Here is a 57,867-nt window from a genome sequence, read left to right as displayed (position 1 = left end):
TCTCTGTCTCATGATCTTGGTCAGTTCATTACATTTTACAAAATAAAAAAACTATAAAATGGCGACGATGACCTCTGAACCTGAGGCTGGAAAACCTGTAACAAGAAGTCACGGAGGACTGTGTCATCAGTGGATGTAATATTCCAGCTGGTCAATAATAATAATAAATTATGTGCTTTTGCATAGCAACTGTGTAGTTTTATTCACCTCATCGTCACCACATCCATATAGAAAATATATCAACACTTTAAACATTTCAATGGCCAGTCAAAACAGACACATCATGCAGACACACTATACAGTATTACAATAAATGTGAGTGGTGAGCTCCAGAAAAACACTGAGGACAGATATGATGAACACGTTACTTTCAGATTATTGCTTGATTTCAAACTTCCTTCATTAGAGCCGTCCTTATAACTGTGAGTATAGACAGTGAGTGATACTCTACAACATTTTGAGTATTGTTCAATTTGTTCCATGTGTCTGCACATTCATTCATGCAATAGAGAAAATATAATAAGTTAATAGTCATCATTTGTATGAGTAAAGAGGCCACGACAGTCGCCCACCTCTGTTTTTTGGGCCATCTATTCATCAATGCTTATTTTCTACAGCATTAAATATGCTTGTTCAAATCAGTCTGCAAAGGCTCAAGATCTCACCTTTTGATGCCTTCCTATACACTTAATAAAATAAAAACATGTCACAAGAAAAGGTGGTTTTTGGGTAGGTATCCTCAGGACATTGCCGTTTGCACCCTGCCCCAGTCTGTTTAGGGCGCAGAAGCACCGTCCACTCTTAGCCGGGGGGCTGAATACTGTAGATGAGCTCCAGGAAGGAGGGAAGATTTCATGTCTGTGTCCACCAAGCTTTAGATCACACTGTCAAACATGTGCATGGACTGCATGATGCTTTCATCCTGGATGGAGACACAAAGTGAAATTACTGAGGAAGCTGTGGATGGAAATGGATATTTTATGTCATTAAATGTGCATTAGCAACGGTTGAAAACGTCTGAAGACCTTTTGACACGTCTCCAAGAACTCATCGATGGTGACCACTCCGTCATTGTTCTTGTCCATTTTCTGGAAAATGCAACAAACAGACACAGGGGTTAACACCAACGACTGAGGATCGGTGGAGCGGCCTGAAACTGGCTGCAGGAAAGGTTATTGCGTTGCCACACACTACAAATGATAGACTGTATATTAAGTAAATATTAAGACTAAGTGGACAAAGTCACCGTGATGTCACCCATTTCTTTGTGGACTACAGTTTTGAAGCCTTGAGTTCGGCATTTTGGCATTAAAGAATGCAAGTTTAAGGCACTTCAGCATTGGCTTCACTTCTCGAACCTGGAGGTAGCCCACTGAAACAAATCAGGGACCTGCTCATAAAATCATTCCATAGTACCACCTGTGGTAAAATTCTACATGGCACATTTAGGGCCCAGACACACAAACTCGACATCAAAGAACTAGCGGCAACGAAGGCTACCGGTTGCGCTGCCTCACATCACCTTTGTCTTGGCCAAAAAGTTGCACTCAAACACACCGCAGACTACAGTTAATTGCCAACTAGCATGTACGTTCTGCACCTGCGTGAGATGAAATAACTCTCCATACCAGCAGACAGGGGTAGTCTGTATTTGTCATTCAAAAAGGGAAACCGGAAGACCTAGGACTGCGATATACAAGCCGTTGTTATGATACGTACATGAAACAAAGAGACGTTTGCCGACCATTTTCACACCACTCTCACTCACCACTTAGCTTCATTGCAGATGGCCACGTCGTTGTGAAAATATGTGTTTATTGGAATGATCAGATGAGATGAAGATGAAAAATGAGAACAGCCTTCTGTATTTTTCCTCCTGACTTTACTCGTTGGCTTGCTTTCCTCATTTCCGTTTCTCTACTCGTGCACTGATTTGTTTGAGCTGAACCGCCAATCGCAGTGATTTCTCTCATCAACGGGCACCGCCGCTAATTCAACATGCTGAATCGGCTGAAAAACTCACACAGGCAGACTAGAGCCGACGGTGCGGGACACACCAAAAACACCAAAAAACTAGGCAGACAGACGCTCACCGACAGCCCCAAACGGTCCGAAGGCTGACCGTTGGCTTGGTGTGTCAGGACCTTTAAGAAGACCAAACAAATCAGCCTTTTTTAGGCCTTTATTTTCTATCTACAGTGTATGTCTTTTCCTCTGGTTAAACGAACAGTACCGCCCGTTGTCATGCATTAAAGATAGTACACAAAACATGTTGTACCAGTACATTATGAGGGATTAATGTGAAAAACAGCTGAGTAGTTCTGGTGAGATATAAAACAGTACAAACTCTGTAAAAGCACAATTTAAAGTTAAAACTTATTTTTAAATAACATTTCAAGTGAAACATTGCAAAAGGAAATCAATGCAGGGACCATTTGTTGTTTTGAACAAATTCTATGACTCATGTTGGGGTTAGTGTTGATTGGTTTGATGATTTGTGTGTTTTACCTGGAAGAAGTTGTCAACATGCTCCTGGGGAGCATTGTCCCTCATGCAGGGGTATGTATACTTCCCCATCATGTCATAGATGGATTGCATGATGTCTGTCATCTCCTGGACAGACAGAAGGGCGGACAAGAAATAAGGACAAATCAAGTGCCAGCGAGAAAAGCAGAGAGAAAGAGAGAATGGTTCAAGTACCTCTCTGGTGATGCAGCCGTCTTTGTTGAGGTCGTACAGATTAAAGGCCCAGTTGAGTTTGTCAGTGATGGAGCCTCTCAAGATGATGGACAGACTTACAACAAAATCCTACAGCAAGAAATAGAAAACCGAGCCATGACTGAGATCAGGAAAGTGATAGTGACATCCGGACGAGTGAGCCAAAAGGTCAAGAGGAACGGGGAAGTAAAAGAAAGAAGAGGAATATTCAGTGGTGTGCTAGTACTGGGTCAATATTACATGTTCTAGTGCTGTTCCTTTCTGAAATCCAAGCTTAATTAAAGATATGTGGTACAAACTAAGTGCTTATGAAGATTATATTTTTCATGGTCTCTGTAAGTTTTGATTTACGTATGGTAAAGACAGTAAAGGAGTTACATATTGAAGTGTTTTTATGAGGAGGAGATTCTTTTTTTTTTTTTTTTTAATTCAACCTTGTGTGTGTCCTTGCCAAGAAAATCCATATGAAATTTGTATATGCTTAGCTACTTTAAGCGTCCTTATGTATTTAAATTAATGAAATATCTTACTATGTCTTATTGTTATTTTACCTAGAAAGACAGATGGTAGTCTAGAGTAGTAACAACTACTAAGAGAAGCATTCTTTGAAGAGGCTTTGTGCTGTCTGTCATTTCAAAAGTACAGTGTTGCCCCTACGGAGCATGAAGGGAGAAAACTCAGAAATGGAGAAAAATAAGGAGGAAACAAACATTTGTGTTGACAGCAGAGAGCGGAGGGATGGAAAAGTCACCTCAAAGCTGACCGATCCATTGTTGCGGGTGTCAAAAGCTTCGAACAGGAAATGTGCATACATACTTGAATCTGGAGGGAAAAGAGAAAATATAGTGACCATTCAAATCCTGGACTCAAATTAAGAGTCATTGAGTTTGTGAAATGATGTTCAGGAATAATCTTAAAGCCTGCTGTTTTATATCACCCCTTGTACACCTGTGAAATCACTTTACATTACAACAGCTTTGTAGTTATAGAAATATTTATTAATGTCTGAATAAAATGTATGCAGAAGTTGAATCAACAGTGACGCACAAAGACTGAGAAACTCAGCACTAAAAGTTCCCACACTGTGAAAGTGACACATTTAATTAACAAGTATACATTTTGCCCCTGTTTTTGTTTGTAAAAGAAGGGTTAAAGTTAAAATGTGCAGAGTTTCACACAGTTCTCTGTAGTAATTTTTTTCCTACAACTACAAATCTTTTCTACACAATAATTCACACAAACTTGAAATTGTGAAGTTTTTTCCCCCCACAGGTTAAGAAGAGTAATATACAATACATATGTTTTGAAATGATTTCTGAACATCATTTTACAAACTCAAGAGTATGAACTGAAACTGGATTAACTGGATTTAAACTGACTGGAATAAAGACCTGCAAACTCGCCACAAATGAAGATGGAAGACGCAAGATCTTTCCTTATAAAAAAAGCTCCTATTTGGACTCTTGATATTTGAATACCACAAAAAAACTGGTAAAATGTGGCTAAAGAAATGTTAAATAAAGATGTATGAGGAGGATCCGACTGACCTCCATGAGGAAAGAACTGGGCGTAGATGCTTTTAAAAGTCTCTTCATTCACCACACCAGTGGGACACTCCTGTGGAAATGAAAAAATACAAAATAGTGTTGATGAAAAACACACACAGGCTTTCTCTTGCATATCTATAATTCAAAACACCCCATATTCATATACATGTGCACGCATAAGAATAAAAAGTGCACAAATCAAACATTCAGAGGAATCTTTGACTGACGTTTTTGAATCCCCGGTAGAGGACCTGCAGCTCTTTCTTGCTGAAGTTGGTCTGCTGTGCGATACGGTCGAGCCCATCCGGTCGGTAACGCACCGTCAACAGTTCATCATCATCACTTATAGTACCTGCATGTACGGATGTGGCAAAAATGGCGAAATTAAAGAAAGTAAGAGTGACAAAAGTATCCATGTTAAATTTTCTCTGAATTCATATGAAAGGGAATGTGAGTGATGATGGACTGTGTGTCCTGACACTTGCTTTGCGTAATTGAAGAGCTGGAGCCAGAGCGACAGCAGGGGAGAAGTTTGAGAAACCGCTGCTTTATGGTCTTCTTATTTGGTTTGGATGGTGGATTACCTGGAAATAACCAATCACAGCAGAGATTAGAGGCAGATAAGAGTGGCCAACATTGGGAACACCATGTCAGATGGATAAACCACTGGCCAGACTACACTCAAATTCTTTGAATCACTTTTCCATGCAACTTAGTGCGCACCAATTAGTTTGCTGACCTGGCTTTGAACCAGCGTGACCCATCGGATCAAAGCTGTTTGGAAAGCATCCAGCACACGAGGGCCGAGTGAAATGACTGAATCCTGAGGTCTGACGTACTGAGGTCATACAGAGTGTGATCTAAACGTCCAACGTTATTCTTTATTTACAGATATACTATGGAAAGAAGTCATGTGCTTTTTCTTTTTGCAAAAGAACTGACACCAGCAGCGTTTCCAATTCAAATAAGGTGGTAATGTTTTAGCTTCATGCTGATGTAAGCAAGCTAACACACTCACAGTGACAATGCTAACATGCTGATGTTTAGCAGGTATAATGTTTATCATGTTCACCATCTTAGTTTAAGCATCTAACGTTGCTAACAGCGATAAGTGTAAAAAACGTCAACAGTGCTGACAGAGATAACAGTGTTAACCTCGGGGGGGAACCGGAGGGTGGTGGGCTTCTGAGACGACACCGTCGGGATGGCGTCATGGTGCTGTGTTAACAAAGTGAGTAGCTCAGATTAAAACACACACAGAGGGAGAGTGACTTCATTCTCTGCTCAGGTAGACATTACTCCTCTATATCTTTACATAGCAAATAGTTGTTTATTGCTATATTAACGCTCTTGATGTCGTAAAGAGCACCTTTAACATGTTCACACTCTCGATGACTGAGCTTCAGCACTCCTTTGCTGTCTTCTTTGTTTGTTGTCCTTCCTCACTTTTTGAAACCCGAGTCGTTCTCTCTAAATGTAACCTGCTAATAACTTTCTCCAAAGCTGCATGTGAATCATCCGATAATCCTGATCTGATGGATTACAATCATCTTCATTAAGATGATTACTACGTACAACTCCTTAACACACCTGCCACAGTAAAACAAAAACATATTCATCCGTCTTCATCCTTCTATTCTTAAGCTGCGTCTGCTGCTAACTTCTCTTTGTGTTCTGTTTAAAGGTCTCACTGTCTTTCGTTTGCTGAAGACATCTTGTTTCGTAGTTTCTCTCATCCAAAGTCAGTCACAGAGACTTTATATTGACCCAAAGAGATGCTGGAGACGTGAGGTGCTGGACAGCAGCAACTATGCTGACAGAAGCGCACACAAACAATCGTGTTTGCACAGACCTTCATGTGTCCTTCCTGCCACTAGAGAGCAGTATCAAACTACAGTCAATCTGTTTAAGGCCTCAAAGTCAGAGAAACAAATATACAGACAGGAAGCAACCATGAGCACCGCAGGAGACTAAAACAAACAGGTGGAGCCACTGGTTTGATGTTTTTAAAGTAGAATTGATGATACACCTCGACTCCACTTTTGGATCCAGAGAGAAAACCTGTGGAGTTGATTTTCTAACAAGAAAAGCCAGTGAATCAATGAAACCTAACTGTGGTGGAAATACAGTTAGAGGTGACTGAACGGTGGTGAAATAATGTATAAAACCTGTAAGATTTAAGTTAAATAAAACGCTGGCACTGAGATGTCCCACAGGTAAAAGATGAGATAGGTGCACATGAAGACATCTCTAACATCTGGAATGTGCTCAAAACAGTGGCATCTTATAACTGCGTTATCACAAAATGATGAAGTTCCACACTAAATAAATAAAGGTGCTCAATGTGATGAATCAGCTATCTTAAGCACATTTGAAAGGAGATTTATTTTCACACTCTAAGAAACCGATGTGTTTGGAAAATGTTCATTGGTAATGTAAAGTACACAAGAATTAAATGACAGTTATAGATGCAGCAGCAGTACAGGTTGAAACATACAGTGAAACTCACACATTCCCAGCTGAGACATGTCTGGAACAACAGCTGTAAAGCTGCACTGCAGCAACACGGGATTCAATGTTTTGTTTGAGGGCATATCAGAAGCACTTTTTCTCACTTACTCCTTCATGTTATATAAAATAATTCTAATCTGCCGACGGTGTGCGTATAGCTTCTGTAAATAAGCATAAATTATTAGTATGATTTAATTCTGTGGGAATAAACCAGTTGCTACTCTGCCATTATGTAGGAAATGTCAATCAAACGATCAAATACAGCAGCTGCACAACTATGGAAAGACAAACAAAGCTTTACAGGGCGTCTCTCACCACACACATACAGGCGATCAGAATGACACACACATCTCAGCCTTTTTGATGCAGAAAAATAAAAACGATAAATGAAATGTTTTGTTTTTTTAAACTTGAAAACCATTTTGCAGAAAGACGGAGACAACAAAAAAACTTCCCTGCTGTTTTCTGTCTTTCTAGCTGATATTTTTAGACTCGACAGAGTGCAGGGCAGATATTATTATCATATATTTGATTGAAAAGCTCTCCAAGGACAGCTGTTTGATGTGATTTATTTGTACAGTAATCCAACAAAAATGGAGCGGGATGTTGTTCTTAGAGAGGCAACGCAGCTTATCGATATCGTCTAGCTCAGCTGAAGCATTATTCCAGCTGTTATATAAGATCATAAGCTGGACAGAATGTAAAAAGGCATGTCACTCACTTTTAGCCAATATTAGAAAGGTTTTTGTTCAGACTGTTCATGATGTTTCAATGAGCAAAAGCAACATACTTGTTTTAATTAACTGTGTGGCAGCTTGTTGCAGTAAGTGACCTTTCAACTGTCCAACAGCACAAACTGATCACTGAATATCTCCAGGGTTCGACTGATGAACAACACTGACTCAGTTATTTCAGCGGGTGCTGATATCACCTCAGTTCTGGAGACCCTCTGGGTGACTTTGATCGTGTGAATCAATTTCAACAAATGCAGCCCTCTGAGGCAGATCAATGCACTCGTCCCTGCTGTTATCAACACATTTTAAGACTCTTTTATCCACTGGTGCAAACAACTCCAGCTGAAAATTCTTAAACTGTGGATGGAGAAAAGTGGGAGACACTGTGAAATAAAGAAATTCATGAAAAGGAGGGCCGCAAGGCTTTGAAGTACATCTTTACAGCAAGTTATACTTTTAAAAGGACTTAACAGTTGGTTAATGAGAACGTTGTAAAGTCCTTTAGCAGATTTAATGTAGGAGACCAGAGCGTAAATTGTTGCATTTCAATTCATGTTGAGGGTAGAAATAATCAGACAGAATAATTGCTGACATTCCCAAACCTCAAACTTCTGAAGTGGACAGTAATCAATTGGCTTTCAATCAGGCAACTTTCTGGCAACGAGTAAAAAAAGTGTTTGAAAATATTGACTTTTGAGATATGTAGCCCATCCAGTCAATTCCAATTTTGTTACAGGATTATCCATTGCATAACCCTTTAATGTTTCATTGGATAATCCCTTCGCATGGGAGGTGAATTGGTGAGGGTTACTAAAATATTAAATTAGGATGTGTCCACAGAAACTAACACATTGGGGCATACAACTGACTAAGGTGCAGAGAGGCCAGGGTAGCCTGTTGTACTGTTATTGTGAGTTTAAAACTCACATGTGTTCATACTTAGCCACTATTATTTACCACATGAATCCCCATTACTATCATGCAATAAACATCAAACCACAATGATTGAATGCTGTAACAAAGGATGCTTATTACAGAACCAACCAGGGGATTCACACCTCTAAAATATCTAGGTGACCCAAAGAAAAGAAAACGCTGTCAAAAGATGGCTGTCAAATTTACTCACGGAGAATTATTTTCTTAAAGAAATGCATGTACTTGGTCAATTTGAATGATTGTGATGTAGAGTTATATGTTTTCTGGTATGCTTGATCTAATTTGTAAAGCTTTAACATCCTCCAATACGTTTTTTTTTTAACTTTTTGGCTGTTCGGTGAGTCTTTGCTTTGTGGTGTTTGTATGGCTCAATTGGCTTCTCGGCCTATTGTTGTAGATATCAATAGCTGCTGTTGCCATGGGTGTAGGGGCTTAGTGGTAGAGGTAGTACCTTTGTTTCAGAAGTCAGCCACATCCTCCAGGATGGACTACTGGCACTGGTCCTCACTGCTTGCCCAACTCTCAACTATGGCTCCAAGAAGTTGCTAGTGCACGTTAGTTAGTAAGAGTCTTTCCAAACCCCTCTGTCTGTCCGATACTTACTACCCATATATACACAAACACTAATGAACTTCTATCTTTTAACGATAAATGTCCAATGCAGAAATACTGACTAAAAACACCTCCAAAACAAGATTTAACAGGTTACACACTGATATAAAACTCTCGGCTCTTAATCAACAGTTGTTCATCACAGTTACACAGATTGTATAGACATATTTCACCGCTTCTCTTGGTCTGTTTTTCGCTCTTTTTAGTCCCAAGTATACAATAGGCTACGATACTCATCTCTGATTGGCTAATAGCAAAGGACCTGAGAGGTTCAAGGGTGCCTCAAAACAAATATGAATATCTTACTAAAATATACATTTCTCCATAGTAGCCTAATGCAAATGCCCGTATTTCAAAATATACTGTACAACTGTAGATATATTTACAAAACGTAAACAGAATTAGCAGGGTACATTTAATCAAAGTGGAAGGATTAAAGCCTCCCAAAGTTGCAGCTGCATTAATGTATTTTTTGCATAATTATGTTTTTTCGTGGTTTTCTTAAAAAACAATGAGCCACAAGTAAGACTATGCTTTCATTAGTTCATTATTTTCACACATTTCTCTCAAAACCTCCCAAATCCACAGAGAAATTACACCTCAGTGTCCTCTATAGACCCATAACAGACTAAACTTTCTTCCCAAAAGTTAAAGCAGCAGTGGATAGAAATGGAGCAACTATGATTAAAATGTTTTATTATTTATTATAAAACGGTCACTATATCCTGACTAGTACATGAAACAGGTAATCTGAAAAAAATCATGTGCCTCTGTGTCCTCCGGTGCTCCTAATGGAATCTGCAAGATTTCACAGACCGGAGTAAAACAACCAATCAGAGCCGAGCTGGAGCCTTGCCGTCTCTGAGTAGCTGTCAATCACTCGCGAACTCCGATCAAATGGTTCAAACTAGGCCGCGCTGATCAAATATGAATCAGTATTCTGTTACTGTAATGTCTATTTCATTCCTCAAATGTTTTCAGAAACATCTTGTAGTGTACTGTTTAGCTGTAAAATTAGAAAGTTTGTGACCCAGCAGCCATGTTGAGATCTGTTGAGGAAATACTAAGCACCGCCCACCAGCCGGAGCACAGCCAATAGGAACGCTTTCTCTCTGAAATGACCTGTGATTGGCTAAAGTCTCCCATATGAACGAAAAAAAAAAAGCAAGCATCTGTTAGCCAGGAATAAGTGAAGAAAGAAACGTAAAAGGAATTAATCAAGTGATTTATCAACCATGAAATAATTGGTGATGTTCATTTTATTATGACCTAAACCTAAACTCTTCGTTCATCGGTGGCATTTTGAGTTTACTTGGGAGGTTGTGGCTGCTTCAATAGGGTCATACAGCGCTCTATGAATGTTTGTAACATACAATGCTGCCCGGGCAACAGCATGCGTGCTTACCATAATCCTTTGAAAGGACATGGCTCAGATTATAGACATCCATCTCACACAAACCATGGATACACACACATTTAAATTCACACACTCTTTCTCTTCCACTGACATCGTGAGCTCCCCAGTGATTGTCACAGAGGTTTATTCATTTGCCCTCATGTGTCCTCACACAGAGGCTCACGTCACCATCGGTTACGTAGCATCAGCTTTGATTATCTGTTACACAACATTGATCTTAAAATTCTCCTCATCAGTCCAGCCAATTCCATTTGGCACCTGTGACATGAAATCTTTTTTGGCTCTGAGGGGATTTTATGTTGAAATCTGCCATGTAACTGTGTAAAACGCAATATCTATAATATCATTGTTGGCAGTTTTTCATGCATTAGGGAAAAAAACCTTGAGCACTCTAAAATAATGTCATGAATAAAAATCTAGCGTTATCACCTGTCTCATGCAAACACACACAGAAAAAAAACAGGCTTGTTCAGTCATAAATGCAAGTGTACTAGAGATGATATACAAAGGTAACACTGAAGACAATATTAGTTTGTAAATTCCATTAACCCAGCCAAGAGAGTCAGTGCAGACACCCCAAATTAGTACATGAATCTTAAAGGAATAGTTTTGGGAAACACACTCACACTTTGCTTTCTTGTCGAGAGTTCTGTTGCCTTCAAAAGGGGTCGTGTTTACCGTTTTCCCCGAGAAGAGTCCATATGAACGCCCCCCCTCTTCTGGTATTCACGTGGAAAGTTTCTGAAAGCTCCAAGCTCATGAGTTGTGACGTGTTTGTTGACATTGTCAGAAATGGTGGAGGCCTTGGAAATTAATTTTTCAGTACATAATAAGTGAATATATTGTAATTTTAGTCATAGTTTTTTACACTTTTTTTGTTTTTTATACGGATTAAACAAATATGTGAACTGTTAATAAATGAGTTGCTGTCGGACAGAGCTGGGCTAGCTATCCCCCCTGTTTCCAGTCTTTGATGCTAAGCTAAGCTAACTGGCTGTTCACGGTACTGTAGCTTCGTATTTACTGAGCAGATGTGACGTCTAAGTCTCAACAAGAACCTAAAATGAGTGTACTTCCCAAAATGTCGAGCTGTAGCTTTAAAAAAATACACATGATATCATTGTTCAGCTGCACCTCAGCAACAGCAGTCAGTCAGTCAGTCAGGGTCGCCGTAACGTGAAGTGTAATGTAGAAAGTGATGACTTGAAAAAAGATCCAGTATCTATAATGTATGAAGACACAGTCAGGAGTAAACAACGTGAGGTTGTCAGCAGCTTTAGTAGCAGAGCAGCTGCACGTATAACACCATTTACTGCTCAGATACAGCTGATAAAGCGTCGGGTGCTTATTTGACAGATACAATAGAGTTGAACAGTAAAGGGCTGCAGTTATACAGCTTTGAGCCTCAGGCTGTTGAGCACCACGCCGCCGCTGCGCTTCAGTCTTTCATAAAAAAGGTTTGTTTGTGTGTCCTGAACGCCCCCTGAAGCCTCTGTGTTCATGCACCTGTTCACTGTTTGGTTTACCTGCTGCTGAATGGAAATCACTCTGGCTATTGTGCCAGCTACATCAATCAGTAAATAAAACTTTGTCTTTATACTATACTATATCAAATACAGTGGTTTAGAAATATCCTGCACTAAATGGGAACAGTGCCACTCTTTGTGTAAGTTATTTTTATACATTTATTTTTAAAGGAAAATGCTATTTTTGGGAAGTTGTCACAAGAAAGACAGTGTGAGATGGAGAGAGAGATAGAGATAGAGAGAGAGAGAGAGAGAGAGAGAGAGAGAGAGAGAGAGAGAGAGAGAGAGAGAGAGAGAGAGAGAGAGAGAGACGGACTCTGAGATGCTTACTGATCTCTAAAGAGACTTTGCGAGCACTTGTGAGGGAAGCAAAAGTCTGACAAACAGAGGAGCCTCTCTGATCTAATTAGATCACGAACACACTCACAATTCTCATTTTAGATAACAAGTACAGTAATGGACAACACTCCTTTATTCTTACATTGTTTCTGTTCTGTTCTCTCCTCTCTCTACTTTAGTTTATCTGAGCTATATGTCCATGTTTACACCACCAGAGGAAACTATTGATGCTCATATCTGTGACTTTTTGTCTGATACAAAGTTGTTCCCACATTGTTGTAAAGCACATTAAGCTTTTAATGTTGTTTTCTCTTTCCAATGAGAGAGAGAGAGCATTTACCACTGCAATATCAGTTATCACCACAGTGCATTTGGCCGTTTACATTTTTTATTTAGGGCTGCAACTAATGATATTCTCATTATCGATCAATCTGTTGAATGTTTTTCACAATCTATTAATCATTTTGTCAGGAAATAATGAAAACACAATTATCCTAGAACCCCAAAGTAATCAATTTACAATGAAAAAATGAAGTAAATACATAGATTTTATAGAAGCTGGAACCAGAAATTCTTTGGCTTTGTGTTCCTTGATAAATGTCTTCAACACTTAATCAATTTTCAAAATGTTTAATTGAGTGTCAGCATTATTATCAATATGGAAAACAAGTAATTCAAAATGTGTTTTCAGACTAATGTTACATCCATTATATTACAGAATACAGTCCTCGCAGCCATGTGGAGATGTTGGCTTTATATTCAGTACTTATATTTAGAAGTTATATGTGCTCACTGCAACATCTTTTACAGGGAACCACCCATCCTTTACCAAGTGACCTGACCTGCATTGACCTGCACTTATGACCTGCCACGGATGACATGAGGCTGCTTTTAGAAATATTTGTACCTATTCTTTTATAGCTTTTTTAAAATGTATTTATTTAACCTTTATCTAACTAGGTAAAACAACACAAAGGGAGACAAACAAATGAAAAAAAGCATAGCCAGGTAAATTTGAAAAACATGAACATCTTAAGGAATCTGCTTCTAATTCTTTCATTTGGGATTTAAAAGCATTCAATTCAGTTCCAAGTCCTTCTATATAACAGTTTGCAGGCTAAAGCAATGATGCAAAGTTCATCTTATATAATAATAATTCATTGAAAAATGATAAAGAGCTTGACTGTCACATTCACACACACACACACACACTGAACCCTGCAGCAGCTGGTGACAGATGATGAAACAGAGCTTTTTTTTTTTTCTTTTTTTTTAAAAAACAAAACTAGGCAAACTTTCGACACTGAAAATCTCAGTCAGGTCAGCAAACAGCAGTAAATCAAAGCAATTTCTCCAGTTTAATAGAAAGATGACAAAGACTATAGTACCTGTAAGTGGGTCGTAGGATCTGTCCAGCTCTCTGGAGTCAGACAAACTCTGGTCCTGACTCCTGGATTTCATGTTTCTTGTTGTTGTTCAGTTCTCCCCAGACCACCAGACCAACCTGGACCTGCAGGATCTGTGCAGCGTCGGAGCCACAGCTCATCTACCACTTCATTCCTGTTTGCATGTCACTTTTTTTACACGCATCAGCCTCTGTGTGTGTGTGTCTGGTCGCAGATAGAGGGACGATAAAAAAAAAGTCCGTGCGCTCGTGTCTCCCTCTCCAAACTATCCAAAGCTCAGCATCAGCACCAGCTTGCTCCTCACGCGGTCACTTTGAGAGGCTCCTGCAGGGTTTAAAGATGTAAGATGTAAAATGTAAAGTTGATCTACGGCAGAAATATGATGACTTTACAGTGTTGATCGTCAAAAACATCCAAAGATGATGAAGAGGATGTCAGCTGGAGCATCTGCAGAGAGAGAAACCATCACAGCTGAGAGGAGAGAGGAAGAGGAAGAGGAGGGATGGAGCAGGAGAGAGGGAGTCAGGGAGTCAGACAGACAGACAGACAGACATACAGATAGTCAGACAGACGGATAGACAGACATACAGATGGTCAGACAGACGGATAGACAGACAGATGTGGGATGTGGGAGTGTATATCTGCTGATCTGTGCACCACTGATGGATGCTCTCACCTCGCTCGGGACTATAGAGCAGCTTTGGCTCAGTACACTGTAAACAATTGCTGTTAATTTACAGCAGGATTTCAACAGTATTAACCTGTTATTGCTAAAAACAGTGCTTTACTGTTAATACAAAAGAAAACCTGTTAAATTACGCTCATAGGCCGTTTTTTAACTGAACTATAATGCATTCTTAAAAAACATCACTTTACTGCTGATCATCTGTCTAAAGTATCATCAGCAACAGTTTCATGCAGTATTTTTTTAATTCTGGGACCTGATCTGCACATGTGAGGCTTGTACATTGTACATGATTGTAAAATCAGTGAATTAGCTCTGTGATGTTCTTCACTCACATGTTGTGGTTTGCTTTCTGTGCTTGTAGCCAGCTAGAGACACACATTTTGGGAAAAGTGTGAACAAGTCTACTATAGCCTTTTTCCTAACAAGTGCCTTTAATTGTATTTAGTGTGACTATTCCTATGTCTGTAACCTGCTAAGTCTATTCATCTAGGCAAAAAACAATGTTTATTAAAATGTATGTAAAAAATACAACCTAAATAGTGCATTAAAACAAATCAGTAAGATAATGTAAAAGAAAGGTGAAAAACAGTCAAGTGTATAATGCATATTTAAACAGTAAATTAACTGTAAAATACTGTGAAATTAATAAAAAACAATCAGTTCAAACTGTATTTTTCATTAACAGTAAAAAGCTGTACATTTCAGCGACATTATAATAATGTTAATTTTACAGTAACATAAAGGCAACCCTGCTGCCAGTTCTTTACTGTTATTTTACTGGGAAATTCTTAACAGTGTGGTCTCACCTTGGCTCTGGACTAGAGCAGCTTTGGCTCGGTAGGAAGAAGTAATACCTGCGGATCAATACCAGTCAGATCCTTCAGCCCTTGAGCTGGTTGAACAGAGTTAACCAATGACTCACTCATATTTCAGATAAATGCAGGCACCAAGGTCACCATTCGGGAAAAAATCATTTGAATATTAAATCCATAAACACACACCATATAAGCTGGGTGGAGACCGAGGAGGCCACAAGCTGATTTATGGGATAAACTTAAGGATTTCCACTGTTTCCCATCATAAACTTCTATTTTAAACCCTCTAAGACTTTGAGCCCGTCTGGGACTTCATCAAGGTTTACAGTAAGGGATAAATTGAGTAGCTTTTTCATCTATATATATATATTTTTTTATAACATTTTTAAGTATTTTTTACTTTTCCTACAACTTTTTGTAAAATATCATCTTCTTTTGGACAGACATGAGTTAGTTAAGAGGGATGTCAACAGGAGGGTATTCCATTAAAGTTTCAACCTCTTTTTTTGTAGCTCATAATGTCTCCAGATTAAAGAATGGTTGGCTGGTTCATTGGAAGTATTCATGTTGAAATTCTCACAGTCAGGATACCAGAGCTATGGAGGACGGAACATGCCAAAATCAAAAATAAATAAATGACTCGATAAATAAATAAATGTCGTTAAATGTAGCAAAAAATAAAATTACAAATAGACAGCCATTAATTAATTGATAAAATGTGACAAAAATTGATATTTCTGATATTTTTATTTATTTATCTTTGTATGAATTCCCTTATTTATTGACTCTTTCCCTTTTATTTCTGTATTTATTTATTTTTTATTTATTTATTTATTTTTGCATTATTTTTTATATATTATATTTATATACATATTTATATATTTATTTATGTATTTATGCATTTATTTATTTCTGTCCGATTTTCCCTTTGCATTCCACCCCTTATTTATTTCCCCAAACTTATTTATTTCTGTATTCTTTTCTTTATAAATTTCTTTACACATTTCTTTTATTCATTTCTGCCTCATTATGCAAATGAGGGGACTGTCACTCAACATGTGTCATCATGGGGTCAGGGTGCATGACTATCTGCTAGCTAGCTATAGCAGTGAAATGCACAGAGAAAATCGCACCGAAATAAATAAATAACTAAATAATGTCTGCATGACTGCCTGAACCAAATGTCATGGCCAACCATTGAACAGTTGTTGAGACTTTATACTCAAAACATAAAAGTCGACCGCTTGGTGGCGCTAGAAGAAAAGTCAGAAGATCACCAAAGTCATTAGCATTAATCATCTGGGGACCATGAAAGGTTGTGCAATCCTAGTATCCTATTAAGATATTTCACAGTGAAAACTTGAACCTGCTGGTAGCGCTAGAGGAAGAGTGAGGGGAACATGAATGTCTGTACAAAATGTCATGGCAATCTATCAAATACTTCAGTCTGGATCAAAGTGGTGGATCGATTTGTGAAAGTTTTGAAGTGAGGGGGGACATTCAGTTTTGGATGACGTAATACAATGTTTCCCACAGGATCGGTGGACCTCTGACCGTCTAGGGGGGGGTCCGGGGTCAAGCTCCCCCAGAAGAAAATGTTGTACATTTTAAAGTTAAATGCATCAATTTGGTGCACTTTGACAGCAAAATGAAGAGGCTAGATCTATGAAGCATTTTGTGCTCTTGTAAACAATTTAATCATAAACACATTAGTTGTATATGAATGGCGATGACACGGCAAAAAGTCCCACCAACACAGCATGGTAAACAAGACAGGGTCCGTGTTTCAAGACAGGTCGGGTTGCCGACATACTTTGCAGATCTGTGATCCACTGAGGACAGTCCGCCCCGGTTGACAGTCGAACCGAGAGACCTGTCCCTCTCCGCAGGAAGAGGCGAGTTCTCCACAGCCCCGGGAAGTGGCGATGTCCAGGTGAGGGAACTCACGGTTGGAGCCTCGAGCCACCTTCATCTGGGCCTTTTCAAGCCAACCTATAGCCGGTGCACCGGAGGAAATGCGATGCAATAGCCAGCTAGCGCCGGGGAGACGTCTCGACCCGCCGAGTTGAATCCCACACATTGAGAAGTGTAACAAATATTTTTGGCTCATGTGGCAGGCTGGATGTCGGACCGGATGTCAGATCAATTTGATTTAATTTGAATTAGGCTACACAATGGTTGATTATGATTGGATAAAGGTCCAACATGTTACGCCATATAGACATTATCGCCAAAGTTCTATATGTCCTTAATACCTGGCTTAGACTTAGACCACTTTATTACCATAAGACCTGAAAGTAGGGGGAGAAAAAGTCTCGTTGTCCCCCCTATTCTAGCACCTATGTGCCAGCACGACTAAAAACCAGAACAGAAATGCAGGTTTTCTGTTCAAACTTCTCCAAGGCAAACAAGGGATTACTCAAGTGATGTCATTTTTTTTCAGACTTGGCGAATGTCTCCCAAAGCCACAGAAGACATTATACATCCGAGTAGTGCTCCCCGTGATTAGACTTTGAAAAATTGGTGTAGGGCTCCTTTAATCCCACTTCAAAATCCAACACAAACCTTATTGTTGCTCAGCTATTTCAAAGAACAAAATACTGTTGAATAAATGTAGAAGGTTCCTTCAAAATGTTTACCACACAACCCAGGACAGATTACCTATAAAAACCAATGCTATTGTGTGCTTGCCTTTAACGTTAACTCTCAAACCATCACATAGAAAAATAAATGTAATTGGGGAAAAAAAGAGAACTCATTTTTGCCAAGAAAAGCTAAATAATGCTTATTGGGGGATAAACAGTGTGGTGAAGCTTCCTTAAAGATAGACAGGCAGGCGAGTGAAGGATTATTATATCCTCCGTCGGAAGACTGATGGCGAGGAGAGAAAATATCTATCAGCTGCTCTGGGAAAGAACAGGACAAATACAAAGGAAAGGCAAGGTTGGACACCAGAAGAGGCCCGGTGAGGTAAAAAGAATCAAAGAGAGGGATAGTGGTGCGTCTGAAAAGGAGAGGAAGTTAAAAGAGAAACGGAAGAAGACAGAGGGAACACAGTGGAGAGGTATTTGAATATATCGTGTGTCTTGGGACAGTTAAATCTCGCAGTATTGATGGTGTTTATCTCCCACGGGGGTTTACAGAGAAGTTTAGCATAGCTGCAGGCTGGAAAGTGGAGCTGACAGATAACCAATAATGAGCTCTGATTGATGCCTGGAGTTATGCACGGTGTGGAGCCGTGATACAGGTGACGAATAACACACACACTGATAGATACAGTATAGAAGCACACACAAGCAGGTGAGCTGGCACCGGCTGCTCAGTGCTAAACAGAAGATAATATTCAGTAAAAGAAATAGTGCCACATGTCCTCAGGAGGTGTGTTTCTGCTTACGTGTACCCCTGGAAAGAGGAGTTGATTCAATACAGGTGAGGACACAGATAAAGAAATGAAGGGGTGAGGTGATGACGGAGGGAGGGGAGGTGTGGGAGGGGGGGGGGGGGGGGGGGGGGGGGTTCAGGCGAGACAAAGCAGGCAATCTCCCCTCAAATGAATATTTGATGAGGAGGCTGATATGCTTAAATGAAACGTTATAAATACACAGCAGCGTTAATGGGTTGTCGAAGAAAAACGCGAGCGGTTTGCTGTGTCTGAGCGTCTAGGCTGTCATCAGCACACACAACACACAGATTATATCAGGGAGTTGATGTACTGCCCAATCTACAATACAGCCAACACAATTAGAGGATTTGGAATAGACTCATGTCGGGGGATTGAGAGTTAAAAAGACATTGCACAAAGTGATCTCCAGAAACCACAAACACACTCACCATTCTCTCACACACACAAAAGCAAATGCACGCACTCAGAGTTCACTTTACATGCCACAGTGTTATTCCCCAGAACCACAAGATCGTCTCTGGAAATGGATCTTTGCACTAACATGATGTTTGCATGTCAATTAGAGGCTTATCAGTGCAATTTACTTCGGCACTTTGTTCCACAGTTTTAATTAGATGCAGAAGTACAAAGACAGAAAAAAGAGGGGAAAGGGGGAAAAGAGGGAGGATATAATCATTAATGTTTATGGTCCCACTGTTGCTGCATTAAAGGCTCTGCAACCCGTCAACTATACATTAATGAGTGAGTGCTTTTTTGGTGAAAGTTGTGGTACTGCGGGCATGAGGAGAGGCTTCTTTGGAAATGGTTCCTTGTTGGTGCGTTCAAGTGTTTAAAGCAGCAGTAGGTAGTACTGGAGTATGATTGAATTATGAAACAGTCACTATATTGTTATATAGTCTCTGAGCAGCTGTCAATCACTCCCAAACTCCTTGTAGTGTACTGTTTAGCTGTAAAATTAGAAAGTTTGTGACCCGGCAGCCATGTTGAGATCAGTTGAGGAAATACCAAGCACCGCCCACCAGCCGGAGCAAACTTTCTCATTTTAAAGCTAAACAGTACACTACAAGATGTTTCTGAAAACATTTGAGGTGAGAAATAGGCATTACAGTAAAAGAATATTGATTCATATTTGATGAGCGCTGCCTAGTTTGACAGTTTGATCGGAGTTCTCGAGTGATTGACAGCTGCCTCTGTTGAATGAACAGCCAATAGGAATGCTCTCTCTTTGAAATGACCTGCGTTTGGCCAAAGTGTACTGTCATGGGCTAGATTTTTGAAAGCCTGAAAACAGAGCCATGAGGAGGTGCAGAAGTCTAGAAGAAGTCTTGAATTACAATATGCTGAAAAGTTATTATGGAATTTTTGCCCAATGATGCCAAAAATATACTGCCTACTGAAGCTTTAAGAGTTGACTGCTCAACAGTGAAATCTTACTGCAAGACACTTGTATGGTCAGTCAGTTGGAGCCGGACCAAATGGAGGTGGATTGGTCAGGGAAACATAATAGTTTTACCCAAAAGAGAAAAACAAAGTCTTCCGAGTGGTCTGGTCTTTTTATACACATCTGTCATCTCTCTGTACGAACACCTGATGGACCAAATCTCGACTGGTCAGACTGGAACATTGGGGCACTGGGGTCACCACCACACATAAGTGAACATCATCTCAAGTGGTAACTCTACCTCTCTGAAATGTATTGGTTTTATGATGAATGGCTAGTAGTCTTTGCTATGTTAATTTTAGGCACTTGTTTCCTTTTATCCTTATCCTGTAGTTCAGCCAACCTTAAAGAAAAAAAATTATTTAGATCCCTTAAGTTTCTGCATGCATTTTACAAAGGTTTTAGAGTAAGCTGTTCCAATTTATCAGTAATTCATTTATCAGATTTTAGAGCAAAGTGCTGTAATCTCACTTCTTGAAATCAGTGGCAGCTTAGTTTACAGTTTAAATTAAAGTACTGACAATGAATGAACATAGTCAAATATGTTTTAACACCTATTATCAGCACAGTTCCCAAGTTGTATCGATATGCCCCTTATGCTACCAGTATGCAGACGATGCACCACTAAAACCAAGTAACTTTCTTAATTGGGAAAATGAAAACCTATCAGAAATCTACCACTTCTTCAAACATGTGTGAATTGTTTCAGAATGAACTTGGCTTTTTTTTTACCTAACTCAGCTATTCTCAACCACTGGGCAGGGACCCACTTGTGGGCCTCAGAGCGCCACTTAGTGGGCCGCGGAGGTACTGCCAAATAGTTAGATTAACCTCTTCAAAATCCGATGGCTGCTGTTCTGTCTTTCCGAGGTTGTAGCGGGCTCAGTTTTAAAGCTGGAGTGAAGATATTGGTATCATATGAAACTAAAAAAACTAAGGAATCAATTGTTCCCAACCATGTTATACTAGCTTGTCGACAAAGAGAGTAAATAATTCTCCAAATTTAAGCTAAATTCTGGCGAGGAAAAACTGGCATGGCCATTTTCAAAGGAGTCCCTTGACCTCTGACCTCAAGATATGTGTATGAAAATGGGTTTTATGGGTACCCACGAGTCTCCCCTTTACAGACATGTATGTCTTGGACGCAAAGACACAAAATGGAGGGGTTTGGTGAGGAAATATGACCATGTATACTTTGGATTCATGGTCATTACACCTGACAGTGGCATAACACATACTTAAATGGTCTTGGACTTCTATAGCGCTTTTCTAGTCTTCCGACGACTCAAAGCGCTTTACACTACATGTCAGTATTCACCCATTCACACACACATTCATACACTGATGGCAGAGGCTACTGAGGTGCCAACTTTGCCCATCAGGATTTAATCTAAATACTCATTCACACACCGATGGCTATGCCTCCGGGAGCAATTTGGGGTTAAGTGTCTTGCTCAAGGACACATCGACATGTGACCCGGAGCAGCCGGGGATCGAACCACCGACCTTCCGATTGGTGGACAACCTGCTCTACCCTCTGAGCCACAGCCGCCCGATTATAGACCAGTTTGTCTTTTATTTGGGAAGGTGACCCTTGGAATTTTTTTAACAATCAGAAGTGGGCCTCAAGTTACAAAAGGTTGAGTTCCTAATGTGAAACTGGCTTCCAGAAATGTGCGAGAAATTTACTGAGAAAATGTAGATCCAGCACTTTCATCCCTGATGTGTCCAGACCCCTGTAGTCTTATCTGACCTCTGCTTGTTACTTTGAGCCACTTCTGACAAACAAAATATTCAGTTGGGGTTGTTTGTGTGAGCCGGAAGGCGCAAACATCATTAGGATGTAGCTTGAGGACAAAGTTGATCAGAGATATTGTCTAATTAGTTTCACAACAGGAGGGGGCCGGGCGATAGATGGAGGACAAAGAGGAGAGGAACGGGATAGTTTCTGTTTTCTCGCCAGTTTCAGCAACCGAGACCTCACTCTTCCAATTTATTTACTTCTCAGATAAATATGGTATTTACTCATTCAAATATTCAGTCACGGTGGACTTGCAGAATATTTCTTTTCTATGAACTCCTCCCTCATTATTGCATCGTGCCACTTCTCCAAAAACACATATTGAGTAAACAGACTGGTGTGTGGCCCATTTTCTCGCTTAAAGTCTTGTTCACACAGTTAAGTAGATCAGAGCTGGAACTTGGTAAACACACAACAACATTATGTGATTGCGTGTCCAGACTGATTAGCATTTGTGTCAGTGCATACAATCTGATGTAATTAGCTCATACTTATTGTGACTGCTATCCTCACATTATCTCTCCTTCGGGGGTTTTACGCTCAATCATCTGGGCTCGACCTCTTTGTGGAGGTAATATAAGGGATGAGGGAACTAAAAGGTAGCGTTGTTCCGAGTTGCGTCCAATACTGCCCAAAGTTTGGGAACGGGTATCGGCGAGTACGCCAGTCTATGCACCGATCCGATAACATAATTTATTAACCCAGAAAAAAAATCAACTTGTCTAACCAGAAATCAATTCTTCTTCGCCACTCCAAAACAGTAGCCTTCACTGAGCTGTCGCCCTGGATGTATCATGGCTGCCACTGGAAACAACTGTTTTAGAGCAGCGAAGAAAAACTGATTGCAGGTAGTTTGTCACATGACAATAGCAAACAACAACAGTGCGATGCTAGTGGAGAGTGTAACGGTAACGGTAGTCAGAGCAAGGAAAATGTCAGCCATTTGGCAATATTTCACAGTGGAAAATCCAACAAGTAAAACTATGTATTTGTTCATGTTTTACAACCTGAGCCAGGCCATACAACGAAGATAGTAATCATATCACATCCACATAGTCAGTAGTAAACAGCTGTTAAATAATAATAATAACTATATATATTTTTTTCACGCTTGTAATGGATCAGAATTCGGTATCAGTCGATACCGCAAGTTCAGGTATCGGAAAGGAAAAAATGGTATCGGAACAGCTCTACTAAAAGGAGAATGAATATTTGTCTTACATTCATCAGATGGACAGAAACACGACTTCGAATGAATGATTATGTTGCGTTATGTCTGCTGGATGTGTGAATAAGCAACTGTTCGCTAACGTGTTTGTTTGTGTTTACAGGGTAGAAGGTAACCCGCAAATTTCAAAAACCTACAAAAAATTGCAAAAACTCTCACGAGACTCGCTGCCCAACTACCTATCCGAACCGTAACCATCTCGTGAGTTTCGCAATTTACCTTCTAGCCACGACCTGTTTACAGCTTGTTCTGCTGCCCCCGGGTGGCCAAAAAAAATTGTGCAGCTTTAAAGTTGTATGTAAAGTCAATTTGAACTTTTTTTCTGATGTTGAATAAATGTGATAGATCCAAGTGTAGATTTGTTTGTGGCACTCCCACCTTTATTTGACAGAGGACAGTGTAGAAATGCGGAGGGGGGTATGACATGCAACAAAGGTCCCAGGGCCAGAATCGAACCTGAGACGTTGCGGTTATATGGCCTGCACTGCCACCGCTCGGTTACCAAGGCTACTTCAGGTGTACCTTTTAGCATTTTAATGACATCACTTCTCTGCAAACTCACCCAAACACACTGAATCAATGAGTGTAAGCTGTTTGACTTTTTACTCGCCGAGTTGTAACTCCACAGTTCATAAATGCTGAACATTGAACAAGTAAAGAAATGATCCAAGACAAAAGCATTTGTTATCAAAGACCATATTCATCGAATGAAAAGTCATATTTCACTTGTGCAGTGTGTGGGGGTAAGAAATCAAGTCTCCTACTGACGGCCGATGTATCAGACTCAGACTCGGTCGGCAGTGTCAGCAAAGGACAGTGTGTGTGTGTGTGCGTGTGCGTGTGTCGAGCTGACGAGGATAGTTGTTGCAAAGCTTACGTACAAAGAATGTGAAAGAAACTTAGTTTAGCTATAACAAGTTATTCTTGATGTTTCTTCCGTAAATAGTCAAAAGAGAAAGCACTAGTTGAGTAATAGGAAACCAACCTTTATTTTAAAAAAGAAACATAAATATACCTACAGGAGTTAGAGATGAAAGAAACGAGACCCTACACTTGAAGAAGTTGCATATTTAAGATCTGCTTCCAGTCAAAAAAATAATCATTTCAAATGTTCTGAATGAGAAACGAGTAATTGTTTGAACAGTTTTCCTTCGAAACTAGCCACTCGGCACATTCAGATTAATTTGTTAAACTAATAGAGACAATGACTTGTGTGACGTGCAGTAGTGAATGTTAGTCATGGCTTTGATCAAAAGCAACGGTTTGCAACAACAATAACATGTTTTTTTCACTTCAGAGCATTCTTAACTACGGCTTAAAATGTTCTACCCCTTAGCAAACATGTAAATACAAAATACTTGTAAGTTTGTTTTGAACATGTAGAGAATTAAGTTAACATTCGCACAACACGCATTCAGCCGCAAAGAAAGAATTAATGCTCTAATCAAAGAGGATTTACAATAATATTCAAACTCAAAAAGGCCCAGGGTCACCGTTACCGATGTTGTTAGGAAGGACATAATGTTTCACTAAATCTTCTCGCATAATTACTGGAGATAAATCATAAATCTGTACTGGGATCAGTTTGACAGCGGAAGCTACTTACAACATCATCGGTGGCACAAAAGTTGGAGATGATCATCTGGGTTAAAAATACTGGAATTCAATTAAATCCAAACTTTCGTGTGTCAGTTAACAGTCCAGCCAATACTGCAGATTGAACACGAGGAACCAGTGCAATACGGGCACTTCCTTAAATTATAACACATATATCAACGACCACAAAGGGGGCAAGTAGTCCGGAGAGTGTTCAGGTCTAACCTTAAGGTGCATCCAGCCTGTCAGTGTGTCTCTGTGTCCATTGTTCAGTTCAAGAAGATGAGGACGAGTCGTGGAAAGAACAATCGAGGATTGTACTTGTTGGTGTTTGTATTGTATTGTATTGTATGTGTGAAAGTATGTGCATATGTCCACACGCACACAAATGTAATGTGTCTGTCCGTCTGAAGGGAGGAGGAGGCTGGATGTGTGTTTGTGTGTGTCTCAGGAGATGGTGGAAAACTCTTTGAGCAGGACGTCCTGACTCAGTGTGTTCAGAGACACATTCTTCCTCACATTCAGACTGATGGAGCGCACCTGGAGACAGACAGAGAGGGACATTTATTACCAGGTCAAAGAGATACCAAACTGTGCAAACTGTCCGTAACTTAAAGGTATAATATGTAACAGTTATCGGTTGGCATTCAAAGTTGTTCCCTCCTCCTCGACTCAACGAACGAGCGAGTGAGGGAGAGAGAGCAGGAGGGAGCTATAGAGTGAATGAAGAGAGGGAGCGGCGTTAGGGAGAACAAAGCAGTGAATCGGAGAAATAAAACGTTATTTTCTGATTGTTTCAAGGCGGTTACGTTCTAAAGCACAAATAAACACAAAACTAACTGCAACGTTGTCCTCTTTGGCTCAACGCTGCTCTCGGTCAAACTGACCCACCACACTCTGCACACAGCAGAGGAGAGACAGAGGAGCAGGGGATGCAACAAACCCGTTCTCATCAGTCAAATACGACCCCTTTGTATCTGACAAAGCCAAAGGGGGACTTGTGCCTCGGTGTCAGACATCGAGGGGCGTGACAAAGAGACGGTATTTGAGGACCTGAACTGGCTGCACACCCTGCACGCTGGCACAAAGCCACTTTGCTGACGCTCAGAAGAGTCCCGAACACAGCAAAATAAGAAGAAATGAGAAAATCCAGGCAGAGGGCTGCAGGGTCTCTGCAGAACCAGACACCACCACACACTTCCAGAGGGTCATAAGTGATGATTGAGAGGGATTACTTTTCTATCAGTCTACATTGTTTTTTAGGAAATTCTTGCATATACCTTTAATTTGACTTAGAGTTGAAAGATGTCGGCATTTACCAGGCAGGGATGGCAGGCAGACTCTATTGAGTTGCATTATGGGAAGGGTAGGATGTAGCCCTTTTAGAGTTTACAGCAAGTCCATATAAGGGACTAGCTGTGTCTCAATTCTGATTCCGTGTAGTACACCGTGCACACTACGTACTTACTCGCGTAGTGCGTGAATTTTGATGGCAGGTAGTGTTGTCTCAAAACACACACGGCCGTTATGCACTTAAGGGAAGCATGTTAGATCAGCTGGTGATAGTCAGCCACGGACATCACGCTGTATCGGCAGTAATTCAATTCAGATGGATAAAATAACCCAATAATGGCTTCTATCCGACTACAGTATAGTTGTACTTAGTGAAAAAAACACATGTATAACTTAAATTTGTATAGTTTGATGTTCGCCATTTCAATCGCAACCGCTGCAGCCTCCTCACCCGCCTTCACAAGTCTAAAACGGGTTGGTGGCCCCTCCCCTACATCGCAAAGATGGAGACCGTTGAGGATGAGAAGAAGAGCGTTCAGCACTCAACGTTTTGGCCGTTATGAATACAACATCCGTGTATAGCAAGTTTAAGTACAAAAGTATGTGAATTGAAACACAGCATAGAAGTCAGGATATCTCAGCCTGTGCTGCTTCCTTGTTGACTATTCTTATTTTGATGTTTGTCTCACAAGCCTTCCAACTTCCCAACTAAATCAGTGGAATACCCCTTTACCAAAGAACGAGCCATTTATTGTAACACTGCCATTGTTTCCTGCTGGTGGTGTGTGACGAGTGCATCTCTCATTTTTCATGCTTATCTATACCGCACTGTGATTGACTCATGTTTTGTTAAATACATTGTATAATTTATGAGTTCTCTATTTTTTTTAAAAGAAAAACGTTAGAATCACATACATCAATTATCAATAATACAAAAGTCCAGGTGAAAATTTAACTTTAAAAATATCATTTGCACTGCAAGCACTATATTTTAACAGTTTTTTAACCTACTCTGGTCATTTCTGTTCACTTATTACTGGAATCATTTTCTCAGCTGTCAACTTTGCAAAAAGCCCTTGTTTATTGTAAACATCAGTGACACGTGTCATGCTGCAGCAAAAAACAAACACTTTTAGGTGCTTAAGGACGTAAAATCTGGGTTAAAAAAAAAAGTTGCTAAATGTGTATACCCTCCTCTTCAATGCAGAGCATCCTCCACTGACTTTAAATGGAGTGACACTACAGAACCTGAATCTTAGTAGACCACATTAGCACCCACAATACATTGCTCTCTGTCTCTTACCAGCTCCTTGAAGAAGGCAGCCTCTTTGGGCTGCTCCGAGTATCTCTCAAACTGGTCCAAACCATCCTGCAGTTTGAGCGTCAGTGTGTCATAGTTGGACCGAACCACCTCCAACACCTAACGGGGGGGACAGATAAGGAATCAAAAAATTAACGTGTTGCATAACTCTGTGTTTAAAGCGAATAGTGAACACTTAACTTGGGTAGTCACCAAACACTAAAATATTAATAAATGTATTTAATACTTCATTACAGCATCTTTATTTATGAATGAGAGATCATGATCTGGTTCCATCTGGTTCCTCTCCTCGTTATTTCCAGTCACTAACTGCTAACTCTCAGGGTCAACTCTGTAATCAGGGATGTGATTCGTCGTTTGGAAAAAGGGACGCATCATCTGCAAATAGATTGATTTTTTTAGCCTTCTATTTGCTTTCTTACTTGTTTTTTTGGGCCTGTTTCTCTAAAAAAATGCACACCATTAGCTAGAACTTTGTTAGGTTTATCTAACAGTGGTTGTTTTTATAGTGTTTTTTATTTTCAGATGAGGAGACTGTTCTTTAATCTGTTACAAAATTGAGCCTCTCTGTGTGTCTGTACCAGTGAGATCTAGTTAGACTTGCAGACTTTCACAATAAGGGCACTTTTGCTTTAGGAAGGACTCACTTCATCATTTTAAGGTCAGTGTACAAATCCAATCAAGCAGATACAGTACAAAGTGGGCGTGTGTGTGTGCTATGGTTATAAAGTGCACAGGACACACATGCCTGAAGTAAAGTCCAGCTGAGATGAGAAGGTGAGCTGAAATCAGAGGTAATTATGCAGAGATTCTCCACACTCCCTCCCCTGCCATCCCCCCATTCAGCCGTGAAATAGCCCCTAAGCAGACCTTTTTCATTATTTTATTAATGTCCCTGCAACACTCCACACAGCATGAAACATTCACAATGAGATGCATGAGCCGCGCTTTGTCGTGCTTCCCAGAGAAGCTCTATAAACGCACACACACACAAACACTCCTCTCAAACGAGTCCAGCTTTCATCCAGATAAACACACAGATGTTAACCTATACGTGTTCAATGAAGGAACACACACAACACGTACATATTCTACTTTAGCTCTGGTAGTATATCTACTTTACACCTGAATTGGTATTTTGAAATTTAAATCAACAGAAGGGAAAACATTCTTCGTCCTTTTATTTACTTCTAAAAAATCTACAGCTCTGCTTACAGGGGAAAAAGTGCTGTTGTTTTTATTTCAACCTCTTGATGGTACACTGATGAAAAATTCATACTCATATCTCTCTCTCCCTCACAGCTCTCCATCACCCTACCTCTCTCTGTGGAAATGTGGAGGGAGGTTTGAATGGTGACCTCAACTAATGTGTGTTTAGGTTTTTTTTACCTCCACTGGTGGCGAATGGAGAGGACGGAAATATGAAAGGAGGGGGGGGGGAGAAGCGTGAGCTATGACGAACTGGTTAGAAGCAAGAAATGAAAAGTAAATGAAGAATTAAAGAGAAGTCAAGACAATGTAACCTTTACCACATGCTGCTTTAGCAAACACCGGGATGATAAGTGTTTGTTTCAGCGGTTTTGTCGACTCCCCTGAGCAACTTTCTGCATCACTAAGCAGATATGATTGCATGCACGCAGTTGTCATTGTGTTTATCTTGCAGCGCGGCCTTGCGGGTGCTCAAGTGTGTCTCGACTCTAATATGGTATTGTGGGTGAGAGACAGACAGACAGAGAGTACAGCAGCTCATTTTAATGCTGTGTGTTTCTGGATGCAATCCATCTTCTAGTGTCACTGTTGGGAGTGAAGGCGCTGCAGGCGGATGGAGTGCAGGTGGTTACTGTGTCTGTATGCGTGTGAGTCGAGAACTCTATGTCAAAAGAAATGCAAGGTTTCACACTTCATTTAAAAACAGGGAGAGGGACAGAGGCACACAGGAGGAAAAACAAACTTTGTTTGAACTTGACTGATCTGAACGTCCCTCAAATGGACCAATAAGTCTCTAACTCCGCTCTGCCCCATAATACAGGTTTGAGTCCACAGCTGTGCACTGGAGAGCTGCTCTGGTTACATTAACGTTCATCACTAAGATTTATTTTGATTATTTATCCTTTATTTTACCAGGATATTCCCATTGAGATTTTAAATCTCTTTTTCGAGGGAGTCCTGGCCAAGACTGCAGCATCAAAGTTTCACATAAAAGCACAACCAAAAGTCTTTAAAAGGTACAGTGTGAAGGATTTGGCGGAATCTAGTGGTGTGGTTATAGATCGAAACCAACTAAGTACCCCTCCACTCACCCTCCCTTTCAAAGACTGTAGTAACATGAGCCGCCGAGTGCAAAACCGTGGTAACGCAGTTCGCCTCGCTCTGAGGCCATCCTGACCATAATGCCAATACTTTAGGAGCGACAGAAGTCAGACGGCGACTGGCGGTACCACGGTTTTGCACTCTGCGGCAGAGAGTAAGGAGAAAGCAAGAAGCGACAGGCTGATTTTTTGGGAGATGAATTTACAGGGGACTTTACCTTTGGTGTCCATTTGCTGTGAACATTATTTTGTTCAGCCTGAGGTAAGATGTAACTCTAGATGTAGTCCACTCAATTCTCTCCTGCCTTTTGAAAATCCAACCTACATTTCATAAAATTCTGAGACTAGCAAGCTACCGTGCTCCAAAAGGACTGTTTTTTTATAAAAAGTATTTTTTGGGCATTGTTCATTTATTAGACAGACGGCAGGAGGAGAAGACAGGGAATGAGGGGAGAGTATTGTTGTTACTGTGTAAGTACTGCTACTAGCCATGTGAAGATTTTGGAAAAAATTCTACGTCCCTGTCCCTTCAAGGACGACATAGCGTATCTTACAGGCAGCCAGCAGATGCACTTTGAGACACCACAGCCGCTGTCAAAGTTGGAGATGACTGAGAAGCAACAGCACTGGAAAATCCTCCTGCTTCCCTGAAGTCACCGGTGTGGCGACATTTTGCCTTCCCCGTGAGTTATGTAAACAACGAACATGCCGTTGACAGAAATCTACAGCGGCTGCAGAAGATTTAGAGACTGCAGCAACCAAAGAAAACAACGCTCAGCAAACTGTTTGGCAATTTCAGCCACTTATCTCCACTTAAAATCGATTGTGTGTCTACATCACTTTGTAGTTGTCCAACCCACGACTTAAAGGTGCAGTGTGTAGGATTTGGCAGCATCTAGCAGCGAGGCTGCAGATTGCAACCAACTGAAACTTCTCCTGTGTGCCAAGCATGTAGGAGAACTACGGTGGCCGACACAAAAACGTGAAGACGCGAATGTCCCTCTCTAGAGCCAGTGTTTGGTTTGTCCGTTCTGGGCTACTGTAGAAACATAGCAGACTCCGTGAAGAGGACCCGCACCGTATGTAGATATAAACGGCTCATTCAAAGGTAACGAAAATACAACGATTCTTATTTTCAGGTGATTATACACTAAAGAAAACATAGTTATTAATATTATATTCTACTTCTGCCAATAGATCCCGTAAATGTTACACACTGGTCCTTTAACTGTTTTGGTCTCACTCTCAGCGCTATCATAACAGCGTTTTTGGGCGTGGCATGCAGCTGCTTTCAGTTAAAAAAGCTCTAAAAATCCCACTATACCCTACCTGCTCAATACCAAACAGCAGACTTTCGCCAGATAGCCACAAAACACGACTCAAAATGAATGATGATGATGCTCAGTAACTGCTGGATGTATAAATAAGCAACTGTCTGCTAGCAACTTAAAAATAGATTGGAGCCAATATGGGTAATAACTTATTTAGGCATTTGCACTACAGGCCAGTAGGAGGCAACAACATGGTTATTCTTGTTATTTTTCAATACAGGCGCACAACTTTTGTATCAGCATAAAATTAGCTGACAATGATACACGAAGACGACTAATGTGAACGAAGACTGTTCAAAACTACCAATTATCAAAAACAAAGTCACTTTATCTAATGAGAGGGGTGTTAATATCATATAAAACCACCTAAGCTAACTTCTGCCTTCCCTCTTTGTTGTGAATAAATCTAGCAGATAAAAGCGGAGAGGTAATTGGGGAGTATAATGACCAAATCCATCACTCTCTTATCAGCTTGTAAAAAAAGGACTCTTCCGGCTGTTTTCCTATCCTCACCGATTTGACATAAGTGATAAAGTCTTAAGTGGAGCTCACCACGCTCGTATCAGTGAAGTTCAGCCTCCTTACAGGCTCAAGTTTTTTCCCTCTAATGATGAAGGAATAACTCAGCGTTTCACAGCTTGTCCAGTTTCTTAACGACTCAATTCTCCCTCTGTGTTTTGTGTGGCCTGCAGACATCAGAGAAACTGAAACATTTACTGTACTTTAATTCAAGTTTTCTTTTGAGGGTGATGTTTCCATTAAAAGTCCAATAAAAGGTAAATACTGTGTATGTTTCGGAGAAAACTATGAAAGCTGTGTCCAGAGGCGACAGCAGCTAAAATGTGAATGTCACCATCTGTCGTGTGCGGCGTAAAAAGCTTCATATTTGTTGTGAACTGGGTCCTCCCACCTGCATGAACTGTGTGCAATGACTCAGCCACGATGAGTTTAAAGCTCAGTGGTGTGTGGTGATAACAGCGGCTCTTCTAGGTGTCTCATCACAATGAGCGATGTCTGAGTCATCCATCTCTGCCACATAACTGTAAGCACTTCTTGATGAATAGGCAAATTCTTTCAAAATAAAAGGCAGTGAACCCCTTCTCAAATAAAGTACTGAGTGTTTTTTCACTGTGTGATAAAAAATTCATAACATTTACTTTTGAAATGACAAGAGTGATGTTTCAGTGGAGTTCCGCCCAAATGGCCCCGAGATGTTGCTGAAGTTCGTTTTTATTTACTTCTAGTCAGAGTGTAAAAGGAGGAAGTGTGTGTTGTGTTTACCTGTTCTTCTGACAGCTGGGAGATGTGGTTCACGGCAGCGTACGACTCAATCTTGGGATTAAAATGGTTGACAATGGCCCTTAAAGACAAAAACACAAACACTTCTGATATGAAGCAGAGTGGACAGAGACAGTCTGCTTTCCGGTTCATTCCGGCAGCCTTATTTCACATTTATTCTTTTGTCTGACAATAGAAACATAAAACTCTATGAATCAGAATTAGAAGACTTATATAATTATTAGGGCTGTCAAAGTTAACGCAAATTTGTTTTAACGCCACTAATTTCTTTAACTCAACTTACAATTTTTAGGTTGTATCGGGCTCAGTTTTAATGCTGTGTGCTGAGTGAAGATAGTGGTATCATATGAATATAGGGAACCTAATGTGTGTGCCGAATGTCATACTAGCTAGTTGTGAAGGAGGCTAAATAATGCTCCAAACTTGCACTAAATTTTGACGAGGAAAAGCTGGCATGGCCATTTTCAAATGGGTCCCTTGACCTCTGACCTCAAGATATGTGAATGTAAATGGGTTCTATGGGTACCCACGAGTCTCCCCTTTACAGACATGCCCACTTTATGATAATCACATGCAGTTTTGGGCAAGTCATAGTCAAGTCAGCACACTGACACACTGACAGCTGTTGTTGCCTGTTGGGCTGCAGTTTGCCATGTTTTGATTTGAGCATATTAATATGCTAAATGCAGTTTCTGGACAATATTTGTCATTGTTTGTGTTGTTAATTGATTTCCAGTTATAAATATATACATACGTTTGTATAAAGCAGCATATTTGCCCACTCCCGTGTTGATAAGAATATTAAATACTTGACAAATCTCCCTTTACGGTACATTTTGAACAGATAAAAATTGTGTGATTAATTTTCGATTAATCGTGATTAACTTTGGACAATCATGCGATTAATCACAAAATATTTGTAATCGATTGACAGCCCTAATTATTATATTATATTATATCCTATTATATTATTCTGTGGTGCAGTGCAGCATTAAGAATCTTGTTTAGGTGCAAACTAACAACGTAATAATATTGAAAGACTGAAGGTTTGCAGTTGGCAATTCTGACAAGAAGTTCTAAACAAGCCCGGTTACAGACTGACTGTTTAACACCAAAACTAACTTCCTGTTCAATTCCATCTCAATGCCTCCTTCATATTGTGTGAGCAGCACACCAGGGAATTTCAGATGTAAATTCAGAGGCAATCTTTTCCAGCATTAGCATCCATTTCCATGAAATAAACTGCTTTATAGCTCAAATATAAGTCGATGCAATAAGCACAGCTGTGAGATGAAATGGCTTATTTCGTACTGGCTTAGAGTACGTCATATATCAAATAAATTATAGTTACAAATATGCAGAGAATACTCCGTAGTGGTGATTCAGTTGTCATTTACGTGCGGGAAGCCGGCGGATGGAAGAATGAACTGATGGGAGTAAAATGGAATTGGACCCTTCATTTGAGTTAATTTCAGCACTGTGGGTTCTTTATTCCTCTCTGCTTTCATTCATTTATTCATCTATTCTTTCAAATATTACTCTTTCAATCTTCTTCCTCCCTGCTTCCCTTTAACCCTTGTGACTGCCTATTCAAGCCGTGGAGTCTGCTCCATCAGGAACACAGCTGAGTGGGTGAATCCTCGGGGAGTATCCCGCTCGTACGGGCACCCGCAGGGCCAGGTTGACCTCAGAGGATCATCTCCACAGAGAACGTGGAGGAGGAAAGAGAGATTGCAGGGGGAAATGGTGGAGGAGAGACCAAGTAGAGGATGTGTGTGTGGACTGGAGCAGGGGTGGGGTGGAGGAGATAAAGGCTTAAAGAGGGCCCGGGGGAGGAAGTGGAGGGAGGGAAGAAAAGGAATAAGCTGGGAATGGAAGACCTAAATTACAGATCCAAAGACTTAACTTCATTCACTTTGATTTTGTCCTTTCTCCATCATGTTTGAAACTCCCTTCAATCCAATATGACTCTTTTCTCCTTCTTAGGATACAGTATTTGTGTGTTGCGAGTGTGTGTGTGTATTTACCGAACATTGACAAGGGCATGCGTGACTTTGCTGGCTGCCTCCTTCCACTGGCCCGTGTTGGTTGATACTCTGAGAACTAGAAGGCAGAGAATGACAGACAAAAACAGAGTTAGATGCACACATACAGGCACACTTTAACACGTCTATTTCCATCTGTCAGGTTTAGGGAAATAAAGGGAAGGCTAGAGCACTTAAATGTGTAAAAAAATAGGGCTGTCAAAGTTTATGTGATAAGAACGCGTTTACGCAAATTCGTTTTAACGGCACTAATTTCTTTAATGCATTAACGCAACATGCGATATCGATCTTTCGGAGGCTCACATTTAAAGCTAGAGTGAAGATACTGGCATCATGTGAAACTAGAAAATCTAAGGAATCCATTGGTACCAACCATGTCATACTAGCTTGAACAGGTAGGAGGCCAAATAACGCTCCAAACTTAAGCTTAATTTTGGCGAGGAAAAACTGACATGGCCATTTTCAAAGGGGTCCCTTGACCTCTGACCTCAAGATATGTGAATGAAAATGGGTTCTATGGCTACCCACGAGTCTCCCCTTTACAGACATGCCCACTTTATGATAATCACATGCAGTTTGGGGCAAGTCATAGTCAAGTCAGCACACTGACACACTGACAGCTGTTGTTGCCTGTTGGGCTGCAGTTTGCCATGTTATGATTTGAGCATATTTTTTATGCTAAATGTAGCACCTGTGAGGGTTTCTGGACAATATTTGTCATTGTTTAGTGTTGTTTATTGATTTCCAATAATAAACATATACATACATTTGCATAAATCAAGCATATTTGCCCCCTACCATGTTGATAAGAGTATTAAATACCTGACAAATCTCCCTTTAAGGTACATTTTTAACAGATAAAAAAATTTGTGATTAATTTGCGATTAATCACTATTAAATATTTTTAATTGATTGACAGCCCTAGTAAAAAAAAAAAGTTGTTGACGGTAACATTGATCAGGAAAAACTGCAAAGTGAAAACACTGGAATTCATTGGTGAATGAAACTAGTAACGGGTAACTCCACCACCTCCCTCAATGTTTTTTTTTTTTTTATCAGCCTTTATTTGTGTGTGATTGCTTTTATTTCAGCCATTATTTGAATAACAGCTTCTATATGAGTAGTTACAATGAGTCAGGTTAGATACTGCAGTTTCTACAAACATACCCATACAGTAGAGGTTGTCGAAGACCTGGTGCATTCGTACGATTTCATAGTACAGCTCGTCGTAGCTGTTGGAGGTGGGCAGGAACGTGTCGCCGTATGTTATAAACATGTTGAACAGGTTCACTACCTGGATCAGGAGAAAACACACATTAGCTGACCGGTACATTCACTCTCAAACAAAAGGAGACACAAACCAAAAATAGGTTTTCTAAGGGGGGATCAAATTTATACTGCATCAGTTTCTGCATAAACATCCTGTTTGGCCTCTTTCGTCTCCTCTGACAAAAAAATATTTTTACTACAAGATCATACACACATCACTGTGAAACTAATTTCTATTGTGGACTGTTCTCTGTCGGCATGTTTCGTATGTGTGTGTGTGTGTGAGTTGCCCACCAGTAAGGCCAGATGAAAGATGTTGTGCTTGGCCAGCAGTGTCGTCTCATTTGACAGCAGGAACTTCAGGAGGTTGATGAGAGCTGTGCAGAGGGAGACATGCACACGCTAATGAAATAATCTGGAGTGTTGATAGTCGTCTACCAGCAGACGCATATGGCACCAGTCTGCTTTCCTCAGCAAGCTTCTTTATTAAGGTAGATAATGGAAACACAGGGGGGTGGGGAGGAACCTTTCAACACCAAATCAAGTCCTTTCACAAGCTTTATTAGAGGAAAACAAAACCCATAAGAAGAACCAAAATGTGAGCTTTTAACAAGCTCCAACACGAGCTGGCACAACAACACGCTGGAAGAAGATAAACACATCTATTGCTTTAATTCAGCTCATTTTTTTCTCTCCAGTCTTATTTCATGGTATGCCATTATCACCGCAAGCAGGAGAGGGTCAGTGTTACTCGGGGAATTAAGCTGATTATAGGTCTGATTAGAGGAATCTGTATTCTAATGAGACACGGTGCGATGGGGCCATTACAAGCTGAAATGTTATCCTATTGTGGGTTGACCGGGCTGAAAACAAGGCCACCAGGATGGATCGTGCTTTCTTTAGAGACTCATTATCCAATCTCAATGATGCAATACATTTCCCAAAACAACAGGCTCAATGACTTCAGAGGGAAATTGGCTTTGTTTTGCAAAAGCAGTAACTATTTACTCAACTCTAAAGGTGACGCCAAGCAAATAATAAAAACAAATGTTTCAGATTCAAATTATGTTTATGTGGTGTCCTGACACTTCATTTGAAAAATTTAATTGTAAACATGTCCTGTCACAAAACTTCCAAAACACAATTTATTTAACACATAAATCAGCAGAAACAACAACTTTATCCCCCACCTTAATTACCTGGTTTCAACTAAAAGGTACAGTAACAACTACCACATACAGTATATCTTGAGGTAGGGTGTGCGGGTGAATAAATGAAACACTGCTATGACACAAACTCAAGAATAGGAACATTTCTCCCTAAAAAATGTTCATCATATTATCAAGACTAAGAGTCTACAGCCATGCTAGCAACTCTGTGAGTTAAACAGAGTTGCAAAGTGTAAGTTGAAATGACTAAAACTAGTGGCTATAATCATAGACTGTATACTGTATAAGTGGACGTAGTCACCGTGACGTCACACATTGGTAGTGGACTGCTGTTTTGAAGCCTCGAATTCGGCATTTTGTCCTTCGACATCTTGGTTATTTGCAACCAGAAGTGACACAAGAGGGTGGAGCTAAGTACAACCGAATGCTGAATAAGACATTTTCAGGCAACCAAAAAGGTTAAAATCAAAGTGCCAAGATGAAAACACGGACAACTCCCAGACCTGACAACGCTGTGGTAGTGACCTGTCAATCACAAGGTTGCCACGCCCTAAAGCATACTCTGCTTTATGGTCTATTTGACTCTAAATGGGACCATCATGTACTAAATGAACATCATGCTGTATTGAAGAAGACTTGAAACTAGCGATTGAGACCATAAACTCATGTTTACAATGTTTACTGAGGTAATAAATCAAGTGAGAAGTAGGGTCATTTTCTCATAGACTTCTATACAATCAGACTTCTTTTTGCAACCAGAGGAGTCGCCCCCTGCTGGCTATTAGAAAGAATGCAAGTTTAAGACAACTCTGCATTGGCTTCACTTTTCAGACCTGGAGGTTGCCCACTGGCCATAGCAAACATATGATCGTTAAATTATCCAGGAGATAATCAAAGTGATTAGAATTCATCCTGAGGGTGACATGAATGTTTGTACCAAAATTTCACCAGCTGGACCTGCTGGTGGCACAAGAGAAAAAGTCAGGAGGGACTTTTCATGAATGAAAAGGAGAAATGCAGTGGAGGAAAAGACCAAAAATCCAGATTGTGTGTCTCCAAAGTAGATGACCTGCTGAGTGCTTCATTTCTGTTTTACAACAAAACCACAGTGAAACTATCAGCAAATTACGTTTTATTTCTCTCCTTCACTCGCTTTGTTCTCTCATCGCTGCTCCCTCTCTCTCTCTTGTTCACTCTCTAGCTCGCTCGACCACCACTGCTCCTTCCCTCTCGTTCACCCATGTTGTCAGCTTGTTTGCACTCCCTCTATTTCTCTGGCACTTCACAATTATATTTTATTAAACGTTAATAAACACAGCGAAATTTCCGTCCTAATATCGATACTCACTTCCTTGTTTTGTGAATGAAGCGGTACACAAGTTGTAGTTGCTGCAGTGTCTGTGTTGGATCAATCAGCGACAGTCAGCCATGCAAAACTAAAGTTCCTGAACCTTTGGAAAGTACCACTACCCTGCAGCAGGAACATTTTTACCACCTGGAGCTATCGAACAGGAGCTCATTTTAGCCCCTGGTTCCTCCGGTCAAAAATGCAGGTTAAGTTCTTGAGTTCCTCCAAATTGTCTTATTCCTTTGGGACCCTGGGAAGTTCCTGCTTACCCTGTTACTCTGATAAAAAAAATGAAGGAGAGAGAAAGTGAGGTATCTTTACCTGACCAGAGCTCTCTCCAGGTGTAGTGTAACCGGATTCTGCACTTCTTCTGGTAGCACAGGAGTTTGTGAATGATCTGCACACAGCGCCTGCACAGGAAATGAACACGTGAAACGGTGGTGTCGGAGCTGGTTGGTGGACGAGACTAGAAAATGTGTGTGTGTGTGTGTGTGTGTGTGTGTGTGTGTGATGTTCACGTGTCCTCACAAGTATAAATCCATGGGGAAATCCTTCATCATATGAGTGACAATAAACTCCACCATCAGATCTAGACAAAACGGTGCAGACAAAGACAGAGAAGAAAAAAATCACTGTTAGAAGGATACAAACAGAAAGGGTTAAATTGCACAAACCCTTAACTTTAAATATCATATCGGCTACAATAACGCAACATCAAACGAAAGAGAAATGGAACAAGATGGATGCATCTAGCATAACGTGAAGTAATTTCCATTGTGTCGTCATTCCACCTCTTTAAAATAAAAATGCTAAAAAAGTAGGAACTTAAACACACGGCTCTGACAGCTGTGATTGTAGACTGGTGTATGTTCCAACCTTCATCAACATCTGGTTTATAGCCGTTACCGTGGGAAATAACACTCAGAAGTTACAGCTAACTAACCAGCCTTCAAAAATATAAAAAAAAAATCAAAGCCACTCCCAGCTTGAGTTCACAATAAACAACAGTTATCAACGTTCCTCATACCTAGAACAGCACACACCAACGGCCGTGATGGGATGTTCTTGTCCACTGCTTTTTTTCTGTGCCTCATGGGCTGAAAAAAATATATACAGAAAACAAATATACTGTGTGAAAATGCACAGATATACTGTATAATGTACAGCACATGGTAGAGATGGACAAGTGTATCAGCATACTACCAGCATTGGCAGATATCAGTTTTATTAAGCAATATTGTAACAAGACAATGACAAGAAATCTTACACCTGGTGCAAAGCGGCACACAGCGCAGCGCAACTGTCATTTCTAGTTTCAGACCAACACAGTTGTCATTTTCACACGCAGCGCCCACATTGTGTAAGTACTTGCACCGTGTTGGTCTTAAAAAGAGGTGTGGTCAGGCACATTGTTGGCGCCTCACTAACTTGAGGCAGCAGAATTGGCGTGACCACCATGACCAGAGAGATCACGGTGCGCACACACATCTGCCAGCACTGGTTAAATAGGTTAGTCAAACAGAGTTGTTGATAGGACGTAGGATAAGGAGACAGCAGAGGCATGCGGTCCTTGGCCAGTGGACCCTCTGCCTTTGCCATGTCCCGTCTCCCAATCCTCCACTTTCACTTTGTGGACGAGCAGATCCGTTTCCTCAACCAGAAACTCACCATTCTGTGGAGATTGACTCTGAAGTTCATATTGTCATCATGGAGAAAGGCATCAGCGTACTGGTCCTATGACACACAGAGAGCGGTGAAGTCAGAACAAAGACAAAACTGTGAAGGGCGCAAATGTTGCAGCAGTGCGGCTGCTCCTACCTCGGCTATGCAGGTGAGGATGATTAGGCACAGTCTGGCACTGTTGAGTCGATGCTCATCTGGAAACACGCAAATATGAGACTCTTAACAGGTAGACAGAAAACAGAGGGCCACACAGCTTTTGTTTCTCTGGTGATTTGGAAGTGACTGGAACAAATGAATGATATAAAGTGTGACAACAATTGTGGGATTGTAGAGAGCAGCATTTATTTGTCGCAGACAACTACGTGAGGACACGTCGTTGACAGAGGACGAGAAGAAAGAGTGAAAGAATGAAAAGTTATAGGAAGGTAGAGTGACAGAGACAAAGAGGATGAGGACATGAAGGTCTCCGTTTACCTTTAGTGTCCTGCATTACAATGGAGGCGTACTTGAGGAAGGTGATGAGAAGGTTGCTAGTCTGCAGGTTGGGATCAAGAGGGAGTTCTGGGTTGTTCATCACTACACAACAGATGTACAAAAAAAGACTTCAATCAGACATAATCAGTGCAGATACAATTCTAACCAATATTTTCTCTAATTATTAAGGAGACAGAGGACATATATATATATATATATATATATATATATATATATATATATATATATGAACTAGGGCTGTCAATCAATTAAAATAGTTAATCGCGATTAATCGCATGATTGTCCATAGTCTAATAATCTAAGTCTAATTAGTCGCACATTTTTATCTGTTCAAAATGTACCTTAAAGGGAGATTTGTCAAGTATTTAATCCTCTTTATCAACATGGGAGTGGGCAAATATGCTGCTTTATGCAAATGTATGTATATATTTATTATTAGAAATCAATTAACAACACAAAACAATGACACATATTGTCCAGAAACCCTCACAGGTACTGCATTTAGCATAAAAAATATGCTCATGCAATCATAACATGGCAAACTGCAGCCCAACAGGCAACAACAGCTGTCAGTGTGTCAGTGTGCTGACTTGACTATGACTTGCTCCAAACTGCATGTGATTATCATAAAGTGGGCATGTTTGTAAAGGGGAGACTCGTGGGTACTTGGAGCGTTATTTAACCTCATTCCCGACAAGCTAGTATGAGTTTCTTCACTCTAGCTTTAAAACGCAGCTACAACCTAAAAATAGCAATCAGTGGCGTTAAAACGTATTTGCATTAACACATTCTTATCATGTTAACTTTGACAGCTCTAATTTAAACTTTTAAGACACAAAACTGTGCAGTCAGTTATTCCATAAATAGACGTCCCAAAAACCTGAGCCTGAACTCAAAGTCTACTGTCTACTCTAAAAACGAGAATAAAAACCGCAGACGGAGCGCTGCTCATTCAGGCACATAACAGCATTACAAAAAGGGATGTCTTTGTCTCATTACTGTAGCTACTGTAGCTTGACGTGTTATGTAGACAAGCATCTTTATCCATTTAAAAATCTCTGCTCGCTGAATCACACAGCTTGTTTCATGGATAAATGATGAGCCAGTCATTTCTATCTCCGTCCTTCCCTCCGCAAAAACCCTCATTTGTTTCCTCATATCACAGCAGGGCCAAAGGAAGATTTCACACTGTCAAGAAACATATCGTCACATGAGGCTGTACTGTGGAAGGAAAAGGTGGATTCCTGACATGTGATTGCAGGCACGTGTGATTCTGCTCAGAGTAAGTGCTGAAGCTCCCATGACATGACACAACGCACGCTGCATGTGAGACATTCATCTGTGTATTTAAAGCTGGAGGTTAATATTTTATACAGAAAATGGCTCTTAGGTTTGAACTAATGGAGGGAGAGCTAGCGAGAGATAGAAACATGTACCTTTTAACAGTTACAACATGTGTGCATGCTAAATGACCTGCTTTTTAGTTTGCTGGCAATTAATGAAACCTGAAGTGACAGCCACGCTTTCAAGTTTAAAGAGATGATAATAAGTATGCGGGGACGGGGTAATAATCTGATTATTAAGATGTAATGAACCCGCATTAGAAGTGCCATTTGCTGTGTATGAGCACCTCTCTTCTACCAGATAACCTTAAAAGTCTATTGAATATTTGAAAAGGCTGCTGGTGAGAGTGCATGTGTGCCTCTGTATATCTGAGTGAGGGAGAGTCGCCATGTTTTGACTGAGGGAGAGCTTTTAAAAATGGATGTAAAAACACGGTTAAGATTCAACTGAGGCAGAAAAGTAGAGGCATGTGATGCCAAAAAGCTTTACTTCATTTTCCGCCTTTCCTGGCGTTTCGACGGGATTCATATTTTTAGTTTAGTGCAATTCTGTTCCAAGGTGAGGCTGTGGTATAAAACATAATGTAAACACACAGAACTGACAAGACAAAGTTAAAGCTACTCCCCTCACAGGTACTGCATTTAGCATAAAAAATATGCTCAAATCATAACATGGCAAACTGCAGCCCAACAGGCAACAACAGCTGTCAGTGTGTCAGTGTGCTGACTTGACTGTGATTCACCCCAAACTGCATGTGATTATCATAAAGCGGGCATGTCTGTAAAGGGGAGACTCGTGGGTACCCATAGAGCCCATTTTCATTCACATATCTGGAGGTCAGAGGTCAAGGAACCCCTTAGAAAATGGCCAGTTTGGAGCAAGTCATAGTCAAGTCAGCACACTGACACACTGACAGCTGTTGTTGCTTGTTAGGCTTGAGTTTGCCATGTTATGATTTGAGCATATTTTTTACCTGTGAGGGCTGCTTGACATTACTTGTCATTGTTTTGTGTTGTTAATTGATTTCCAATAATAAATATACACATACATTTGCATAAAGCAGAATTTGCCCACTCCCATGTTGATAAGAGTATTAAATACTTGACAAATCTCCCTTTAAGGTACATTTTGAAGAGATGAAAAATTTAATTAATTTGTGATTAATGACAATTAACTATTGACAATAATGCGATTAATCATGATTCAATATTTTAATCAATTGATAGCCCTAGAAAAAAGTGTATAACTTACTGTCTAAGGAGGGCGGCGTTGTGCCAAGTGGTGTTGTAGGTGTAGGGGTGGTAGGTGTGGTTGGTGTGGTTGGGATGTCCATCTCAGGGTGGCTCTGTTGATAGACCAAAAACACATATGTGAAATGTGATTAATAGTGAATAGCTGTCCTTTAAGTCCCATAATGTACAGAAAATGCAACAGAACAGGCTGGGCAGGAGATTCAAATAAAAACTGAGAGAAGGGAACAGGATGCCATTTAGTGGAGACTGGAAGAGGAGTGAAAAACATTTCCACAGAATGGTACATTAATCATTGCTGCTAATTTATGAGATTTGTACCTAATTACGGCATTGAAAAAAGCATCACAGTGGCTTAATAGCATCAAAACGGAAGTTAGTCCGGAGGCAATGTTTTGTGGCTGCTGCCCTAACTGCATTTGAGCCGTCCTCACCATTCAGTTTGTTTCTTAGGATGGCTCAAACACTGAATTTGAGTGTCCCCACAGGAATTAATAAGGAAACAAAGTCAACTGAATGATGGTGGAGCAGTCATTTTCACATTGCATGCACCTTTAAAGAAATATGTATTAATAGCAGCGTAACATCACTGTATCTCAACTCTCCTGCTGATGTATAAGATCTACAGATAAATGAATGCAATAAACAACTGTCTCCTCTATTCTAACCGCTGTCTTCTAGTTTTGTACGCTATTATTAGATGTCAAATCACATCAATCAGAAGATTAACAAGGAATAGAAAACCTTATGAGAAATATTGAGGACAAAAAAAGCTTTGAGAAATGTGTTAAAGACCAACAATTAAGTTTGCCAAATATTCCAATATCCCTGAAGTGTTTGTATTGTAATTGATTCTTGTAATCGTACCTGTGCTAATACGGTGATGAAGTTGCGGTTAAGGTGCACAGCCTCATAGAGTGCCAGCAGAATCGCCTCGTTGGTCCTTGAGAAGAAGAAAGAGAAATTAGAGGTCAGCTCATTCATTCATGAAGTTAAATCTCCAGATCTTCACATAACGTTGGACTGGGCAGGAAAAAGCTTCAGGCTTTGATCCAGTGAAGCTCAACAAACAAGTGAAGGGGTGGTCTGCTGTTTAAAGTTATTAACAATCCCTTCATGCATCAGCTGGTCACCTTTTTCATTTTCTGTATCATTAACTACTACTCAATGTGTGCAACTACTAATGCATCATTTTCCAAATTTCTTTATATTCAATTTTAATTTTGATAAATGAGTTGACATTAAAAGGACCAATATGTAATATATGTACTGTAATAAATCATAAAATCAACATATGTCATCAGAGATTAAAGAAACATGCTGAATTGAAATACTGGCTTCTCCGACAACAATGCTACGGCCAGTTTGTTCTCCTTTGAAATTTCCATTCCGGTCCGGAACGCCCGTTTTTGTTTTGGCTGGTGTGATCCCGTCCACTGCCCATTTCAACACCCTGTTGCCACATATCAAACAAATTGGCACGCAAACACAGCCTTCTACCGCCATGGAAGCAAGCAAACTAACTGGATCAAGAGAGATAACGTTAACGTTAGATTCTACCCGACCTGAAAAGCCTCGGCACATCTCTCTGAGGTCCGTGTGCAGCTGGTCAAGGTAGCGAGAATATGAGACACACAGCCGCTGAAGTGATGCTGGCCAGAGGCTAACGCCATGATGCTAACACACTCTAACTGATATCAGTTACACCGGAGGAGGGGATAAGCCACTGCTCCAATGTTTTAAATTTGGACTGCTGTTACCTATCATATACCTAACATATTGCTTCTTTAAAAGGTGCAGTGTGTAGGATCTGGCGGCATTTAGCGGTGAGGTTGCAGATTGCAACCAACTTCTCTCATGTTCTAAGCGTGTAGGAGAGCTACAATGGCCTACGCGAAAACGTGAATGGCCCTCTCTAGAGCCAGTGTTTGGTTTGTACGTTCTGGGCTACTGTCGAAACATGGCGGCCAGCAACATGAAGAGGACTTGCTCTATATGTAAATATAAACAGCTCATTCTAAAGTAAAAAAACAAAAAAACACAATCATTCTTGTTTTCGGGTGATTATACACTAATGAAAACATACTTATTCAATTTCTGCCAATAAATCCCCCTAATTGTTACAACCTGGTCCTTTAAAGATGTAAAATAACAGTAATCCTTGTTTACGGAAACAAATAACTGGCTGCATTTTTAATAATCTCAATTTTAAAAGCAAGGCAGCAATCAACAGGCAGCGTTAGGACCAGTCTGCACTGTCATAACTTGTCAAAATGTTGACCCTAACAAATGATGAAGTCGTGCCTTCAGCCAAATTTGAGGCTTTCCTGCTCTTTTTTAAGTATTCTTCCAAAACAAGATTCACATTCAAGTGAAACAGAGGACAGAGACAATAACACTGCAGCAGTAATGGATTCTCTCATTGAAGGTGTAGAGGACAATGTATTTAAGTTTGACTGATGGGTAAGAAGAACTTAAATCACTTTGCACTTACTGTACAGAGAGTTTCTCATCAGCGTCAGCTATAAACATGCTGCCCACCTGTGGACAGAAGAAGGATCAAGCTGTCAGCAAACACTGTTGAAAAAAAGCTGTTGCCACAATATGGAGCAGCAGATGAAACTCTTTGAATACTGAATACATCCTAATGGAAGAAATAGCAATATATTTAAAATAGGGCTGTCAAAGTTAACACGATAATAACGCGTTAATGCAAATTTGTTTTAACACCACTAATTTCTTTAATGCAACTTGCAATTTTTAGGTTGTAGCGGGCTCAGTTTTAAAGCTAGAGTGACGATACTGACATCATATGAAACTAGAAAACCTAAAGAATCCATTGGTACCAACCATGTCATACTATGTCCCTTGACCTCTGACCTCAAGATATGTGAATGTAAATGGGTTCTATGGGTACCCACGAGTCTCCCCTTTACAGACATGCCCACTTTATGATAATCACATGCAGTTTGGGGCAAGTCATAGTCAAGTCATCACACTGACACACTGACAGCTGTTGTTGCCTGTTGGGCTGCAGTTTGCCATGTTATGATTTGAGCATATTTTGTATGCTAAATGCAGTACCTGTGAGGGTTGCTGGACAATATTTGTCTTTGTTTTGTGTTGTTAATTCATTTCCAATAATAAATATATACGTATATTTGCATAAAGCAGCATATTTACCCACTCACATGTTGATAAGACTATTAAATACTTCACAAATCTCCCTTTAAGGTACATTTTGAACAGATAAAAAAATGTGCGATTAATCACGATTAACTATGGACAATCATATTAATATATATATATATCGCAATAATATTAATTGCAATTAATTTGTTTAATAGACTGATAGCCTTAATTTAAAATATACCAACTGTGTAAAATATGAAGTAAGAATAAGATCCTACCATACTAGTGAGGGTAGAGAAGAAGCCACCCTGGTTCTCCTCCTCTTTGTCTTTGTACTGCCTAAAAGACAGAAAGTAATGAAAAGGTGAGAGAATGACAAATAAATTGAAGAGCGGTATGGCTTCACAACAGCAGAGGCAGAGATATATGGTTTCACTCAAGCACAGCACTTGTAAACCTAACACACATTCACCTAACATCTCCTTCTATTCCCCGCAACCTATTATCTAAGGGACACTCGCTTTATACACAAAAACAATGAACTGTGTGGAGCCGTCATCCATCACTTTGATTTGTCCGTCTACACACGCAGGCAGACAAGACCTCTTTCACAAACAGCATTTTAATTTCCAAACCTTGCCTCATCCAAAAAACATTACCGACTGCCAAAGAAAAGTGTCAGATATAAATAACTAAAAGTATAAAGGGGCCTGTTGTTTTTTTTCAGAATAGAAATAGAACATTCGTGAGAGACATCAAACTAAACTGATGACGCCAGCGGCCTCGCAACACCGTGAACTGCATCATTAAAAGCACGTTTTTGACACATGGACATTTTTTAGATCTCACCTGTTATATTCCGTCAGAGCGTGGTGGACGACCATGCCCATTCCCTGGGAAAGAAAACATCCAGTGTTTCAGTCAAGCCTGTGATAATCTGCTTGACGCCTACATCACACTGGCTATTCATTATTCTGCAGTTACAAAGATGCAGCACGTGACAACATACTTACATCTAGTGTTGGCTCATCGTCCACAATGGAGAGCTTCACAATGTATGGATTCACAGACTAACAGACGGAGAGAATCGGTGATATTAGAAGCTGTTAAATAGTTGACACAAATATTGAAGTTAATATTTCATTGAGCCTTAAAGGGCGATTCTCTTTTCATTTAGTCCCTTAGCTCAAGGGGCTCATCTACAGACAGACTAAAGGCCTCTTACATACTCCACGCCAGGTTCAGTAATGCAACAAAAGATGTACATAGCTCAGCTTTCTTGGGAACAAACAGGGAAGCAACGCCTGCGTGATTTTGGATTATAAGATGACTCCATCTTTATTTGTTGAATTTTTAGTAGTATTGTTAATGCTGCTGCCATACCTAAAATGCAGACTGTTGCAGACACGTCTTACACATTTTGGCGTACACATTTTACTAGAGTAAATGCTCTTTGAGTCGCTGCCCGCTTTGCTTACAGAGGGTGCATCCAAATCCTCACTCCTCATCCTTTTATCCCCGACCACGCTGCCACTCTTATCCTTCCAGGAAACAACTGGAGAGGGAATTGGAAGTCATTTCAGAGAGCATGATTGCTTCTGTCATTGAAATGTCTCTTTGGTACCCGACATAGCTCAGTTTTTATGTTGCCAAATAGAGATGTCACGTTCAGCTTTCACCTGCAAACATCCTTGTTGATGCGTTCACTGATGAACCAGATTCCTCAGAGACGACACTGATTTTACTCATCTGAGCTTTGCAACATTCCCATTGTGAAAAACTGTATTTAAAACAATTATCAAATGTCCTAGAGACGACACACCTCTACTGTGCATCCTGCACTAAAATAAACTTCTACAGCTGCTTTTATTGTATCCTCTACAGTTGAAACAGTACAGCAGCACAAACAGAAATATTGCTAATTCCACCATGCTTCAATACCACGCTGCTTACAGAAAACAAGCCAAACAAAGTTGTCACTCATCTGGCGATAGCACTGTGCTTTCCTCCGCTGTGACAGGAGTGTGTGAATGAAGCAATAAGTTGTTCAATTTGTCTTGATTACATTTTCTATGTGCCTCGTAACGTTACTACTCCATTGCTCGTTTAGTCGTCGCTACTGCAAAACCTCACCTCAGTGAGTCCGCGACTGGCCGAAAAGTCAGTTTATGCGGAGGTCAGCCAGCTACAGCAGTCACTACGGCAACGGTACACATTAAAATGACCCCGTTCTGACCATCCTGCTACATTGATTTGAATGGAAATGTCCGTTCTACTCCTATATTCTATTTTCTATGAGCACAAATACCTGAGTTATGGCAGAAAAGAAAGACAGCGGAGCTCTCTCTCTCTTTGGATGCACTTCCAGCATGTATTCAGTGACACCATAAAAGGATTTACTACACAGTTTATTAATGCTTACTACGCCTCCCTGCTGCTCTAAAGGCTTTTGTAATCGACAAGTACAGTTCCTTGTGAGTATATGTACATACCTCATATTTCCTGTAGTTGACAAGCAAGGCCAAGAGGACCACAGCATCATAACCATGCTGCCCTCTACTGGACACATCTGACAGAATCTGAGGAGGGGAGAGACGGAGAACAGAGATGACCAAATTGGGAAGAAAGACGCTTCTAAAAATAAATTTAAAAATCCTAAATTACAGTAGACAGTCTTCCGCTAACCACTTACCTGCAGAATGGCTTCAAAGATGCTGTTGATCATCACGTATTCCAGTATGGTGTTCTGACTTATATTGTCCGTTACCTGTTAACACATTTATTCACATATCTGTGATGTTTAGCGTGTTTTTAAACAGCACAACAAGCACTCCTCAAAGCCTATCACATTATAATAAATCTTAATGTTTTGATACGTTTTGTCTCACCGTCACCAGACACAGCAGCAGTTTGAGACAAAGGCTCTTCAGACTCTCTGAGCCGTCTCCACAAACAAGACTGTCCAGTCTCTCCATCAGGTCCTGCAGGAGACACAAACACAAGACATGACGTGAATGAACACAAATCATTTCTTTCACCTCTCAAGGTTTTTTTTCCACACACCTTCATCCTTTGCTCAGCTTTGTCAAAGCCCATGAGCATGTTGATGATGTCAAAGCCAGACGCAGACTTGTTCTTCTGATGAACCCCCCGGAAAAGTGCACAGAGTGTCTTGGGAGAGAGGCAGAGGAGTACAGACAAAACTGAATCCATAAATCTGACAAGCCAAGGTGATTTGACTACAGTTATAGGTTCATCAGCATACTTCAGGTGCTACTGATGTGATGATAACATGTGTAAAGAGACCTGTAGGTGAACATCTAGGTGGTCCTCCTGAGCTTTAGTTACCTGCAGGGCATTGACCACTTTGATCTGGTGCTCCTCTCCCAGAGCCTGAACACAGTGGTGGAACAGAGAGTTGATGTTGTCCTGGATCCGCTGAACCTCCTCCCCATCTACACTCTCCAACTTGGTCTCCAGGTACTCTAGGTTCACCTGAAACATGGCGCAAGTACGGAAGTACAAACAAACAAAAAGATTGAGTGAGGAAAAGATAGTTTGGGGTGCAAAGGAAGGAATAGTGTATATGCATTAAAGAGACGGTATGTAAATTTTTAAACGTATGAACATTTTTAATCGTTTTTTATTGCCAATGTGTGAACAGGTTGTAACCTAACCTAAAAAATTTGACTTTCAGGATTTCCTCTATCAGCCTGTAGACCGCTTTTAATGTGAAGAATGTGGGAAGTTTGGTGAAAACTACGATCAACATCGGCCGGGCCTTCGATTCATGGAGGGACCTTCGTTTGGTTTTGGGTATCAAAACAGACCCCAAGCTGGCAAAATTCCTTTTGGACAGGTAAGCTAACATTAATGCCAAGCATGTGAAATATATAGTTATATTGTAGTTTTAGCAGGCTAGATGTTGCTAACATTAATCAACATGATGCCTGTCAATAACGTTCACTGTCGTGTGTGTCGCCTCACTGTTTTGACCGATGCTCGCTCGCGTCTACGTAGTGCGAGCAACAGGACGCTGACTGTCGTTGACTTAACGGCCACAGGTATCACTGTTAACAAGCAATTTCTGATTCCTACATCTGGACCCTTTAAGAGTGAAGGGTGATCAGGAAGTTATTAGGGAGTATTCAATCGACAATACACTCCTGTCAAAACAGCATCAGCTTAGCCAATTAGAAACGTGGTGAAGCAGAGCAGCTACACAGACGATGCAAATTAGACCAGTGGATGACTTTCACGGTCCTATGCTGTGGACTAATCTGTGCAGCACTTGTATGGACTGTATCTGATTTGTGCACATTACTACTTCTCTTTTTCTCTACATACAGCCTGTGCTATCTCCAGCCACAAAACACGTACTGATTATGAGGCAGAAAGTGAGTATGGACATCATTTTTCTGTACATGTTGCCTTGACGTCTCCATCTGGAGTTTTTAAAGCTAAACTTGTAGCATTTACATGTTCTGGACGTACTATCTATAACACCTCACTGCATGTTCTGCACATAGGTAGGGCCCTCCTATTAATGTATTAACAGATTTTTGCACGTATTACATTACATATGACATTCATATTACATATGATCATTTCCGTTTTTCTTCACACAGTCTTTTTCCTCCAATGTATTGCAAGTTGCATCTATATTTTGGCAGTTATTTTGGTGATGATATTATCCATATGCCTTAGTTAGCCTTACTGCTACCATTGCTGACACTTTGCACACCAAAACAATACAGTGAGAGTTTTTCTTTTAGGCAGAACACATTTCTACTCAAGATGTTGTTCTTTGTCAAGTATTTTTCTCTTTCACTTACCTTCATAAGAAACAGCTCATCCCAGAAGCGAGGGTTGTTTTTAGCAGGATCTTCTTTCTAAATCAAAGGAACAGACAGGACTTTGTTTACACTTGCACACAATTTTATTTCTCTATTTCAATTTACTTTCCATCACTGACACTCTCCAATTGTGATACTCACTGCAAAAATCTCATCATACATCAGCACCACCTTCTCTTTCAAGGGTTTCTTAGAGGATGACGACCTCCTCAGCAGCCCTGCCTTCTTCTCTACCTGAGACATGACTAAGTCTGAGGAAAGAGATGCAGTGAGCTATTTGGGGATGTAAATGAATTATGTAAAAAAAAAAAAAAGGAATAAATCACCAAGATTTCTTCTATTCTATGGATTAAGTGAAGTATAAGTGGACAGTGTTATATATTCATACCCCAGCCTGTTTGTGGCTCACAGCCTCAATACCATTCTTTCCTACTGAAGACGTAAATCTTAAAAAACGGTCAGTGCTAAATAATTTCCTAAACAGCTGGACATTGTGATAGCAAATGCTACTCAAACAGGAGTAAATTGTGTGTTTGATCTGAACTATTTATCAGTCAGGGATTTGGTGCACAAGAGAGTTGTTTACAACACCATGTGGAATTGACTGGAAGTAAACTACAGGGCTGCCCATGTTCATCATTGTGAAGAAATATATCAGCCAGCACAACTATGTGTTTTTAATAGTTTTTGGACAACAATAAAAGGTCTATGACACAGATGAGTAAGATTATATAAGACCTTGCAAGCAATACTTTGTTAGTGGGATCACTTCATTGATGCTTGCTTACTTTTGGCCACTACAGTCTCTCTCAACTCAATTCAATTCAATTCAATTCAATTCAATTCAATTTGCTTTATTGGCATGACTGTCAGGTGAAAAATATTGCCAAAGCGTCAATTCAATAACAAATAAAAATTAAAAAAATAACAAAATAAAAACAAAAACATATATATACACATATACAATTCATTAAGCAAATTACAATATATAGATATTTAAAAAGAACATGCATGTAAGTGGAAGAAAACAATAAAGAAGTAATTCATGTTTGTTGTGTCAATAAAACAAACAAATAAAAAAACATTAATAACAATATATTGCAATATCAAAGGATAAATGTAAAAAAAAAACTATGAAGTACAGGAGTAAATAAAAGGCAGTGTGAGTTACATCTATTATGTGTTGTTGTTGTTGTTGTTGTTGTTGTTGTTGTTGTTGTTATGGTTGTCTCTTAGGCTGTGACATGCACTGACATGCTCTCTCACTACACCAGTCTAGTGCCTAACCTTACTGTTTTCAGCAACAGATATACACATATACTCATATACACATACTCCAGTCATGACTGCTCTAGAGAGCAATAACTCCCTTTACTTCATACACTAATTGGTCAGCTCACCAAAAGCAGCACTATATAGCGTTAATGACTGTTTTAAGTATCGTCTAAATACGACTTATTGCTCAAACTAATTAGCTTTAACTGGTATTAAGTCAGCTAAGAGATTATCAGCTGACATTTGCTCAAAATTGATGGCACATGTTATGACAGCTGGGTTAGCTGTTAGCTGTTAGCTGTTAGCTGTTAGCTGTTAGCTGTTAGCTGTTAGCTGTTAGCTGTTAGCTGACCTCAGTGCAGGTTGGGATGGGCTGCTAGCATCGTTAGCTCACATTAGCTAACTGACCCATCGTTTGCTAACTGGTTTCCACTAGTTAACCACCAACAGCGTTAACAGGCAGGTGTTGTTGTCCAGTAAACACTCGACGAGCACTCAGTTCACCAGCTAGTTAACTACGTCACCAAACATACATATAATGAGAGGTTCCTTCTTCGCAGCTAAAGCTAACAAGCTAGCATGCTAACATGCTACATGTAGCTGAGTCTGATGTCAGACAGAGAAGGGTTGTAACATTGATTCAGCGTTAGTTCGCTATTTAGTGTCATATCAACAGCGTTACTGTGTTACATTGTTTAGGTAGGAACCGCTTAGTTGTGAGTGTGGTTTGTTCTTACCTCAATTAACGTATTAAAGTATTAAAACAGGCAGTTCATGGATCCAGTGCTCTTGTGTCAACACTAGCCTCTGCTAGCATAGTGCCAACATAGCCTCCTACTGGTCTGCAGGGTCCTAGCGCCCCACAGATACAGCTCCTTCTGTCAGGTTTAAAGGTCCCATATCATGCTCATTTTCAGGTTCATACTTGTATTTTGTGTTTCTACTAGAACATGTTTACATGCTGCAATGTTCAAAAAAACCTTTATTTTCCTCATACTGTCTGTCTGAATTTACCTGTATTTACCCTCTGTCTGAAAAGCTCAGTTTTAGTGCATTTCAACAGAATTGCAACGGAATTACCTTGCTAGGTTACAGTTTGGGTCCATGTGTACTTCCTGTCAGCTGATGTCATTCACATACACTGCAACAGGAAATAATCTGGGACACATTTAGAATATTACGTTTAAATCCTTGTAATGGTCCAAATATTGTGTATTTGTGACATCACAAATGGACAGAAATCCTGACGGCTTGTTTCAAACAGCAATTTCTGAATACGGGCTGTGTATTTCTTTGTATATTTAGTGTTTTGATAGTTTAACAGTATTAATATATCACTTAAACCTGCTTTATAATATAAAAGACCTGAAAATCGCACTTTTTTACAATATGGCACCTTTAAAGGTAGCTATTATCCTTAGTGTTGACCCCACAGACACCAAGTCCCCTATTAAATAAAATAAGGAAATATTTAATAAATGAGAAACAATGATATTGTTGGATTAAACATGCACTATCTGCAACCATCTTGGACTCAAACCACTGACGCACTTTACACTTACTTTACACTATACATCCTATATACCACTTTATAGACTGCAAATATGTACATATTACATTTATTTATTGTACATACTACATTTATTTATTGACGGACTGTTCACACTATGTTCACCCTATCACTCTGTATCTTTTATATCTCTATTATTGTTTTTATAATTTTTGTATACCTCTACCTCTCCTGTATTTCACTCTGTTTGCTGATGTTTGCTGATGTTGCTGCTTTGACACCTGAATTTCCATCCGGGGATTAATAAAGGTTGATCTTATCTTATCTTATCTTATTCTTTAATGTCATCAGACCAGTAAATTAATAAACAAATAAATAATATATAGGAAAAATAACTGCTCAACTCTTGAGAAGAAATAAACATTTAAATGGTGGAAGAAGTGTTAAGACCTCTTTCTTAAGTAAAAGTTACAATACTACTGTGTAAAAATACTTTGTTACAAGTAAAAGTCCTGCATTCAAAGTCCTACTTAAGTATAAGTACAATAGTATTCGCATCAAAATATACTTTAAGTATCAAAATTAAAAGTACTCATTATGCAGAATGGCCCATTTCGGCATAATATATATCATATTATTGAATAATAATTAGTGATGCCTGCGTTCATCACTTTAAGGTTGCAGCTGGTAAAGGTGTAGCTAAATTTACTGCTGGGTAACTTAACCTGTGATAATATATCATAATGTATTAGTTTTTTTTTATTATTTTCAATTAATAATCTGAATATGCAAAGTAACTAGTTACTAACGCTGTCAAATAAATGTAGTGGAGTAAAAATGAAATATTTCCCTGCAAAATGGAGTGGAGTAAAAGTATAAAGTAACATGAAATGTAAATACTCAAGTAAAGTACAAGTACCTCATAATTGTAATTAAGAACAGTACTTGAGTAAATGTACTTAGTTACATTCCACCACTGAGGGTTAGTAGCTGCAAATTGTAAACTAGTACTCAAGCCATTTTCCCTAGGTCATGAGCAGGTAGCCTATATTTGTGTTTTCAGTTTTAAAAAAATACCTTAACTGAGGCAACCTTATTTTTCGCAGATACTGCAGAAAGCTGTTCTGAGCTGTTGCCCCCGCGACCCGACCCCGGATAGGCGGTTAAAGATGAGTGAGTGCAGAAAAAGTAAACAAATCCATTAATTACAATCAATTGCTTTTGATTAAAACAGAGAGAAACAGAGACAAACAGGTGCCCACAACAAGCATGCATGTCTGAATGCTAAAGGACAGTGTCAATATATCATACCCTCTTTGAACAATATGTTTAAAATGTGTTATACTGGGATAATTATTGTTTCTTCACTGTTTAAAGTCGATATATCACTGTATCTCCTCCGACAGTCCGAGCATCAGCAAGTGCTTCTGCGTTTCATCATTAAAGGATGGTGTACGCCTATATTGCATCTGTATGTTTATGGAGACAAGAGTGAGAGTTTGTCATCAGTGAAAAGTCTCAGCATTTAAGAGGATGTCTAGAATAGCCTGTGGATGTTGGAAGTGTTGTGCACTCTGCATTTCCAATTTACACTGATGATTGGCTGTCTGATTGAAGCAGAGGGGAGTTTAGTCTCAAAATAAATGAGTAATAAAAGAGTAAGACGCCATCTGCGTGATATTGAAGGGGTGCAATGATTAGTTCTTCCTAGACAGAATCAGCAGGACACAACATGGTGCCAACACATGACTTACAGAGAGGCTGCATACATGGAAGTCGTGCTGAAGCGACCTTTGACCATGTGATGGTTTGAGCTGCTCTTTTCCTTTCAAATGCACCCACAAGTTACATAATGTTCTGAAATATCTTTGATTAATTAAAATGACAGAGCTTCATTTAACCTCAGGCATTCATATCTGCACTAATTACAGTGTTTTAATGGTAGTTTTCTGTCATTTTTACGTGACTGCTTCCTGATCAACCCCACAGAGGAAATTAGACTGATGCAAAATAACTGCTTTTTAACTACAGCTGATTATTGATTCACATTTATGAACATTTGTGAATGAGAAAAAAAGTCTAACCCTCTCTACTAGAACCGTTTCTCTGCACTGAGATAATAAATTGCACAATGGTTTTGTCTCCAATTTAAAGCAACAGTTGATGCTTCCATGTTTTGACCTCACGAGTTCCTTGCTAAATTAACTTTACCATCAAGGCTGCTATATTTCTGGTAAAGACTACACGGAGCGCCTCAATTTCCGGACTAAATGAGACGAGCTCCGCTTTTACCGGGTCATTAGACAGAGAAGGAGATGAGGCAAGAGAGAGGAAGGAAAATCAGAATATAATGAGAGAGGGAAAGAGGTGAAAGAGAACATTAACTGACACAAACAGAAAGGCAGGTAGACAAAGTTACACACTAACTGCCTGAACATAGAAACACACACTAAACATTCACAAGGAAGGTTGTTTTTAACTTTTCTGTGGCTTCAAAGTGTGCTTGTGTTTATGATTCTTTTTAGCCAGAAGCCCTTTGTTAATGTTTTATTTTGTAGAAACAGTTCAGACTCAAGGAGGATAGAGGATGAGCAATATCAGTGCCAGAACAGCGTGATAGTTCTGTAGCTTTGGAGAACACCATGTCCAAGACAATACACTAGTGGAACATCTGGTGAGTTTAACTCAACTGGTATCAGACAGAGATATCTCTGCAAAGACATAATGGTACATTCCTCAGAATAAATAATCCTAATCCAATTTGTCCTGATGGATTTGTAGCATGCTTCATCATGTGTGTGTGTGCGTGCTAAACCCGAAGAATTGCTGTTGCTGCCAGCTTTCATACAACAGTCAGGAAAGCAATCTTAAAGGCGCTATCCCCTCCCCCGTTCCATTGCATTTACTTCACAACAAGTCGTTGCCAGGCACTTACCATAAATCTCAGCCATTTATCCGCTTTTTTTCCACACTCACTGATGACCCAGAGATACCACGGGATACCAATGTTGTTATACTACTGGCTCACAAGCCTTGTTAGAAGTGGGAACCAAACGTCAGATATCTTCCACAGAGATAAACAAAACATTCATTTTGGACCCGCCAACATTTTTTAAAATGATTAATTCACAATCATAATATTTTTATTTTTTTTTAAGGAAAAGCCATACTTTTACTCTACACCTTTCTCAAGGCTCTGGAGATGTATTATTTAAATAAAAAATATGCATCTACATAAACATTTTATCAATAAGAACCTCTAAGTTTGAGATCAAATTCTCTATAAAAACTTGGTTTATTGTAGCTGAATATGGTGATCTTAAGTTAACACCCTTTGCTGTGAGAGAGTAAGTTATGTCTCATATTTTAATACAGACTATAGCTCTGTAAATATCATTCTCCCTGAAGTGCACTGCAGTGTGATTTATGTGCTTTGATTTTCTTTTAGAAAATGGTTGTTATTTTTTTAGAACACAGACTCGGAGACAAGTGGGAGTTTCAATAAGTTTATTAAAATTAAACACATCTTCTACGACAAACTATACTTTATTCCCCAAACATTTTTTTTGCCTTCGCTGGAGTGACATCAGCATTAAATACTCTGTGTCATCTGCACCTCGCCTATACACTAAATCACAGACAGTGAAATATCATGAGACAAATAGTGATTTTGGAGTATGGTCCTCAGTACTAGGGCTGTGTATTGGAAAGAATCTGGCGATACAATACGTATCATGATACAGGGGTTACGATTCAATATATTGCGATATATCGCGATACTGTAAGTAAGGTGATATATTGCAATCTTTTAAATCTAATTTTAGGAAAACTCATAGCATAAAGAACACACCACCATATGCATAACATCTGAGTTAAAAAAAGTTTACTTTTTTATGCAATTAAAACAGTGGGACCTGGATTAGCATTTATCACAGTCGCTGTAACATCCAACGTCATAGCACTACTTTGAGTGGGCACATACACTGAGAAGGCACATATCTTTGTAAATGAAATAAATTATTGATTGAGATAATCTTTGCTAGTAAACTATAATTCAAAAATCAATACAGTGTTTTTGAGAATCGACACAGTATCACATAACCTTATATCTCGAAACTTGATATTTTTTATATTTTCTTACACCCCTACTCAGTACTATATAGAACTGACTGTATGATGATGCAAAACATTAACTGTTCTATCTGTGAAACTTGACAGAC

General features: G+C 39.8%; 2 protein-coding genes across 2 annotated transcripts; both read right to left on the bottom strand.

Annotated features, from left to right (window-relative positions):
- Positions 1–764: 764 nt before the first annotated feature.
- Positions 765–15,045, bottom strand: LOC141764078 (A-type potassium channel modulatory protein KCNIP2-like). Its single transcript, XM_074629010.1, has 9 exons — positions 13,729–15,045; positions 4,751–4,849; positions 4,493–4,617; positions 4,266–4,335; positions 3,470–3,540; positions 2,701–2,808; positions 2,509–2,613; positions 1,026–1,088; positions 765–922 (listed from the first exon to the last, which is right to left on the bottom strand). Exons 1-9 carry the CDS (start codon positions 13,799–13,801, stop codon positions 875–877), a joined length of 762 nt encoding a protein of 253 aa, XP_074485111.1. The 5' UTR covers positions 13,802–15,045; the 3' UTR covers positions 765–874.
- Positions 15,046–24,087: 9,042 nt separating this feature from the next.
- On the bottom strand, positions 24,088–53,013 carry armh3 (armadillo like helical domain containing 3). The gene is made up of 26 exons (XM_074629009.1): positions 52,875–53,013; positions 51,004–51,113; positions 50,842–50,898; positions 49,355–49,501; positions 49,070–49,177; positions 48,895–48,987; positions 48,699–48,773; positions 48,499–48,585; positions 47,020–47,076; positions 46,856–46,899; positions 46,285–46,345; positions 45,369–45,415; positions 43,742–43,817; positions 42,876–42,969; positions 40,260–40,361; positions 39,921–39,979; positions 39,771–39,836; positions 39,130–39,199; positions 38,631–38,691; positions 38,424–38,512; positions 35,880–35,962; positions 35,484–35,610; positions 34,299–34,374; positions 32,254–32,332; positions 27,315–27,431; positions 24,088–25,258 (listed from the first exon to the last, which is right to left on the bottom strand). The coding sequence occupies exons 2-26, from the start codon at positions 51,103–51,105 to the stop codon at positions 25,166–25,168; spliced, it is 2,070 nt and encodes a 689-aa protein (XP_074485110.1). The 5' UTR covers positions 51,106–51,113; positions 52,875–53,013; the 3' UTR covers positions 24,088–25,165.
- Between the last annotated feature and the right edge of the window lie 4,854 nt (positions 53,014–57,867).

The sequence above is a fragment of the Sebastes fasciatus genome, chromosome 3, assembly GCF_043250625.1.
Source record: "Sebastes fasciatus isolate fSebFas1 chromosome 3, fSebFas1.pri, whole genome shotgun sequence".
Lineage (NCBI taxonomy): Eukaryota > Metazoa > Chordata > Actinopteri > Perciformes > Sebastidae > Sebastes > Sebastes fasciatus.
This window is presented reverse-complemented; position numbering and strand designations above follow the sequence as displayed.

Coding starts and splice junctions, on each gene's coding strand:
- LOC141764078 (XM_074629010.1), bottom strand. CDS start 13,801: ATGAAATCCAGGAGTCAGGACCAGAGTTTGTCTGACTCCAGAGAGCTG. Junction 4,850..13,728: donor ATCCTACGACCCACTTACAG/GTACTATAGTCT, acceptor GGTTATTTCCAG/GTAATCCACCATCCAAACCA. Junction 3,541..4,265: donor CCAGTTCTTTCCTCATGGAG/GTCAGTCGGATC, acceptor TTTTCCCTCCAG/ATTCAAGTATGTATGCACAT.
- armh3 (XM_074629009.1), bottom strand. CDS start 51,105: ATGTCTCAGGTAGAGAAGAAGGCAGGGCTGCTGAGGAGGTCGTCATCC. Junction 49,178..49,354: donor AAGTGGTCAATGCCCTGCAG/GTAACTAAAGCT, acceptor CTCTCTCCCAAG/ACACTCTGTGCACTTTTCCG. Junction 38,692..39,129: donor GTTGGTGTGTGCTGTTCTAG/GTATGAGGAACG, acceptor CGTTTTGTCTAG/ATCTGATGGTGGAGTTTATT.